We start from the raw sequence: 72,089 nt of genomic DNA, 5'->3' as shown, positions 1-72,089 counted from the left end.
TTTGATATTGTTTTACCCTCTTTGTGCCCCCTGTTTCACCACTTTCCTATCACCCCTTTTTCTTTTCTTTTAAATAAATTAATGCTGGGGTAAGCAGGAGCAAGCATTTGTAAGTGGGACTACGCCTGTTTGCGTAGTGCTAAACAATGCCTACACAGATTAAACACTTTTAAGGCTGTCTGTCAGCATACTTAACTGGAAGTCAGCACTGCTTACCGCTATGCAAACCAACGCAAACCCACTTACAACTGTCTAAAATGCCTTAATCACTCTGCATCCAGCAGCCCTTGTTCTGCCCAGCAACAAAATAATCAGCCCTGGCAAGTCTTGAACCCAGGACCCTACACACACCATAGCAACATCAAGTTACCACAAAGCCATAGATGTATCTGATGTTTATTCAAACATATCATGCAGCACAGTCATTCGACAGTAGAGAAAATGTGTGTGTGCGTATATATATATATATATATATATATATATATATATATATATATATATATATATATCCATCCCTATCAGATGATAGAAACTTCATATTACTGAAACTCATTTGACTGAGACCATAAGACTGAAATTTCAAAATACTGTAAAATCACTTGACTGAAACCCATAATACTGAAATCTTACAATGCTAAATTTCAGCATACTGAATTGTAAAGTGGACGATATAAAGCCAGAATAGCTCCTAACTATATATACTACCTCCAGGATCACACTACAGTGGGGAAAAGGGCATATACATTTTTCCCACTGTATTGGTTCATAGGTAGGTACTAGGCTATCAGCCCTAGGGCCCATACAAGCCTAGCCAAAAAATGTACCCTGGCTTTCGCCACCCAAGAAAATTATTTTCCTGTGCCCCTGTCGAGCAGAGCCACAGAAGTGATCCCCGGGGTGAATTTCCCATTTCCCATCCAATCATCAAGATTTTTCTTGAAGAGTGCTAATGAGGAGCTCTGTTTGACATAGATAGGTAGTCTGTTCCAGAGTATGGGAAGTCTCTGGGACAGGAATCTATCCCTCCAGCATGTTCTGTTTATTGTGGTGACAAGGTTAAGGTCCCTAGAGCATGTAGCTCGGAGGGATTGGGATTTCTTTAAGTGGAGCATGTCCAACAGCTCTGGGTTTGACATAGCTTTGTATGTTAGGCAGAGATTGTCCCTGAGTAGGCTATATGCGATGGAGTAAAGCTGTAGTTTTTTGAGATGGTCTGCATAGGGCATATGTTTGAGGCCAGTAATCCTCTTTGTGAGGTATTTCTGTGGTCTTTCTAGTTGTTGTAGATGTCTTGTGAGGTACATATAATGGGTCTAATGAGTGATGAGTAGAGGGAAACAATGACCTCTTTTTTTCTGGATGAGAATCCTTTTATGATGAGATGAGCCACATAGAAGGATTTCCTGATCACTGTGGCGATGTGATTATCAAAGGAGAGACTACTGTCCACCTGTTTCCCAAGGTCTCTTATAACATTTTTGGCATTAAGTAGACTACCAGCTATGTGGTAGTTCATGGGTACAGAGTTTTTACCAAAGGGGATGACAATACACGTTTTGGCATTGAGCTTCAGGCCATGGCTTTGACAACAGGTATCTGTCTCATTGAGGCCCTTTTGTAGTTTGTCCACATCGTTAGGAGTTTCGATTATGGCTCCTAGTTTGCTGTCATCTGCAGACTTTGTTAGCCAAAGACCTTCTGTGTTGGCCTGCACTTCAGAGAAGTAGATACTAAACAGGAGAGGACCCAGGACTGAACCCTGTGGTACTCCACTTGTCACTGGTCTGATGTCGGATTTGGAATCCGCTATTTTCACAGTGTGGGTTCTGTCCATGAGCCAGTTGGCAACCAATCTTGTGACATAGGGATTTATACTTAGTTTAGTGAGCTTATCTATAATTCCAGAGTGGGGGATGGTGTTGAAAGCCTTGGCGAGATCTAGATAAGCTGTGTGAACCATTTTACCGTGATCTATGGCTTTGTTGACTGCTTCAAAGAAGTCAATCAGGTTTAGGAGACATGATCTGCCTTTTACAAATCCGAACTGTGTAGGGTCCAGAGTTTTGAGATTACCAATGTCTTTGTTTATGAGTTCCATGATGATACGTTCCATGGCCTTGCAGACCAGGCTCGTCAGGCTAATGGGGTGGTAGTTCCCGGGGTCTGTCATGGCTCCCCCTTTGTGGAGTGGGATAACTGTCATGGTGCGCCATTCAGTGGGTACAAAGCCTGAGGTGAGGCTATGATTGAACATGGTACTTAGGTAGGGTGCCAGTTCATTCTGTAGTTTGTGTAGAACGCAGCCTGGGATATTGTCAGGTCCCATGGATGCTGTGTTCTTGGCTTTGGAGAGTGTGTTTTTTACCTGTGCAGCCATGATTATAGGAACTTTGCATTCTTCAGGTATAGAGATGGACCCTCTAGGGGGTGAGAGGGGGGTAAAGTTAGCACTGAACCTATCTGCTAGGATGTTGGCAATATCAGTTGGTTCTGTATATTTAGTGCCATTATGCTGTAACTCAGAGCAGATCTGAGTGTTCCCATTTAGATTCTTGACATAGCTGTAGAATGCTTTCTGGTTGTCTTTAGAGTCAGTGGCAATTTTGTTTTCGTAACTAGCTTTGGAGGATTTTATGAGGGATCTCAGCTTCTTACTGAGGTTGACCAGGGAGTTCCTCCAGTCATGGGATTTTACTCTTTTTTGCAACAGTTTCTTTCTTCTGTTGTAGAGTTTGTTTATGGCAGAGGTCCACCAGATTGGCTAACTTTTTATAGAGGATAACATCTTGGTTCTATTAGGGATAGCATGATCCATACACTTGTGTAAGTGCTTATAAAGTGCATTTGTGTAGGATTCGTCAGTCATACCTCTATTGTCCGTCTGCATGGGTGTCATGAAGTTTGCCACTTCTGTCTTAAGAAGTGTGAAGTTGTCTTTTGAGAAGTTTTTTACGATGGTTTCCCTAATTGGGGCTGGGGGTGGGATGTGGATGTCTAGGCTGATTAGCTTCTGGTCGGATCTGACCAACGAGGAATTGACCTCTAGTGTGGAACACCGGTTTCCCATGTTGGTAATGACCATGTCTAGGATATTGCTGCCCCTGGTGGGGGTGTGAATAAGTTGATCCAAGGCGTTGGAATTTATGAATTCTAGAAAACATTGAGCAAATCCTGGAGTTAGTATATATAGTTGGGCGGTGTGGTGGGCTATTCTGGTTTTATATCGTCCACTTTACAATTCAGTATGTTGAAATTAAGTATTGTAAAATTTCAGTATTATGGGTTTCAGTAAAGTGATTTTTAAGTATTTTAAAATTTCAATCTTATTGTCTCAGTCAAATGGGATTCAGTCCAATGAAGTTTCTATCATCTGATAGGGATGCATACATATATATCGATATATATGCATATATATATATATATATATATATATATATATATATATATATATATATATATATATATATATATATATATATATATCTATATATATATATATATATATATATATATGTATATATAAAACTATAATTAACCGCACTCAAAAAAAAAAAATTGAATGAAGAGAAGAAATTTTAACTAAGGAATGAACTTCGTGACAATAACAGCATTCAAAAAATAATAAATCACACCAACAACTCTTGTAGAACTTTAGTGCTTTTGTCTTATTTATTATCAAGACTTCTTCAGAAAGCTTCTGTCTTCAGTTGGCTACTAGAGCCAGAGTTGGGTGCTATGTTTCCTGCCATACTGTCACACGGAGTAGAAGACTTACAACTAAAATTAACCGCACTCAAAAAAAAAAAAAATTGAACGAAGAGAAGAAATTTTAATTAAGAAATGAACTTCGTGACAATAACAGCATTCAAAAAATAGTAAATCACACCAACAACTCTTAATTCTACAAGAGTTGTTGGTGTGATTATATTTTGAATATTGTCACAAAGTTCAATTCTTTCTTCTCTTTCTTCGCCAATTTTTTTTTTGAGTGCAGTTAATTTCAGTTGTAAGTCTTCTACTCTGCTTGACAGTATGGCAGGAAACATAGCACCCAACTCAGGCTCTAGTAGCCAACTGAAGACAGAAGCTTTCTGAAGAAGTCTTGATAATAAATAAGACGAAAGCGCTAAAGTTCTACAAGAGTTGGTGTGATTTACTATTTTTTGAACGCTGTTATTGTCATGAAGTTCATTTCTTAGTTAATATATATATATATATATATATATATATAGATAGATATATATATATATGTGTATATATATATCTATATCTATATCTATATATATATATATATATATATATATATATATATATATATATATATATAGGTTCATAGGTTGGTACTAGGCTATTGGCCCTAGGGCCTATACAAGCCTAGCCACAACAATTCCCTGGATATTTCATCCCACAATATTTACTTCCCTGGACCCCTATCTAGCAGGGCGACTGACGTGATCCCCGGGGTGAATTTCCTATCTCCCATCCAATCAGATCCATACTCTGAACCTCGTACTGCAACAAATCTGACCAAAGGCTGTCTAAATGGGGTGAAGGGGCCCAAACTATGAATGTCTTTCAATTATTGCCCTTATCCCTTCCTCCCCAGCAAAACTGTTCTGCCTTACAGCAAAATAATAATGCCTGCCAAGACTTGAACCCAGGACACTGTAAACTATGATCAAAGCAATGCATCATTACACCATCTGAGCTCTACAAAACAGTGATGACATTCCAAACATATCAGTTAGTACAGTCATTTAACAGTAAGGAAAGGAGTTTGTAGAATCAGTCAGCTGCTCTATATATAGATGTATATATGTATGGAGATGCATATATGTGAATGGAGATGCATATATGTGATATATATATATATATATATATATATATATATATATATATAGAGAGAGAGAGAGAGAGAGTTACATCCAAATTTATATCCACATATATGCATACATATATATATATATATATATATATATATATATATATATATATATATATATAAAGGTGAATAAATACATACATATATACATAAGTATATGTATATGTATACAGAAATATACAGAAATATATGACAGCTATAAACACATGCAATCAGAGGGTCATGCTGCTGCAGAAGAGAAGTGTAAATTGGAAAATGCATTCACTGGAATTATCCCTTAAATGGGGAACAATGACATTTGTGCTGTAACAGAGACCTGATTAAAGTCAGCAGGAAGCACCCCTGCACTACCACCCTATAACTCATTCCAAAACGTTTGGCTGCAGAACCTGTACGAAGCTCCAAATACAGTGGTATTTTCATATTCATCAAGTATACACATGCCTCCAGAGTGGTAGACCAACATTATGCATTACAGATCCTGCAGGCATAGCTAATATTGGGTAAGACAGTGGTTCAGGTTGTAGCCTGCTATAAGTCCAAAAACATGTCCCAAAACTCACACTATATGTCCTTAAACACCCTGGAGAATATTAGTGTCCAACCTAACACTCTCATACTGGTTGACTTCAACTACCCCAGCATTAACTGGGAAAGCTAATCATGTACCAATGCACATGCCCATCACACCGACCTGGTTCTTCCTAACATGGGCGACTGTTACTCTATAGCAATAGTCAACTCCTCCCTTGTTATATCTGGACACCAGTTAATCACCTTTGGAAATCCACAGCCCCCTTCCCACACAGGTAACCACCATGAAAAGCTTTTCCGAAGCTAACTATGACCTCATAAAAACAGAGGTGGTTAACCACACTGCAGCCATGCAAATGGAGACTAGTTGCATGACAGCTGAATCAAAAACAATGCACTATGACTATGCACACAAATGCATAGATACCAGCATACCCAATACAACCAGTACCCTCACTGCCAACAAAAGGAAGCTGATCTGGTGGTCCCCCGCCATAAAGAAACTGTACAATAGAAGGAGGGAACTGATATGGAAGAAGATGAAGTCCCAAGACTGGAAATAAACCCTTATCAGCCTCAATTAAAAGTTGAGATCCCTCATCAACTACTACAAAGTTAGCTGTGAAAACAGAATTGGAACACATAGTAAAGACAACCACGAGGCTCATACAGTTATGTAAAGAATCTCCATCGCAATACCAAGATTTGTTCTGAGCTACTAGGCAATGGTACCTCCCAGACTGAGCCAACAAATAATGCCAATATACTGGCTGACATATTGAGTGCAAACTTTAACCCCCCCCCCCCAAAGGACCAATCACAATACCAGTACATTGCCAGGCACCCAGTATTACTGCAGCACAGGTTAAAACACCACTGTCCAAGCCCAAAAATACAGCTTCTATGTGACCTGTCAATATCCCTGGCTGTGTTCTACATGAACTACAGAGTGACCTGGCACCTCACCTGTGTGCCCCCTTCAAGCACAGCCTCACCACAGGCTTTGTCCCTACTGAATTGTACAATGCTACAGTCACCCCTCTCCACAAACAAGGTGTCACTACAGACCCTGGGAAATACTGCTCCAACTGCCTGACAAGTCTGTTATGTGAAGCTATGGAATGCATCATCATGCACCTAATAAACAGGGCTAAGGGAATCTGCAGACTCAGGATCCCACACAGTTTACTTTTGTGAAGGGTAGGTCATAACTGCTCAATCAACCCTGACAGCTACTTGGCGTCAGTCACCTGAGCTGTGGATGAAGGCAAGGTGGCACATACAACCTACCTTGATCTGGCCAAAGCCTTTGATAACATTCCCCATGCAGGAATCATGCAAAAACTCACTAAGCTAGGAATCAACCCCTATATCACTAGGTGGAAACAGAGGCACACACACAGGGGTAGATTGGACATACTGCTGTCATACATTGAGACAGTTGCAGATGTCACTGGGTTTATTGTAACATCTTTTATGAGGAATATGACGTTGGTAATATCAATAGATGTGAGCATTTACTGACTGCATTCCCCAGAGTTCATGACTGATTTACCAAGGACACCAACTTTCTGGGTAACAGACAACACATAACAGGCAGACATGTTGCCAGTCTGTGGACAGCGTGCCAGTGGAGAGGTATATCAGAGATATATCACTGTGAGTCGTGACATCACACACTATATGCATGTCCACACAAACCCTGTCAATCTATCAATCCACAATGTGTATAACTGCACTGATGACATAGAATCTGTTCAGAAATTTGGGGATATGTCCCCCATGTTGGTTGGCTGTCTCCACATGTCCTGTCCTGTGATGTATTGCCACCTAGTAAATGTGAATCTGTAGGCCACCACCACTGTAATGTCCCTCATGCAGACAAGGAAAAGGGGAAGGCCCACATTAAGGAATGTCCCCTATGTCGGAACTAGCAGTAGTGTCCAGGCCCACAGCACAATACAATGTGGGCACCTACATAATGGTATGACCATAGCAAAAACTGACATCTGCACATCTGTACAGAGGACAGACAGAAAGTCAATAGCCAACAGGTTATGTATTAGGATGAACGATTTGAAAGACAGACGTCTGAAACTGCAAGGTATGCAATTACTACATGACAACAGTCCTCAATGACATGTCCGAAACACATAGTAGTCTACAGTTAATATCAACATAACAGATCAATATCCAACAGGCGATACATATAAACATACAGCTCAAACACCAAGAACAAGATAGTCAGTACTCAGAGTCCAGCTTTGTATGCAGGGGTGTATGGCTCCAGTACTACAATCTACTCTTACTTGGAAAAGCACTGTTAAAAGTACTAATGTAATGATACAGTATGTGTTAAACTATTTTTGTCAACCAGTGCACTGTAGCTGGTGTAACATGCATGTGTGACTGCATATAACCTGGGATACTACCCATGTATGAGACAAATACAAAGAGAAAAGATTGTGGTACTACCCATGTATAATCAGGTGTCCTATACAGTATACTCACACCCCTTGCTAATGTAATGACAGCACATAGAAGCATGTTATGTACAGTTGTTAGAAAAATATGTATTAATGTGCATATGCTTAATATCAATTAATAATCAAGTATTTTAATATGCTTTTCATTCTATTTTTCATGCACTGTATTTTATACAAATTGAGTTTCATACGAGACTGAAAAAGATGCTTTTTGAAAACTGTAGTATGCCTTCTGAAACTTGCAAGCTGCCCTCTGACCTAGTAACTGCTAGCACAGCAATACTCTTGTTTATGCCTTGTGGAAATGTACTTGAGAAGCAGGTGTTTATCTGCTATGTCAGAAGCGAATGAATGAACAATGCTTTATGTTATAAACGTGATGATTTCAAACAAACAGCTCTGTCCAGAGGAGCGGAACTTCTGCAGCTGTAGTAACTTAGAGATAAAGTAGACAAAGGATTATTAGATAAATGAACTGCTAGCATTGTGCTTGATTTAGCCATAGTATCTTGAATGTAATATAACATGTATCTAACTGAGAGTAACCAAGGCCATGTTGTTTTCCTCAAGAAGTTTCACATAAAAATTGATAAATCAGCAGAAATTCATGGGAAAGATGGTCAGCAGATGATGATGAAAAGGTGGTAATCTGTTACGTCAGCATGGTAGGATGCAATTAGTCTAGGAATGTATAAAAATGAAAGTATTTCCTGTTTCTGGTTAGACAAACTCTGTATTAGCACGTTTTTGTCTCCTTGCTGCAAGATTAAAGTGCCTTAACCTGAACCTACCGTGTTCTGATAATTTTTAAAGTATATTTTTCTCCTGACAGTTTGGTCCTTCGGACCGGAAAGTACCTCTCGCTCTACGCCTAGGTCAGAATTGGGCCCGGTGGCATGTATCCACGTGGAGAAGAGGCCAAATCGGCACTTCTGCTTTGAAAGACCTCCGACTGAATTGTCGTTCGAAAGAGGCCAGCCACTGTTTCTGATCTGGGATTGGAGGACGAGTCAGCGATCCAGTGGATCAACTCACGGAGGGTCAGGTAAGGAGGAATTACCTTATTTCTGTTTCAAGATCAGGGACTAATTACAAAACTGTTTTTTGTTAAGTAGATTTGCATGTGCAGATCAGGGACAGAAAATAGGGTTACTGTTTTTTGTCATAGATCAGGGAAACAGAATAGGTAGGGAGTTATTCTAGATAAACTGTGAAAGGGCATAAGGTTTGTGGTACCACGTGATAAAAAGGGTTACGTAACAATTTACAGCTTAGCTAAGACAGCAATGGGAAATCAGTGCACAAAAAGTTCCCAAGACCCGCCCCTAACTGAAGACGCGAAGTATATGCAATTACAGCATACCGATAATGTTAAGTACTGCACCAAATGGGTTGATAGGTATAAATTCGAGGGTAATTTAGATAAACTCACACTTATGAAACTTGTTAAACAGTTAAAAATAGACACAAAAGGTCAACTAAAAAGCAAAGACAATTAGGAGTTCTTCAGGCACATAGGTGGCTTGAGAAAGCAAATCGCAGGGAGCAGAGAATTAAAAAATTCAAAGACAATGTTCTTAGACAAAGAAGATAATAATTTAGTAATAGCAACGGCCCCTCCACCACCCCCTCTGCTTCCATTACCAGAATACGAAGCAAGCAGACAAGCTGATCCACCTCCGCTATACCCAGTTGTTCCTGCAAAATCACAACCATTTGTCAGGGATCCCATCGAGACCAGGTCTCGAACACGCGACTTGAGGAGGGAGATTGAGTTAAATGAATTAAATAGAAAATCACAGGCTATGAGTGAAGAAGAGATATGTCCGCTCATAGAAGTACCAAATCCTCAAGCAGGACAGGCAGGACAGGATTCGACTCTTTTAGTTTATAGACCGTGGACACCGGAAGATATCCGGAAAGCCACGGAGGGGATTCCCCACCCAAAAGTGAATTTTAGAAAATTTCTAGAAGACTTACAGGGTATGAGATTAAGTTACCATTTGAATGGAGAAAAAGTAGAAAAAGTAGTTAGACAAATTGTGGGTCCAGATTGGCACATGATCAGTGGCGACTGGAATCCTCGTGACGCACAACTTAGACCACTTCAGCATACTGATGCAGAACTGGATGGCAGAGTTAAAGGTCTGACAGACCGAGTCTCTGAAAAGTGGAAGCCTAGGGCTGATTGGACTTGCATTAATCAGTGCATTCAACAGGAAGGTGAAACAGTTGATAGATATTATGCTAGACTGTTAGAGTGTTTTAATAATCACTGCGGAATGCAGATACCAGAAAACCAGACACAAGATTCCTCATATGAACAGCAGTTAAAGAATGCATTCTTGAAGGGTAGTATAACTCCCATTAGCAGCTTTATTACAAAGCATATGGTAGATCATCGAACAAGTAGACTACAGCCATTACTTGAATATGCTAGACATGCAGAAAGACAATTTAATAGTAAAAAGAAAAAGAAAACTCAAGTATTTTCAGCAGAAGATGGGTCAGAAGTATTTGTAGTACAAACTGGGAAAAAGGGTAGGAAAAATACCCAGGGGAATAAACAATCTGACAAGCGATCAGAAGATTTCGAAGAAAGAAAGAAAAAAGGTGAATGTTTTAAGTGAGGGAAAAAAGGACATTTAGCAAGGGATTGCAGGCTGAATAAGAAGGTGACTACAGAAAATAAGGAGGATGAGGAATGACTATATGATAGTCAGGAATCATTAGATGAAAATAGACAGGAAAAGACAAGTACAAACGTGATAGCAAGGGTAGAGGATGTGACACAAGGGGTAGAGGATGAACATGAATTTACAGACATTGAAGAAAATGAAATTTTGGACTTAGCCTTATTAAGCCTAGAGCTTTACTTAGTGGATACAAAACCGGAAGTGGCGCTTCTGGTAGAGGGGAGGGAGGTAACATTTTTGTGTGACTCAGGGGCTTTACGGACCTTGATACACCCTTCCAAATTACCAGAAAATTCAGAGTCACCAGACTATATACTAGTAAAAGCAACTAATGGACAGCTGTATTGGGAGCCACTCTCCCATGACATAGTAATAACAGACCCTGTTTCAGGAATGACCCAGAAAAGTAAAATTGTAGTTTCTGCAAAATGCCCAGTAAATCTTTTGGGTAGAGACTTGATGCAGATGTTTGGCATAGCCGTAGTTCCAACCATGCAGGGTATGGAGGCACAGCGACAAATGGATACTTTTGTAGTGCGACCGGCGGGTGAGACATATTATTGGTACAGCCAGGACTTGGTTACGACTGGTCCAGGGGCAGTAACCGGAGAACTGATGAACGTAGCCATCAGTAAGTCCCCCTCCCTCAACATTGACAAACAGCATTTGTTGCATTGTACTTTATATTACTGTAATAGACCAGGACCTGATAAAGACTATGAGCAGGAATTATTTCAGAACCATGCAAACAGACTAGTGCTGCGAAATTTGTACTGGGATACAGAAGGAAACAGTGTAGTAAGCTGTTCATTGCCCCAGGAATTTTTAGCACTTTACAAATCTAATCAATTGCCACATGTTAGCTTAACTAAGAATAGAAAATTGAAATGGGCAGACTTAGGTGAAAAAGTCACGAGATGGGAAAAGCAGACAGAATTAGAGCTCTCCGAACAAGGAGTACAGAAACAGAAACTGAATTGGATTACACAGACACACCCGGCTGTACACTCACAGGCTAGTGAGAATAGCTGAGTATTCCTCTTATTAGAAGAAGAGGAAAAAGCCTTGCGAGGCATACCAGACATTCTCTGGTCAACAGGGAAATCAGATGTAGGACTTATACGAACAGCAGGACCAGTTACTATTACGCCAAAGTCAGCATTTAGACCCCAGAAAAGACAGTATCCCTTGAGAAAGGATGCAGAGATAGGAATCAAGCCTATAATAGCAGCCTTACTTAAGGAAGGAGTCTTAATAGAATCCCCTGATTCACCGTGTAATACACCCTTATTTCCTGTCAGGAAAGCAAATGGGGAATGGCGTATGGTCCAAGATTTACAAGCTGTAAATGACGCAGTTATACCCAGGGCACCAATGGTGCCAGATCCACATACCTTACTGAATGATTTGAAGCAAGAGCAGAAATATTTTTCTGTGGTAGACATTAGCAATGCATTTTTCTCAATACCGATACACCCTGAGAGCCAATATTGGTTTGCATTTACATTTCAGGGGAAGCGGTACACATATACAAGATTACCACAGGGATATTGTGAAAGTCCAACAATATTTGCACAGGAAATGGCAAGCAACCTGGCGGGATTTATCCCACCGAAGGGTAGTCAGATTTTACTTTATGTAGACGACATTCTGCTGGCAGCCCCCACCCAGCAAGAATGCAAAGAGGACACGATAGCTTTATTACAATTTTTAGCTACTCAAGGTCACAAAGTAAACAAAGACAAGCTACAGCTTTAGAGAAAACAAGTTAAGTACTTGGGATATGCAATATCCAAGGAAGGTAGAGTATTAGATGAAGATAGAAAAAATGCAATTTTACAAGCACCGAGACCAACTACCAAGAAGGAAATTATGTCCTTCCTGGGAACTACTAGTTTTTGTCGGAGTTGGATACCAAACTATGCTTTGGAATCTGCTCCACTGGCCGATTTAATATTTAAGTAGCTGATGGCAGCACAGGATTTATTACAAAGGACACCTGAAGCAGAAACAGCTTTCTGTAAGCTGAAACAACTGATAGCATCATCCTTAGTTTTAGGATTACCAAACTATCACAAGCAGTTTATTCAGATTGTAGACTGTAAGCAAGGTTATATGACATCAGTATTGACACAGCAACATGGGGACAAACAGCGCCCCATAGCTTACTACTCATCTCAGTTAGACCCAGTGGCGCGATCCCTGCCCCACTGTGTACAAGCAGTAGTTGCAGCTGCAATGGCAGTGCAGGCTTTGGCCTCAGTAGTACTATTCCACCCTCTCACATTGAGAGTGCCTCATGCAGTCGCAATTATTTTACTGCAAGAAAAAGTAGCATATCTTTCTCCAGCTAGGCATCTCTCCTGTATGACCATACTGTTGAGCCAACCTCATATGACAATTGAACGATGCACAACTTTGAATCCGTCAACTTTGCTTCCAACCCCTGCAGATGGCAAACCACATTGCTGCCTGCAGGAGAGTGAGCAGAAGACATTACCCATACAAGACCTTACGGATGTTCCCTTGGATGATGCCGAGGTGACATACTATGTGGACGGCTCGTGCAGGAGGGGTCCTGCAGGACAGAACCTAGTGGGGTATGCAGTCGTTTCTGATACTGAAACTTTAGAAGCAAAATCTTTACCACATAACTTATCTGCACAAGTGGCAGAGTTGATTGCCTTAACAAGGGCATGCACCTTAGCAGAAGGTAAGAATGTGAATGTTTATACTGACAGTCAGTATGCTTTTTGCACTGTACATGTTTTTGCGCAGCAGTAGAAAAATAGAGGAATGATAACATCTACGGGTAAACCGATTAATCATGCGCAATTTATTTTAGATTTGTTAGATTCAATTCAGTTACCTAAAAAAGTAGCTATATGCAAATGCGTAGCTCATACGAAACAACAGGACAGGATTTCAAAAGGTAATGCAAGGGCTGATACAGCTGCGAAGCAGGCAGCTACAGCCACAGAAATGTTTCACTTGAGTGAGGAATTACAACCCTCTGAAATTTTAGATTTTGAAATGTTAAAAACAATGCAGACACTTACTACGAATATAGAAAAACAGAGGTGGATAAAACGAGGAGCAATCCTTGAAAAGGGACTGTACATCTCCAAGGAGAAAAAAACAATTTTGCCATCTAATTTGTTTAAATATGCAGAGTTGTTGAGTCATGGGCAGAGCCATGTCTCAACAGGGGGGATGGTACAGTTAGTGAATCGAGTATTTACGACTTACGGATTTACCAATTATACAAAAAATTTTTGTGCAGCATGCCATGTTTGTAACAAGCATCATGCACAAGGGGCGTTGAAGCCTAAGCAAGGGAATTTTCCTACACCACCATATCCATTCCATACTATTTGTATGGATTTCATAGAATTGAATAAATGTGAAAATAAGAAATATTGCCTTATCATTATAGACATGTTTTCCAAATGGGTAGAAGCGTTTCCAACTAAAAATCCAGATGCAGCTACAGTTGCAAAGGTCCTTGTTAAAGAAATTATACCCAGGTTTGGTATACCGGAAAAGATTTATAGTGATAATGGGACACATTTCGTGAACCAAACAATTCAGCAACTTAGTCGCTATTTTGGGATATCGTTAAAGAACCACTGTGCTTACCACCCCCAATCTGCAGGGCTAGTAGAGAGGCATAATGTGGTATTGAAGAATAAACTTAGGAAGTTGATAGAAGAAACACAGAAGAACTGGGTGCACTGTTTGCCTTTAGCACTGTTGAGTATGAGAACCATTCCAAATGCAAAGGGATTAACCCCTTTTGAAATTTTGTTTGGGAGGGCATATTATACACCTCAGTGGAAACCTCTCATGTCCACAGAGCAGGAGGCTGACAGTTCACTTGCAGGGTATATGAGACAATTTTTGAATAACAAACTTTTGCAGTTAAATTCTGGTTCAGATAAAGAGCAACCGAAATCGGAAGCACCAGTAGCCCCAGGCACCTGGGTCTGGGTGAAGATTGTGAAGAGAAAGAACTGGAGTTCTCCGAAGTGGGAAGGTCTGTACCAGGTACTACTGTCGACACCCACTGCAGTCAAGATCGCAGAGCGAGCTTCTTGGATTAATTTGACGCACTGTAAACTGGTTAAAAACTTTGAACTGGACAAAAACTTTGCTACTGTTGTACAACAAGAACAAAATGACCAGGTACAGAGTGAATAGAGACATTGAGCAACCTCAGAAAACTTGTATGATCGTTTTTATTGCAATACTAATCACACTGTTCTTTTTGTTGTGGCCATTCCTTTTTCCTGCCACAAAGGTTGAACTAATTAGATGTAATGAACCAAACATAGACTGGCATCCAAACTTTAACACTTATCAGGCAATTACACGTGTGTACGCTGAGACTTTTAATGTTTAAAACTGCTAGGTCTGTACGGCCATACTAACAGCATACGGGGGTTTATTAATGACTTCTATCCCCCTAGGGGTCAATGAGACCTGGGAAAATCTGGTTTTTGACACAGTTGCTATTAAAGCACATGATAAAGTAGCACTGTATTTGCCTGTGACACAAAATGGAATTGTATGTTTTTACAAAAATGATACCATCCAAGTGGGATGGAGCAAGTGTAACGTTACAGTACAGTATAAATGTTATAGAAAACCAAATGATTTGAGTGGATCTTGTAGTACAGATTATGACTCATTTTTGAAATCTATGCATAAGACTCTTGATCAGGTACAACGCAATCCTGTACTTTTTAAACAGTTATCTGTAATAGATAGGAAAATGTTTCATGCAGGGCAGTCATTTCGTAACAAAGTAATAACCAAGGTAGAAGACTGTTATTTTGTGTGTGGTAAAAAAGCATATAAATGGTTACCTGAGAATTGGTCTGGCAGTTGCTTTTTGGGGTACCTGGTCCCGGCCATCCGACACACTGCAGTTTTACCTCAGGGAAGTATTTGGAATACCAGAGATGTAACCAAAAAGACTGTTAAGAAACCTGAGAATCCAGTGGGATGAATCGAAGCGGGCTGGAAAGACCATCATGATGTGGGAACCAAACTAAAGCACATGGACTTGAGTGATGCTGTCATATCCTGGGCAGGTATATTACCTGCATACGGTGCAGTTAAATCGATATGGGAGCTGCGAAAACTGTCAAAACTTCTCAAAGTAATGAGTAATACGACTTTTTCTGCTCTTGAACTGATAACTGATGAACTGAATGATATGAGAACTGTAGTACTCCAAAACCGAATGGCTCTTGACTTCACCCTAGTGGTGAGGGGTGGGACGTGTGCTTTAATCAAAGAAGAATGCTGTGCGTTTATTCCTGATCACCAGCATGAAATTAATGACCATCTTGAGGTGATTCAGCAAGTGTTGGCCATGACCAAACCAGGCCCAAACCCTCTGACAGATTTTTTCCAGAATGCCTTTGGGGGGTGGGGCTCCATTTTTATGAACATATTGATTGCTATTGGGGTAGGATTACTCCTAATAGGGGTGTGTATTTGTTGCGGAATCCCCTGCATGAAGAGATTAGTTAAATAAATCATAGATATATCTGTATCTGAGACTATGTATCAAAGTACTGAATTTGAAGAGCTGCTAGAATGCGAAACACTTTCATAAAAGTTTAAACTGAATGACTTTCTTAACTGCAAATCCTGAATGGAAGAGGTTAGGAAAAGAAGCAAGCTGTTTATTCTTTTTTGAAAATAGAATAAAAAGTATTAACAGGAGGGAAATGTTAGAAAAATATGTATTAATGTGTGTATGCTTAATACCAATTAATAATCAAGTATTTTTATATGCTTTTCATTCTATTTTTCATGCACTGTATTTTATACAAATTGAGTTTCATACGAGACTGAAAAAGATGCTTTTTGAAAACTGTAGTATGCCTTCTGAAACTTGCAAGCTGCCCTCTGACCTAGTAACTGCTAGCACAGCAATATTCTTGTTTATGCCTTGTGTAAATGTACTTGAGAAGCAGGTGTTTATCTGCTAGGTCAGAAGTAAATGAATGAACAATGCTTTATGTTATAAACGTGATGATTTCAGACAAACAGCTCTGTCCAGAGGAGCGGAACTTCTGCAGCTGTAGTAACTTAGAGATAAAGTAGACAAAGGATTATTAGAGAAATGAACTGCTAGCATTGTGCTTGATTTAGCCATAGTATCTTGAATGTAATATAATATGTATCTAACTGAGAGTAACCAAGACCATGTTGTTTTCCTCAGGAAGTTTCACATAAAAATTGATAAATCAGCAGAAATTCATGGGAAAGATGGTCAGCAGATGATGATGAAAAGGTGGTAATCTGTTACGTCAGCATGGTAGGATGCAATTTGTCTAGGAATGTATAAAAATGAAAGTATTTCCTGTTTCTGGTTAGACAAACTCTGTATTAGCACGTTTTTGTCTCCCTGCTGCAAGATTAAAGTGCATTAACCTGAACCTACCGTGTTTTGATCATTTTTAAAGTATATTTTTCTCCTGACAACAGTGAAATAAATACACTTATTAAAGATGCCATTACCCTGCTATTTTATCAGACTGGAATGTGATCACTGGTTACCAGGGCTGAGCTATGCTTAGCAGGTGTAAGCATTGCTTAAATGTAAATGCTAAGCAGATTTGCACACTGGTAACCAAAGCCTACACTGTGTAAGCACCTATTCATTTAATTGTATGTTAGCACTACTTACTGTCATGCAAACCCATGCAAACACACTTAAATCTGCTCAAAACTGCCTTAATCACTCTGTATCCAAAAGTTCTTGTTCTGCCGAGCAAAAAAATAAACAGCCCTTGCCGCTCTTGAACCCAGGACACTGCACACTATAGCCAATGCAGTTTACCAGTACACCACCTCTGATGTATGGTTTTATGAAGTTTTCTCAAACATACCCTTCTTTACAGCCAGTTTACAATAGGGAAGAGACACTGTGCAATTAGGAAGGATTGGTATATATATATATATATATATATATATATATATATATATATATATATATATATATATATATATATATATAAAACTAGAGAGAGAGAGAGAGAGAGATAGAGATATGTAGGGAGATCCATATATGTGTACAATAATATATAGATATATTACCAATAAATAAATCTCTCTCTCTCTCTCTCTCTATATATATATATATATATATATATATAGAGATATATATATATATACACATACAAACATATGTATGTACATATATATATATATATATATATATATATATATATATATATATATACATATTATGTATTCATACATGTCACAAAATGCCCATACAAACATAATGCTGCTGATAGACCACCCACAACTGAGGCAGCGTGCACAGTTGGAAAAAAAGCAGCCATGACACTCACATCTGCCCCTTCCCCCACTGTCCAGATAAATAAATGAACAGTATACTGCTACAAAATCTTGATATGCCATACAAAATAGCCAGACATGCAACAACCTCTTAGCAAAACAAATAAAATATCTGAACATAGCAAAAAAAAATACAACCAGCCAATAATTCACACATGTTTATTATGCTCTGATGTCTTGGCCAAAGCCTTCAAGGAGTAAAACATTACCAGAAATACATGCCTTAATCACAAGAAGCAATTAACACCTAATTACATAATTGAATACACTGCCTGCAATTACACTGCTCATTTAACCCCTAAGGGATAAAGTATCATAGTTAATAATAATACATTGGGAGTCTGACATAACAATTGTCCTTTTATGAATGTTTCATCAAACTGAGGAACAAACATTTTCAGAAACAGTACATTGGGACCCACTACTGTCCCTGTGGTGAGATTGATTCAACTGTACAGCTGTAGAACTGTTATATTTTTTTATCTGGAATATTTCTCACATATTTTTAACAGCCTAGTTTTAAAACATGTGTTACTGTCTCCCACATAAAATATGTTACAAGGGCATCTAAGAGCATTCTTTATACACAACCCTCTTGAATGTACACCAGCCTTTCCCCTCAGCAGGAATGACAGCACTAAATAATGATAGACCAGTATACCTATCAACCTCCTACTGTATGATATTTGGGCAAAGCCTGACATAATTGGTGGACAGAGGCCCAAATACATGGCTATACTTGAAATGTTGCTATTTTGCACTGCGAATGTTGCTGGTGTTACATGGTTTGTTGTAACATATCTTTTCTGAGGGATATAAAGTCAGAAATACAAATGGATGTTACCATCTACATAATGCAATCACCAGAGTATGCTACTGATTTGCCAAGGACAACACCTGTCTGGGGAACAGCCCATACATAACAGGTTAACCTGTGGCCATTATGTGGATGGCCCTATAGTGCAGAGCTATGCAGAGACAGAACTTTGTCAGACTGAAACCCATGCAGAAATGGAATGTGCAGACAAACCCTGTTAAACTAGCAGTATTCCAAACATATAACAGCAATACTCACATTCTGCCCCTAAGTCTTGAACTGTCTTCACCATTTATCTCCACAAGTCTTGTTTTAAGAGGTAGTATCCAACACAATCCAGGATGTCTTCCTCACAAGTAAGGGAAAGGGCCAGTGCCCACCTAGAGTACTCATTTATAGGAGTGTGTTGCCATGACACTAGCTATTGGAAGAACTACACAGCTGCTCTGCATGCAATTAGCAAGTGGGGAACCCCAATAGGTGCACAGGCCATCATCTAGTCATGAGCATCACCTACAAAAGCCATGCTGCCACCTATTCAAACCAGCTCTATCCCTATAGTGGAGAGAGAGAGAGAGATAACAAATGAAACATGAAGTGGAAAAGAGAAGATAGAAAAAAGGTGAGTGGAACATGTAAGCAAGTAAGTGAATGTAGTACCTGATCTGTAATAATGGGAAATATGATTTGGAGGAATTTATGTCCCACCAAGACTTGCTGTGCTAATGTCCTGATAAACAGCTGCTATGGCCATAGCAACTGACCCTCTCTGCAGTGGGAGATATCACAGACATACCTCTCAACTGTACAGATCTTCACAGAATGTTCACAGTTTACCATCATATATTTTGTCTTTTCCTCATGAAATCTGTACTTTTCTGGCAAATAGCTGAGGATTGAAGTCACCAAGTAATGACAAACACTTGAATTTAAGACTCCACATCCTTAAGAATATTCACCTTAATGTAAAAAGGTATCATTTTATGAACGTCCTATGCTTGTAACAGAAATATTTAAAGTCTGTCCCTATTTATCCCCCATCATTTTAGGCTTTGTCCAGATGTGATGCTTTGTGAGGTTTCAAGGTAGGATCACAACTCAGGAGCCTGACTCACACTGGGAAAAGACAGCTCATATATGACAACCACAGGGGTGTCTGCCAAACAGTTGTGACTGTGCCACTGTTAGGCCAGTTAATGGGATGTTTTCCATATCCATGTTACCTGTGATTATGAGTATGACACGTTTGACTTGTAAAGCTGAGAGACCTATAGAGGGGATGTGCATAGTAAAGTACATGTGTGTTGAACTGCATTTGATATATTGAATTAATGACATTCAACTGTATAGTGTTCTGCTGGACAAAAAGCACATTTGTGACTGATATCTTTAGTCACATACACATATACCTGTGTGATGTCAGCCAAACCATTGGCAGGTCTGTGAGCAATGACATTGTAACTTAATTGCCTACTTATGACTGTTTTACATCTTCCAGGTTATCACAGTGAACTGACCTCAAAGCAGTGACAAGTGGAGTACCACATGGTTCTGTTCTGGGACCTCTCCTGTTTGGTATCTACTTTTCTGAAGTACAGGCTAACAGAGAAGGCCTCTGGCTAATGAGGTTCGCAGATGACTGCAAACTAGGAGCCATAGTCAAGTCCCCAAATGATGTGGACATCCAACAGAAGGGCCTCGCTGAGACAGATGCCTGGTGTCAGAGCCATGGCCTCAAGCTCAATGCCAAAAAGAGCAGTGCCATCCCCTTTGGTAAAAACTCTGAACCCATGAGCTACCACATAGGCAGCAATCTACTTAACACTGAATGTGTGACAAGAGACTTTGGGACCCAGGTGGACAGTAGTCTCTCCTTTGATAGTTACATTGACATAGTAGTCAGGAAGTCCTTCTACGTGGCACACCTCATCATAAAAGGGTTCTCATCCAGGAAAAAAGAGGTTATTGTTCCTCTCCACTCAACACTCATTAGACCCATTATATAGTACAACACCCCTTTTGGAATGTACCTCACAATACATCTGCAGCAGCTGGAAAGGCCACAGAAGTACCTCACAAAGAGGATTACTGGCCTCAAACAAATGTCCTACACTGACCATCTCAAAAAACTCCAGCTTTACTCCGTAGCATATTGCCTACTCCAAGGTGATCTCTGCCTAACATATAAAGCTATGTCAAACCCAGAGCTGTTGGACATGCTACACCTAAATAAATCCCAATCCCTCCAAGCTAGATGCTCTAGGGACCTAAACCTTCGCACCACAATAAACAGGACATGCTGGAGGGATAGATTCCTGTCCCAGAGACTTCCCATACTCTGGAACAGGCTACCCATCTATGTCAAGCAAAGTTCTTCATTAGCACTCTTCAAGAAAAATCTTGATGAGTGAATGGGAAATAGGAAATACACCCCAAGGATCACTTCTGTGTCTCTGCTCAACAGTGGCACAGGAAAATAACTTTCTTGGGTGGCATAAGCCAGGGAACCTTGTTGGCTAGGCTTATGTAGGCCCTTGGGCCGATAGCCTAGTATCTTCCTATGAACCTATGAACCTATGTCAAATCCTACTGTGCAAGCAATGTATGAATGTATGGTGCAGCTATATTAATACAGTATCAATATTGATGTCCCTTTTGACAGCCATTTATGTATATCATTGTCCAGACGTACTGCTGTAACAGGTTGAGAAGTATGATTGAGCAGCAAGACTGTAAATACAGTGTGTCATACTAACATGCAACAGAAATGTATACCAGGTATCCTCTGAGCACATGTAGGTATGTGTATGCTCAGCTAGAAGGTAAAAAAACTAATCACATGTGTTTCAAGCAGTCAGGTAAATAGGTTGTGCATGTTGCACATGTGTGTAATATCAGTGTCAGTGCATATAACTGACATATATGTGTATAGCTACCGGTGGTTGCATTGCCCTGACACTGATATGGGTACTAGAGTAGGCATGATTATCAGCTATTAATAAAGAAGTGTCCACCTGTGTTATGACCCTCTGTCCATGAATACCACTACCAGCTATATCAACACCTATATACAGTGGATATTACAAGTGTACACAAATGCCAGGTTTGCATGCTGTATGACAATCAGACCACAGAAGATCATTTCATAATGTTTCTCATCTTGAATGTGACGCCTAACCTGTACAATTCCATTGAAATACACTCAAAGGTGTTTCTAGGAAGGTGAACAACTATTGCCAAGTGAAGATGTGTCATAATGTTAGAGTCCAAACCAAGACGGATGAATGCTGTAACTATCTCAAGAGGTGCATACACAGGTTTAAGGGTGTGCAAACTCATTCAGCTGGCTTATTGTACTGAGTATTATTTCCATATGTTTTCACAGACCAGATTGCTATGTTTTTAGTTGAATTGTACAGGCTATAGGTCACACTACAGGTGGGAATTGTTATGAAATGAGTTACTGTGGTGTCATGTTCCAATTGCACAAATACCAGGCAGTGTATCAGGGGTGTGTATCCTTTATATCCATTCTAGCTATATGGACACAGCAGTACCTGACCTGTATATCCAGCCTCCACCAAGGTAGAGTAATCCCCTTTGGTGGACATCAGCAATACACAAACCACATAATAGGTTGCTACATTGGCTATACAGGAACACATAGGTGGAGGCAACAACTTGGAGGCAAGTCCACTTATATCTGAGCAAGCACATGTGACTTCCTGTAAGGCTGACTATGACTATAAATCAGACATATCCACACTACCAAGGACAATTGCAACTGTGTCTCTACATATGTTGTAAGTCTCAGAGGAAACAACACAATTCACCCTGTACTGGGGGTAAAGAACACCTCTTGTACACACACACACACACACACACACACACACACACACACATGCCATGGATATAGGCAACCTGCATCACACAGGTTAGGTGGGAACATCACCACCCTGTCTACCCCAGTTGTACAGGGGGATATGCATATCAACCACACTTCTCCCCTCAGCAATGGTGAGCATGTACATATTGCCTACTGATGGCAACAACAGCATATCGCCATGGGGCATAATAACATCACAGTCTGCCTCCTACATGAACTTAGGCATGAGCTCACAGCTCCATTACACACCACAGTAAAAAACAGAGCTGCCAACATCCACACAGCATCCACATGGAAGATGCCCACTGTCAACCCTCTACACAGAAGTGAATGGAGAATAGAGGATTATGCAATCAAGTGTCCAATATTGGGGGAATACAATAGCTCAGGGACAGGAGTGTAATACAAGCTGCTATAGATATGATAGATCGGAGGGTTTTGGTGTAGTGTGGATTATTTGCAGGTAATAACCACTGTTGATGTGCATTTTGACAACTGTATGAAGTCCTGTGACCTTTTTCCTGTTTATGTCTTCCAGGTAACATGCAGAGTGCTCGCCTACCAGCATTCTCTGTTGGGGAAACTGACATCATCACCCAATATGTGATTGGACATTATGCCCTGTTATTTGGACAGAGAGCAGAAGATGTGTGGGAGAGGACTGCCCTGTGGAACAGTGTGGTCCACAGGGTAAATTATGCCGGCCAGCACAGCAGAACTTATGAGCATGTACAGCATCAGGCCACCGACCTCATCCACCATGCCCTTCAATGGGCTGCTGCTCTAGCAAGGGACCAGCTAGCCACAGGTGGAGGCCCAGCCATCCAGCGCCCACTGACAACCACTGAGGAGCTTCTCACCAAACATGAGGCACACACCCAATGCACAAGCCATGAAACTGAGGGAAGCATTGTGGAGGTGGGTTGCGCGCACACACACACACACACACACACACACACACACACACACACACACACACACACACACACACACACTGGACGTGAAGCGTGCACGTTAGAGCCTAGTGTGGATTAGTTCACTAATGTATCAGACATACATGAATCTGCATTGTATCTACATGCATGTGTCATGTCTGATTGCAGTTGTGAATGGGGTTTTCTAATGCACAGAGGTGCACATCTATGGTGAGGACAAGACATTGTGTATTATTGTGGTTAGTACTGTAGATGTGCAGACATGCTGCATCCATCCTGTACCAAGGCCACATGTGAGTCTGCTGACAATAACTCCCTCTCACAACTACCTAGGACCCTCTGGTCTGCATATGGGACATCAGCCTAAAGCTGTTGAGTATGATATTGTTCTGTTGTTGCCTGGCAGTACCCCAGGCATGTGAAGCGCATGCAATTTTCCATGCACACAACCATCAGTAATAGCTATATTGCTTTATGTAATAGTTATAGTGCTTGTTGTTCACTTGTGCTGGGGTTGACTGTATTGCATCACAGTGGTCACCAATGGGGCCTATCTGACGTGAATTCAGCATTCCTGTAGCATATCTCATAACTTATCACTGCCAAGACATCTGGACAGAGGCCAGCAAAATGGCAGGACAAACGGCCTAAAGTAGGATCATGTGTGGCAAATTAGTGGTATACGGTGAATATAAATTGTGTACACACCCATCTTAAGATGCAAGGTGTTCCTGTTACATACTAATTAGGACCACAATATGACAGTCCACACCTCTTACAGCCTCTAATGTGACCTATAACAGGAACAGTTCACTTGTAAAACCAAGCTTCTGGACTCATGTATTGCACCTACAAGGCTGGCCACCTGTGAGGGCAGCAGATATCATATCAGCATGATGTTTCAGTCAGGTATGATACCTCATGCTGCCATATGTGTCAGTAAACCCACTGTGGCCTATTTGGCTATAGTATCACATACATGGACATTGCTAAGGCACACAGACCACTTCCGACCATGTATAGGTTGCAAACATATGGATATTCCAGACACATCTTTATAGAGGACTGTACAATGATTTAACCTGCTGCATGTGATGCAAATGCTGTTATCACACTATATAAAGTAATGGCAGAGGGAGGTGGTCACCAGCCATGTATGGTATACACATCAAAATGTTATAAGTCACACAAGATATAATCCTCACACACACAAACAGTTCCCACCATTAGGATTAATACTCCTGCCTATCTAGGTATTCCTACTATAGTGCTATGCAGTTATCAGACACACCACAGAACTTATACATGTCCACCTCTTCCAAAGGTACTTCTATGGTGGATGGCATCAACAGGACTACTAAATTGGGGTGAAGGGAAGTGTAAAGGGTAGTACACAGGTCAAAAATGGCATAAGCCAGACAGTACAAGATTCACATACACATACATAAACACACACTTGCTAGTATTGGGATTAGAACTCCTGCCTATTTGGGTATACCTGATATAGTGCTACGCAGTTATCAGACGTGCCACAGAGCTTATACATTTCCATCTATTCCAAAGGTACTAAACTGGAGTGAAGGGAAGTGTAAAGGGTAGTACACAGGTCAAAAATGGTATAAGCCAGACAGTACATAATTCACACACATGTACATACACTCACACTTGCCAGTATTGGGATTAGAACTCCTGTCTATCTAGGTGTGTCTACTATATTGTTACCCAGTTACCGCATGGGCTAAAGAGCTTACTGAACTTTCATATGACCAAAGCTGCTGATAACTGCACAGCTGTAGTAAAGTATTACAGGTGGGAGACAGCCTGCCTTCTGTTCCACCCATACATCACACTAGTTCTTCATGTCTTGCACTTCAACTAGTTTTATGGCTTAGCACTTCACCAGGTTATTGTATCAAGAAATGTGGCACACCTGGGGGCCGTCAGCAGTACTCGTTAATCACAGATGTAGCCCCAGTACTTACTAGTTATGTCCACCCCTCCTGGCATGTTTGAAGGGCGGTTATCTGTGCTTTCACCCATTAACCTGGAGCACTTGTCCATTCTGAGGCACTGTTGCAACTGTCTCATGTACACAGACAACCCTCACCTCTAAACTCCAAACATTCAGACCTGTGAGAGTTACCCATATATCACCCAATGTGGAGACATGCACTCTCCAGCAAAGACTGGACTAGCAGGTCAAAATGATAAGATCAACACCTGCCCCACACCATGTGGAATGCATAGCTCACCATGACACCCACTTTGATAGCCATGACATACAGTGAAAAGCCACGCACCCACCTTCCCAGAGGCACTCAATGGACATTTACCCAAACAGCACAGACCAGCAAGACAGACACCCACTCAGAGACCATGACATGGCACATGCCAAGAGACACATATTTAACCTACACAGTGTGCCCCTCAACCTAAGCTCCTAAGGCTAACCACCTTGCACAATACAGTGATCATGGGTAACTCAATACTGAGGCACACACATATCCCACTCACTAAGTTGAATATGGATCAGGTGGCAGCCAAATATCTATCACATGTCAGCATCCAATACATGACACAGCCAGTCATGGCACTCCACAACAACTACAAGTATCACTCTGTATACATGCAGGTGTGAATGATTTGGGACGCACCTCCCTGGACTACATGACAAAAGACATGTTTGAACTCTGTGATTATGTGGTCCAGGCAGGTGTGACAATAGCCCTGGGTACTGTCACCTAGAATGATGCTGCAGTACTTTCAACAGATGATTGACTGCAACATTGGCGTACGTGTTATGTATCATTCTCAGGGGATCCAGTACCTCTCTGCTTGGGATGACATGATTGACAGAACCCAATGACTTGCCACAGATGTCCTACATCTCTCACCGCTGGGTTTCCAGGTACTTGATAAGTGTCTTGCCACCCCTATGATGCCTTATTAGGCAGTGTTCCTAATGTTATTACCACCATAACAGCTACACATGTATGCAATCTGAGGGTCATGCGGCTCAACAGTAGACATCTGTCAGGATGCAGTCACTCATAGCAGTCAGTGGAGTGGAGGACACATGTATGCTGTAATGGAGAGGTGGTTCACAGACAGCAGACCTCCAGTATCAGGCTATGATGCATTCCACAGCTGTCAGCCCCCAAACATGGACCATACCACACATCCATAGGTGGTGTTGTCTCCATATTCATTATGGCTAGGAACACCTCCAGACTAGTATCCCATCATAATGCATTAGATATACTTCCGGTGCAACTGCCTTAGGGTAATAGTGCAATCCAGACGATAGTCTACTATGGGTCCACATCTATGTCCCTAGACTGTCAATGCACATTCCTCAACACCTTGCCATCTATGATTGTCCAACACAATACTGACATAGTATGAGTCTTCAACTACCCCTCCATCACCTGAGGAAAGTAGCCAAGCGCCAGTACAGTGGTTCAAAACTTCTGGGATTCATCATTTCCATTGTCCTGGACCAGCTCATACTGACCCCTGGTAGAGGATGCAACAACCTTGACCTGTGTTGTATACTTAAATATAGGACTGTTGCTCATCCACAGATGTTAATCCCTGCATGGCGAGATCCACACAGGCTGTAATCAACATGGAACTCCACATGTCAGCCACACCCCTACAAAGATAACCACTTTGCAAAACCTCTCCAAAGCTGACTTTCCAGCCATGAAAACAGGGGTGGATGTTTTCACTGCACCCATGGCAATGGGAAATAGCTGCATGACTGTGGAATCATACACATATGCACCGTACAAACAGGTACATGAATGCATGGTACTAGCCAGAGCCAACAGAACCCAGACACTGTCCTCCAAACACTGGGAGACAGTGTGATGGTCCCCTGCCATTACTAAAGTGTACATCAGAAGGTGGACGCTGTTGCAGAGAAATGTGGTGTTCCATGACTGTTGAACTCCCTTATTAGCCCCAAACACAACTTTGGATCCCTCATGGAATTCCCTACAGGCATCTGTGATGGCAGACATGCAGCAGACACTGATGACAGTCACAACAGCCTTTGATATTTACATCAACAAACTCCACAGCATTAAACACAAGTGCTGTGAGTTACTGCACAATGCTAAAACCTATCCTGAGACAACCGATATTGGCCACAGTCTTGCCAGCACATTCAGTGCCAGCTTTACCTCTCCACACAAGTTAAGTGCTGACTGAATGTGTTCTTACATGCTGTATCCCATTTACATTCTAGGCATCTGTGTGTCACCAGGATGTGGATCTGCAGCAGGACCACAGAGAATAGCAGTGTGGTAACACATCCACCATGTCATAGACAGGGTACAGTATGTGTACGTAAATCTCCAGTCTGTAACACAGTGATTGCATATGCCTCACAGATTGTAGGGCTGAGGGTTGTACATAGGTATATGTTGATTTACAACATCTGTTGTAGAATGGAGAATGGTATGTGTTGTGGTTTAGACACACCTCTGATTGCTAATACTCACAGCCACAGGGGATATTCATCAACCAAACACACTGAGATTACTATTCTCACACACACACACACACACACACACACACACACACACACACACACACACACACACACACACACACAAACACACACACACACACTTGCCAGTACTGAGATCCATAGGTTCATTGCTTGATAGGTGTTTAGTAGGTGAATGGGCCTGAAGGCTCTACAAGTCTAGCCCAAGGGAATACTCTGGCATCGGGCCACATGAAAATAGTTCCCAGTGTGGCTCAGGAGTATTGTCACTGGAGTGGTCCCCAGGGGTGGGTATTGTATTCCCCATCCTCTCATCCAGATTTCTGTTGTGGGTAGCCAGTGATGTGCACTGCTTCACATGTATTTGATTTATATTCCATAACACGGATAGTGTCTGGGTTGTGTACATGTCCCACATGCATGTTCTTTGAAGTGTGGAAGTGTACTTGAGGTCTCTGGGGCATGTTGTGTGGACAGATTGGTATCTTTAGAAGTAGCATTCCTGACCTTGTTTGGTGAAACCTGGCTATGTAACTGAGGTAGTGATTGCATCTACATAGACAGTATTATACAGGGATTCATTGGAGTTATTGGCATTTGTCCATACAGGGCATGTGTATAAGGCATAGTTTTCCCTTTATGGGATACATTTGCAGACTCTACAGTTGTTGCAGGCGTCCACTGAGGAACATGGCAAAAGGGCCACTGTACACATTGGGCTACTGAGGGGATGGAACAGGGAGCCATGTCCTTTTACTTGCTGGATAACACAGAGTCAGGAGATGTAACACATCAAACTACTTTCTGATGTCAGTGGGATTGTTGTGGTCAACAGGCATGTAGTCCACTGCAATCACACCATGGGTACTATCTGTGAGGCAATTTGCAGGACAACTAGCGATATAGTAGTTGCTGTCTAGCTAAGTGTGTTTGTGTATGATTCATTGGTGGAGACTGGTCTCTGAGTATTAGAAGGGTTGCCTATATTGTTCACTAATCCATACTGTCACATAGTCATTAAACATGGCACTAGACATCTATGGTATTTGACAACTGTTGGTCTTGTAATGTGGATATTGGGACATATAATAGGTCCTCAATATAATAATTTAGCAAAACCCACCCCCTAAAGGATCCTGTTATTACACAATCACACCATCACCCACACAAGATACTGATGATGGACACACACACACACACACACACACACACACACACACACACACACACACACTTGCCAGTACTGAGTTTTGAACCCCTACCTAGCTATGTATTATTATTAGAGTGTTATGCAATTATCGCACATACCACAGAGCTTATAGGATGGATGTTGTCCCAAGGTACTTCTAAGGTGAGGAACATCACCAGCCCTTGTAAATACTGGTATTGGGTGATGTAGTGGGTGAGAGATTTCGCAAAATAGTTTACCCTACACACACACATTTACATTTGCCAGGAGTGAGGTTCAAACCTCTATGTTTGTAGACAATTATGGTTATACATTTACTACATGACCCACTGACATTACAGGGTTTAGGGATGCCAACAGATACTTCTAAGGTGAATGATATCTGCAGGACTGCTAAAGTCAGGCACTAAGAAGTATACTGGGTGTAAATGAGGCCAAAATGTTTAAGGTACAGACATATAAATGTACACACACAAACACTTGCCAGGAATAAGATTCAAACCCCTACCTATGTAGTTATTATTACTACATTGTTCCACATTTATCACATGCACCACAGAGCTTATATTTTGAAGAGGTGTCCAAAGGTATCTTTGAAGGTGTGTGACATCAGCAGCAGTGCTAAAGGAGGGCTAAGGGAAGAGTAGTAAGTGTGAATGACCACAAAATCAGGACTCTACAAAGATGCAAACACTCTCTCACACAAACACACACATTTTCACAGTTGCCAGGATTAGGGTTAGAATGCCTACTTAACTAGTTTGCTACACTATAGTATTACGCAGTTATCACAAGCACCATGGGACTTATATGCTGAAGAGCTGCCCAAAGGTATCTTTGAAGGTGCTGGAATATTTTTCCTTTTATTTACTGATAGACTTGAAGTGCGTTCAGTATCATGCACTTTTCAGCAAGTGAATACTCAACTTCTTCAGAATGCAAAACAGTGGAGCCTTCCAAAAGGCTGCCTTTAATACATCAACCAATTAACACTAATTAGAACATTTAAAAGGTCTGTTTCACTAATTAAAACAAGCATAGTAAACTGCAACCTATAAAAACAGTATGTAAAGACTAAAACAACCACCAGGGCTAGTCAATACAAAACATGCTTGATTCTATATAATAACAATAAAATATTTAGAAATTAGAATCCATCACAGTATAAGTAACAACACTGATGTGAAGGTGTAAACTGTGTTTGTTACTTTTTCAATATTAATGTGCAAAATTAATACAAGTCATCCCTATGTACAAAACCATCCCCTTTTCAACAAATCTCTACTGTTTGGAGGTTAAGCAACTTTAGAAAGTTCTAAAATTGCAGGGTTTTTTGAAACAACTTTAAGAAGTTAAAACACACAATAATAATAATAGGAAGTACCATGCAACTAAAAATGAAAATAAAAATGAACTTAAAAAGAAGAATTAATGTGTCTTGCTGCAAATAGGTCTACTTCCTACTTAGTTTGCACGTAATTATGCATCCAATACAAAATGTACAAGTTGTAATGTGTGCTGATATTTAGTCTTGTAAGTGCCTAAATGTATATAAAGCATCCACCTATTAATAGGCTTGACAAGGGGTGGGGGGTGAGTTTACTACCTCTCTAAGTTCTTTAACCTCAGTATACACTGAATTGAGCACATTTCATTTATGCCAGGTCTCTGGTTAGAATTAACCCTCAATTGCCAAAGGAACTCTTTCCTTTCGAGTTTAAGTGAGTCATGACCACCCCTTCCATCACTGAGGAAGTAGACCTATTTGCAGCAAGACACATTAATTCTTCTTTTTAAGTTTATTTTTATTTTCATTTTTAGTTGCATGGTACTTCCTATTATTATTATTGTGTGTTTTAACTTCTTAAAGTTGTTTCAAAAAAAACCCTGCAATTTTTAGAACTTTCTAAAGTTGCTTAACCTCCAAACAGTAGAGATTTGTTGAAAAGGGGGATGGTTTTGTACATAGGGGATGACTTGTATTAATTTTGCACATTAATATTGAAAAAGTAACAAACACAGTTTACACCTTCACATCAGTGTTGTTACTTATACTGTGATGGATTCTAACTTCTAAATATTTTATTGTTATTATATAGAATCAAGCATGTTTTGTATTGACTAGCCCTGGTGGTTGTTTTAGTCTTTACATACTGTTTTTATAGGTTGCAGTTTACTATGCTTGTTTTAACTAGTGAAACAGACCTTTTAAATGTTCTAATTAGTGTTAATTGATTGATGTATTAAAGGCAGCCTTTTGGAAGGCTCCACTGTTTTGCATTCTGAAGAAGTTGAGTATTCACTTGCTGAAAAGTGCATGATACTGAACGCACTTCAAGTCTATCAGTAAATAAAAGGAAAAATATTCCAGCATCTTAAGGAGAGCGTCTTGAATCCAACCAGTGAGTTTTTGGTTTCTTTTTCGTTCATCGGAGGTTTATCTTTGAAGGTGATTGACATCAGTAGCAGTGCTAAAGAAGGGGTAAGGGAAGTGTAGTAAGTGTGAATTACCAAAAAATCAGGTCTCTACAAAGACACGAACACACACGTTTTCACAATTGCTAGGACCAGGGTTAGGATGCCTACTTAACTAGTTTGCTACACTATAGTATTATGCAGTTATCATAAGCACCACAGGACTTGTATACTGAAGAGCTGTCCAAAGGTATCTTTGAAGATGAGTGACATCAGTAACAGTGCTAAAGGAGGGGTAAGTTAAGTGTAGTAAGTGTGACTGACCACAAAATCAGGTTTCTACAAAGACACAAACACACATACATTTTCACAGTTGCCATGACTAGCATTATAACTCCTATCTAACTAGCTTGTTACACTATGGCATTACACAGTTATTGCAAGTGCCACAGAGTTTATATGCTAGAGAGTTGTCCAAAGGTATCTTTGAAGGTGAGTGACATCAACAGCAGTGCTAAAGGAGGGGTAAGGGAAATTTAGTGAGTGTGAGTGGCCTCAACCACATTCATCTAGAAACACACACATACACACACACACACACACACACACACACAGCTTTACATTTGACAGGACTGAGATTACAACTGCTACATGGATACTTATTTGTACTATAGTGTTACACAGTTATCACAAGCACCACTGAGACTACAGGGCTGAAGGCTAACCAAAGGTATTTCTACAGTGAATGACATCAGCACATTATGTGATATAGGCCAATGGGATGTGTACTGGGTGGGAAAGGCCTCATAATGGGATTCTCTCTGTTGCTGTCTGTCTTTCTCTTCCCCACATCTCTGTGTGTGCATGTTTGACATATTATATTATGTTGGCCTTAGATATGTGTGAGTATTCCTATACAATGTGTGTGTGTAAAGTTTCAATGGTGTACAATTTGGTGTGTGTGTGCACAGACAGCTGTGAATAACCGATATCTGTAGTCCACTGTGTCGTGAGACATAGGCTTCATTTCTCTAAGTGTAGGAGCATGCCCAGTGTGACTTTCTATATTGAGTGTGTGCATCCATTCCAGGGAAGGTTGGACTCCAGTTCAGGGTTTTGTGTGCTACAGCTACAACTAGCAAACCGTTTCTGCAGGATATCTGTAGCTAGGTTGCCAATATGGAGACACAATGGGCATAACATATGGGGATACTGTAACTATTGCTGTCCGTGCTGCTTGTGTGACATGTTTGATTGTAGCATAGATTTTCTGACATATGTACTGTTTTACACTGTGATGTGTCATATCATCAACTACTGAGAGTTATCATTCTTTGCTCACCGTTATTTACCATGGAAATGCAAGATGAATGAAGCCGAGACCAATATTCTGAGGCATATAGAGTACACATTCTGGCACACACCTGCCATTGTGAAGGGGTAGCTACAGACAATAGACTGCTGGTTCTGTGTAAATGGTCCAGCATCTTGTTAGTATGCTGGATGGGGATCCCTCCATGTGCTTTTCTCAACTGCAGGGAATGGCCATATCCTGCTGGGGTCATACCTCTCAGCTGTACAGATACACCCAGGTTATCCAGAGGCAGGACTCATATATCTGGTCAGTTTACCTTCACATTGTGGTTTACAAGCAGTTTTGTGGATATTCATTCATGGGTTTGCAGTTAAGGAGTAGTATGGGTGGACATTAGAGTTTCAGACTTCACCATGACATCCATGCTTTTTCACTCCCCTTGTTATTCTCTCATCTTCCTAACATTATGTAAGCAATATCTCAGCGGTATCCCTATAATTGGGCCTTTATCCCAGTAGTATTTATGGCCTGGTCCACAGTCCTTATAGTAGGACATGTGGAGGTATGCTCTTGGCATTTGTCAACATGGCCTTGCATTTATTTTCTGTTTATTGTGTTAAATTGTTGTTGGGACCTCCTGACATTCTGTACATTGGCACTATGGATGAGGCATGGGCCTTTGCCAGAGGACTGTAGACCATTTGAGAGTGCTGCAGGCATCTGTTACTGCATTTTTACTTGGGATTGTGTGTGGGGGATGCACACCTGCAGACTTTAAACATTTGTAATGACTGTACTGGTATTTCAGTTACTCTGCTGGCTTCCATTTCATATTGTATTGTGATCTATCATGCAGAAAGGAGGCATATCAGTAGAGTATGCATGTTAGCTCTTAATGGCATAAATCTCAGTTTCAGACTTCTTACCCTTCAGAACTAGAATGCAACTGCCAGATCTGTTGTAGTATGTCTGTGTAGGTCTGGTGGGGGGGCTGTTCACCATTGCCATCATTTGGGGGCCTTAGCCCAGCCTTTCTTTATGGTCCTCTACACCTGCCCTGCTGAGTGAGGCTGGTGGTGGGTATGTGACCTTCATTGACATCCATGTGTGTGACCTATTGACATCCACAGTTATTTGGGCCATGACATGTACTGCAGTGGGGGTTGTCACCTTCTGTAGTGCTGCCTAGTATGTTGACACCAGTATTTGATGTGAATTTCCTGCTGTCCCATATAGCTGTCTGCTGCTGTTCTATTCAGCCACCCAATTCCCTTGCATGCTTGCATCCATATCATACATACAAGTATGAGAACATACTACTCCATTCAGTAATTGATAGGAAGGGTGACTTACTTTGTTGCTGGGCTAGTATTGAGGATGGTGATGGAGGGCTGACTATGTCAGATGCACGTAGTACACTCCCTATACATGGTAAAGCGCAGGTAGTGTCATGTTTGGCATCCCTTTTACTGTATGCGCAAGTCAGACAGAGGTATCAGTCCCTGGGTCCCTACCATGTCAGTGTATGTGCTATGCGTTGCCTCTTTGCCAAGGCCTGGGCATACTGGGCACACCTCCTTCTTCCTACAGGGGCAGTCTTAGGATGTTCCTCCTCTGAGTCCCTTTGTGCCTGTGCTGGCCTTGGCAATGGTGGGGGGCTGTGTCGCCCTTCCCCATGCTGTTCATGCTGCAGCTATTTCCACAAGAACATATTGTGTAGCATGGCACATACTATGAACATTTGTGTACATGTAGCTGGAGAGTACTGCAAGGGTCCACGAGATGTCAAGGTAGAGGAACCGTGACTTGAATAGCCCACACAATTGCTCTACAATGATCCTGGTTTGTGTGTGTGCCTCATTATGGTGTTCTTGTTCGGGTGTGTGTGCATTTCTGATGGGTGTCATCAGCCACAACTCCAGTGCATAACCAGCATCCCCCACTAGATGAGCATATGGGATGTCCCCACTGGGAAATGCCTGAAACAGCTGTGGGCAATGCCAGATGTGGGAGTCGTGATAGCTTCCAGGACTGCCAGCACACACATTCATGATAATGCCCTGAGCATTGTACATGATCTGGCAGTTGATGGAGGGGAAGCCCTTGCAGTTTATGTAGACCCTACCCTGCTCACCAGGTGGTGCTTTTATGTGGATGTGCATGCAGTCTATAGCACCAACTACCTCAGGGTATTCTGCTATATGGTGGAAGAGACGCATATTTCTGGTCAACGCCTCACAGGTGGTGGGGAACTAAATGTTCTCACTGGCATGTGGTGTCATGGCATCCAGGAACTGGTGGAGTACCCTGGATGCTGATGCCTGTGAGACCCCATGATATCCCCAGTTGGTTTTGGAAGGTACCTGTGGTTAGTATTCTTAAGCCTAGACATACCTTGGTATCCACTGGGATGAGTTCCTCTCTATTAGTTCTGTGTGTGAGGCATGGCCGACACAGCTTAATGATTTGCTGTAGAATGTTCCTGCTTCCCCTACATCCAGTCTGAAAGGTGTTTGCATAGTTTATAGCAGTGTGCTGGGCTGCTGCATGTGTTTTTGGCTGATTCTGATACATTTCACATGCTAGCTATGTTAGTTCTACTTGATTGCATTCCTACTGCTGTTTCCCCTTCCCATTTCCCTCTGTATTTAAGCCCCGAGGTGTGCCACACATACCCAGTGCAAGTGTTGCCATTTCCTCTTTTTTTGTTGTTTATGTTTAAAACCAAGTACATGTTCACACCCATTTAAGCTATGTACACAGTGCTCAGGCATATCTGACACACCCCCTTCCTTAGCTGTGCTTAGCTAAGGGCAAACACAGGCCACAGAGCTCCAATGAGCTTACAGCAAGCATGACACATCCCCTTATGAAGTCATTCAGCTCTTACACTTGCTCTCTTGTGTTGCTGTACCTCAATTTGTCATTCAGTACGACTCCCCTCATTTGCATACCCCAATGTGTAGCTTGTTAGTTACTGCACTTAGATGGACCCTTTCCCCTTGACAACCAGTGCTCCCTGGTATTGTTTACATTCTGCATGCCATTGACTATAATGACAAAATGCAGAATTAACTTAAAATTGACTTTTCTCATTTTTTTTTTTTATTTTCGGCACGATCCCCGTTTGCGTGCCTCTGCTTTAAGCTTAAACAGCTGAGATCAGCCAAAAAAAAAGTTTAATTTAAAAAAAAAAAAAACATTGTTTTTAATGCCAATGGCCTTATATTTGGCCATTGACATGTCTATTAAACATAATACATGCTTTTACATGAGTTGTCATGTCCCTGTTTTGTCAGATGCAGAAATGTATTCGGTTACTAGCCGAATACATTTCTGCACTGACAATGTTCTAGCACGGAGACCTGGAAGTTTGGTGGATCACAAAATTACCTCATTTGCATGTCTTTCACCAGCAAATGAGGTGATTTGCATATTTGCTGGTTTCCGTGCTAGAACAGTGTAGGGCCACTCGTGCACTTGAAAATCTCACTTTCCTGGATCGCTCGGCAGCCATTTTCTGTGCAGGAGCTGCTACACTGTTCTTGCATGGAAAATCGGCCTTCATGAATCCCAGGGGCAGTGTTAAAGATAGCACTGCATTTTATTTTTGTTTATTTATTTGTTTCATTGAATATTGTGGTTTCTGTCTCTCTGCAGTTAGTGCAGGTTACTGCTGTTTTCACTTCTTTAATATTTGGTGTTAAACTCTTAGCCTAGAGGTTTTCTCTGTGCTTATAAGTGTTAGTCACATATCTGTGAATTTATTTCTGCTCAATATCTGAGCTGTTTAGGTTGTGCTATTATTCTTGGTGGCTTATGTGGCTTAGTGGAATTACCTGCCCCTCCTTTAAATTTGTGTTAGAACACTCCTTGTGGGTCCATCTCATTTGCTCACTCAACAGAGTACAGTGAGATCATATTTTAATTTCAGCCACTCCTACCATTCCCATCTGTTCAGCTCTATCCCAGCTCTAACCCAGTCTAGTGTCATTAGCTCATTCTACCTAATACAGAGAGAATATTTGAGAAGGCCAACCCACTTAGGTCATTAACCTTGAATTATCTTCTGTTTCTCTTTTCTCCCTTTCCACTTTACTAAATAATAAAAAAAAAACATTGCTAGAATCTCCTTGTTTTCTGATTGAGTGTGCTTCTCAGCTGGCAAGTATATTTTTGGCACTTTTTAACTGTTCAGAGTTGAATAAAACAATAATTGAATTCAGTTCAGAATACAGTTTGAATAAATTGCATTTATTTAAACTGTATTTGCTTTAATATTGCTACACACTCAAGTGTGCTAGCTTGCACTGCACTTGAATTGTTTTTAGTGCTGTTTCAGCTGCTTTTCTGTAAAAAAAAATTCTAAGCTTGTTTTCTGCCTTTCCTGTAACTAGTCAAGTCTGGATACAGATTTGCTGTATCCAGGACTGTTTGCAAGCTTCTGAGCTCCCCCAAGCCATTCTGTGTTGGAAGAAAGCCTTCTAGCTTATCAGTGGAAGTGGTAAGCACTAAGTAGCCTATCTACCACAAGAGGAGTGGTTTCTGGCCCAGAAAATTGTAGTTTACTGGCTGTTTGGGCATTTTTTTCCATCTCTTACAACTTTCTGGTTTAAAATCCCACATTTGCGCTTGTTTCCTACCTTTCCTGTAACTAGTCTAGTCCAGATACAGGTTTGCTGTATCCAGAACTGTTTGTAAGCTTCTGAGCCCCCCAAGCCTTTCTTTGTCAGAGGGAAGCCTTCTAGCCTGTCAGTGGGAGTGGTAAGCACTAGGTAGCCTATCTATCACAAGAGGAGTGGTTCCTGGCCCAGAAAGTGTAGATTATTGGCCGTTTGGGCAGTTTTTCATCTCTTTCAACTTTCTGGTCTAAAAGCCCACATTTGTGCTTGTTTCCTGCCTTTCCTGTAACTAGTCTAGTCCAAATACAGATGTGCTGTATCCAGGACTGTTTCTAAGCTTCTGAGCAGTGCCAAAGTCTGCTCTTCAATTTTTCTCTTAGATCTACTAGTTCTCTTCTCTCCTGCACTTTTACTAGCTTATTAGTCTAGCACTTTACCAGACTTCTTGTAGCAATTATTGTAACACACAAAAGTGCTACCAGCACTAAACGTTCTACAAGGAAACAGCTCTAGTACTTATTATTAATGCCCATCCCACCAGGCATGTCTAAAGGGCAATTCCCTGTACATTCTCCTATTAACCTGGTGAACTTGGGCATCCTGAGGCAATGTAGCAACTGCCTCATGTACACCGACAGCCCTCTCCTCTTACCTCCCAACACTCAGACTTGTGAAAGATGTAATTATATATCCAAATTGGAAGCCACGCACTCTCTAGCCAAGACCGGAATAGTGGGTCAAGAGGAGAAGGTCAACACTTGCACCACACTACATGGGACACATAGCCCTCCAGAACACACACCAGCACTGCCTTCACACAAAAACACAAACCACACACCCACTTTCACACTGGCTCTCAATAAAATCTACCCAAACAGCAGAGACCTCCAAGGCAGAAATGCACTTCACTACCACAACACAACACTAATCACGAGACACATAAATCTCCTAAGCAGTGTACCACTCAACCAAAGTCCCTAAGGCAAAACAGCATGTCCAACACACTAGTCATAGATGACTCGATAGTGAGGAACACTGATGTCCCTCTCACTAGGTTGAATAAGGAGAAAGTAACAGTCAGCTGCCTGTCAGATGCCAGGATCTGCCACATAATGCATGCACTCAGGTCCCTCAACAACAGGTACAAACATGACTCTGTCATTGTACATGCGGGTGTGAATGACCTGAGATGTACCTCCCTGGACTACATGAAAAGGGAAATGAAGGAGCTCTCAGATTATGCAGCCCAGGCAGGTATGATTCTAGCCCGGAGCAGCAGCCTACCATCACCCAGAATGATACCACAGTACATGCAGAAAATGATTGATTTCAACAAATGGCTAAGTTTCTGGTGTCATTCTAAGGGGATCCAGTATCTGTCTGCCTGGGATGATATGATTGACAGACCTCGATGCTTTGCCAGAGATGGCCTGCATCTGTCACCCCTGGGCTTCCGGATACTGACCAAAACTCTTGACAACCCTATAGTGCCTTTTTTAGGTGGTATTCCAAAGACCAAATTACCACTGTAACAGCTACAAACAAATACAATCTGAGGGGCATGCCGCTCAATGCTGGAAGTCTAAATCTCAAAATGCACTTGCTCTAAGCACTCCTTAATATGAAGAACATCAACATTTTTTCTGTAACAGAGACCTGGTTCAAGGCAGCAGAAAGCACCCCTGCACTACCAGGCTATAACTCATTCCACACCTTTCGAGCCCATAACTTGGACCAAAACTCCAAAGGCAATGGCGTTTCCATATTCATAAAGGATGTGCACACCTCCAAACTGGTAGCCCAACATAACGCATCAGAAATACTTCAGGTGCAGCTAAAATTCGGTAAGACAGCGATTCAAGTCGCAACCTGCTATAGGTCCCCAACCATGTCCAAAGGCTCACAATCCACATTCCTAAGCACCCTGGAGAATATTAGGGTCCAACCTAACACACTCATACTGGGCGACTTCAACTACCCCTCCATTAACTGGAAAAACTACTCATGTATGAATACACTTGCCCAACATTTCCTGGAATTCATTAATTCCAATGCCCTGGAACAGCTTGTTCTTACTCCCACTAGAGGTAGCAACATCCTTGACCTGGTCATTACTAACAAGGGTGACTGTTGCTCTACATCAATAGTCAACTCCTCCCTGCTTAGATCTGACCACAAACTTATCACCTTGGAAATCCACATCCCTTCCACCCCCTCCCTCGCAAAGGTAACCACCATGAAAAAATTCTCCAAAGCTAACTTTGAGCTCCTAAAAACAGAGGTGGCTAACTTCACTGCACCCCTGCAAATGGAGAATAGTTGTATGATCACTGAATCATATACCAATGCATTGTATGAACACATACACAAATGCATGGATCTTGTCATACCCAATAGAATCAAGATGCTTTCCTCTAAAAAAGGAAGCCAATTTGGTGGTCCCTTGCCATAAACAAACTCTACAACAGAAGAAGGAAACTGATGTGGAATAAGGTGAAGTCCCAACACTGGAAAAACTCCCTTATCAGCCTCACAAAAAGGTTGAGATCCCTCATCAAATCCTCTAAAGCTAGCTATGAAAACAGAATTGCAGCAGATAGTAAAGACACCCACAAGGCCTTCTATAGTTATGTAAAGAATCTCCATGGCAATACCCAGATTTGTTCTGAGTCACTGCACAATGGTACCTCCTATACTGAGCCAACAGATATTGCCAATATACTGCCGACAGATTCAGTGCCAACTTTACCCCTCTCCCCATCCCCCAAAGGACCAATAACAATCCCAGTAGATTGCCAGGCACCGAGTATTACTGCTGCACAGGTTAAAACAGCACTATTCAAGGCCAATAATACAGCTTCTATGGGACCTGACAATATCCCTGGCTGTATTCTACATTAACTACAGAGTGAACTGGCATCTCACCTGTGTTCCCTGTTCAATCACAGCCTCACCTCAGGCTTTATCTCTACCAAATGGTGCACTGCTATAGTCATCCATCTCCACAAAGGAGGAGTGACTATAGACCCTGGGAACTATCGACCCATAGCCTGATGAGACTGATATGCAAAGCTATGGAATGCATCATCATGGACCTCATAAACTAGGATATAGGGAATCTCCAAACTCTGGATCCCACACTTTGTTTTTTATGAAGGGTAGATCATGCCTGCTCAACTTGGTCGACTTCTTTGAGTCAGTCTCCAGAACTGTGGATGAAGGCAAGGTGGTTCATACAGCCTACCTTGATCTGGCCAAGACCTTTGATACCATTCCCCACTCTGGAATCATAGAAAAGCTCACTAAGCTAGGCATTATCCCCTATATCACTAGGTGGGTTGCAAACTGGCTCACAGATAGAACCCACAGTGTGAAAGTAGCTGACTCCAAGTCAGACTGCTGACCAGTCATAAGTGGAGTCCCACAGGATTTGGTCCTGGGTTCTCTCCTGTTTGGTATCTACTTCTCTGAAGTCCAGGCCAACACAAAGGGACTCTGGCTGACAAAGTTTACAGACGATTGCAAGTTGGGAGCTATTATTAACTCCCCAAGTGATGTTGATATCTTACAGAAAGGCCTCATTGAGACCAACGACTGGTGTCAGAACAATGGCCTTAGGCTCAATGCCAAAAAATGTGTCGTCATCCCCTTTGGGAAAAACTTTGTTCCCATGCATTACTACATCAATGGTAGTCCACTGAACACAGAAGGCGTTATAAGAGATCTGTGAACACAGGTTGACAGCAACCTCTCTTTTGACCACCACATTGCCACTGTGGTTAGAAACTCCTTTTATGTGGCACATCTCATTGCTAAGGATTTTGCATCCAGGAAGAAAGAAGGTCATTGTCTCCCTTTACTCTTCCTTCATTAGGCCAGTCATCAAGTACAATGCCCCATTTGGCATGTACCTCACTAGACACCTGCAATAACTGGAGAGGCTACAAAAGTACCCCACAAAGAGGATCCTAGGCCTTAAACACTTGTCTTATATGTTCAGACTCAAAAAAACTCCAACTATTCTCTGTCTCATATCACCTACTTAGAGGCAATCTCTGCTTTACTTACAAAGCCATGTCTGTCCCAGCTCTGTTAGCAATGCTGCACCTAAAGAAATCCCAATCCCTCCACATCATACACACCAGAGACCTCAACCTCATTTCCACAATCAACAGAATGTGCTGGAGAGCCAGGGTCATAACCCAGAGACTGCCCATGCAATGGAATAGACTTTCCATGCATGTCAAACAGAGCACCTCACTGGCCCTCTTCAAGAGAAATCTTGATGAGTGGATGGGAAATAGAAAATTCACCCCGAGGATCACTCTAGTGGCTCTACTCAACAGAGGCACTGGGAACTAAGGTCGGGTGGCATGATGCCAGGGTAATCCTATGGGCTATGCTTGTAAAGGCTCCAGGGCCATTAGCCTAGTACACACCTATGAACCTATGAACTGCATACATATTTGCTGACCTTACTGGATCCAAAACATAGTGAAAGTATTAAAACATGAGGAGAACATCTGTAACACAGACATACAGTCAGGCACTGCCTCTGAAAGTCAAGTCTATCACAAATTATGCTGACTTTCACACAAGCACGCATATACTGACACAGCCCCTGATATGTCAGAGTTGTTGCAAGATATACACACACACACACACACACACACACACACACACACACACACACACACACACACTCACCACACATATATACACACATAAACACACTATAGACTTACTCATAGAAAATTAGAGCAATGACAATTCACCTACATCTCATCTTTGAGGTACTGGAGGAAACCTGAGCACATGCATAAACCCACATGTTACAGGGCGGGCATGCAGGCACCACACAGAAGAAGCCATAACTAAGAGCTCAACCAAAACTATGCGCTGTGAGATGACAGTGTACTCACAGTGCCACTGAATTAATTAAAAGTTATTTTCAAATACATCCTTCTCCTGCCAGACCTCCAAACATAACCAATTATTGTGTGCAGTATTAATGCTTGTAATGGAAAGTGAAAGAAATGGCCAACTTGCTGCTCTTAAATACAATGTGCCCCCTCATACACACATAAGCATAAGCTATAGCAATTAGCAAATATGTTGTTTGACATTACTCTTGTCAGAGCACATCACTAACTACTGTTTAGCAGTGATCAAACAGCAGCATAAATAAGTCACTTGCATCCATACCTGTCCTTTCTACCAATTAGTTTGCATTCACTTTACAGTGAATGTCTGGGACTTCACATTGTGTTAAAAATAAATACACATAAACCCACAATAACAAAGAAATTTAATTTTACTTTGCTGAGATTCATACTATTCATCTAAAATGAAATCAGTGGCTGTTTAAACTGAGCAAACAACATGAGGGTCAGTTAGTTCTATACAGACATCTCTCATCCCCACTTATAGGTTCATAGGTTCATAGGTAGGTACTAGGCTATTGGCCCTAGGGCCTATACAAGCCTAGCCAAAAAGGTACCCTGGCTTTCCCACCCAAGAAAATTACAGTTATAACAACTTCTGTGTGATCTTTGCATCTCTTATTGTGATAAACAAAAACCTGCATGCAATGATTTCAACAGTTTTCCATGCATTAAAGTATTCCAAGATGCTTGACACAAATCACACTAATTCTATAAAGTCAGAATAATAAGCAAACAGCAGTTAGTTATTTTGCTTCACAGGCAGCCCTAGCAAGTATAGCTAATTTGTCTGTGTATATCTCAAATGCCTGTCTCTTATTTAAAAATGCTCTTTCAGTTTCATTGTGAAAGAATCTGGGACAAATTCAAAAATGTTGTGGAAATGAAGCTACAAAATCAGAGACATATTTGAAATAATGCTTTTACATACTTTAGAGTTGACAGAATAAATCAGTTTGCATAGCACTATTAGAAACACAGATCTCTGTCAATATTTAATGAATGAAACCATCTTTGATTGACCAGAAAAATCACAATTGTATGATGAATAAACCAAACATATGACACAGACTCATAGAATGTCATAATTCTCAACTAATTTACTTAAGAATCAGAGACAAAATCAATAAAGGGGAGGCCAAAAATCAGAGATGATTTTAAATTTAACTCTTATTTACTTAAAACAGTAATAGAATGACAGACTTTGCATCAAAGTACATTTTCTTAGCAATAAGTAGTCTAAAACTCTACTCTGTAGCATTATTGACTGATTGTAATCTTAAGCGATGTACCAGAAAGGGCAAATCAAAAATGTGAAGCAATAGCAGTGATGTTCTTTAAAATCAGAGACAATTTATAGGAGGAAATTAGGGACTGCTGAGAGGTACTCCATCTGTCTTGTAGATTAATTTACCATTCCATGTATCTGGTTGCATGCCAGGATAAAAAAGAAAAAAAAAAACTAATTCACATTCTCACAATCTCCTGCTGCTGTTACCCTTTACAGCGCCTACTGCTCTGTACTGTTTCAATATCCACAGACTTTCTATTCCTACTTCATCTAGGGGTAGTTTCTGACCTTTAGTTATTTATTTATTTGTTTATCCTAAGTTAAAAATAGTTGCAAGTCTTTACTTAGACAAATAAATATATAAAGGCAGAAAAGTGCCCCCGGTTAAATAGAATCTTAAATGGCCACCTAGTTTGACTATGTGTGTGGCCAACCATACCTCAACCACCACAGTAACAAATTGGATGAGGTAACATAGATTCATTTATTCAGTCATTCTTTTCTCTAAAATACATCCCACATCAGTATTGTTTTCAGTCAATAAAGCATGACTTGGATGTCTAGTGACTCATTTCACAGTATACATCATCTCTTTCTCTATCCATATCTACACTTAATGTGCTCATCAGGAAAAAGCACTTTCAGTAACATAAACTTTAATAATACTAAATAAAAATAAACTAAGCGACAGGCTCTTTCTATGTTCTGGACATCACTCGTCCTTTACTCATGCCTTTGTGTTTGCAGATAGCTTCTGCTCTGCACATTTTGTTGCTATGGAAACAATTTACTGTGAAATTCTTATACTTGAACTGGAATGTTAATAACATTTAAATCAATTCTCTCCACAGAGCTACATAAAAAATAATATTTGTAATGCTTAATCAGCTATGTACAGTTTTATTTAGCTTTCTCTTAAACATAACAAACACCAAAGGAAGACAGGAAAACCCCCTGGGTCTATAGTACCCTTCCAGTTATTCTTCACGTGCAAGATTAATACTTAAAATATTCTAGTTAAAGCTCAAATGTATACATTTTTACTTTTGTACCATATTTTCATGAGCTGTTATTTGTATTACTCTTTTATGTTATTGTTCACAGGGGTGGTTAAAATGTCACCATGTTCTCGTTATAATACAAATGTATTTTTTTCATAAGCGCATCCTCCAGTCAATCGCATAACTTATATGTGCCATATTCCCCTAGTCTAATATTTCCCTATCTTTTAAACTCCACCATGTATTATAATAGATATACTAGTCAGTAAATGAACTATTTTTTAAATGCAGACATTAGATGAATGTACAATGGCATAGTTATGGATGATCACTGTACTGGTAGTTGAGTGACTTAGTGGAAGGATTTAATGTTTTGGAGAGTTTCACTGCTTTGTATTGTATTGCGTGAGCTGGTGGCATACTTTTTGAGTTTTTCCCACTTTTTTCTACCATGGCATAACTTTGAAGATGGTGTAGCGTATATAACTGCAGGAAGTATTGGGGGCTTGCCTCTGCCCAACATCAGGGGTTCAGAGGAGCAAAAAAAGATTTTAGTTTAACAGCTCACCATTTTTGACATTTCATTTTTGGTAAACGGTGAGCTGAAAAACAAATTGTCACTGGCTGAAAGGTAATCCATGTACAATCCAGTCTCTGTCCATGATTTTTCTATTATTCGTTATTTATTTATTTGTAGTTGTTTACCAGACAAAAAAAAAAACATTCTGAGGAAAACTCCTCAAAAACACAAAACAGTAACACTTGCAATGAAATGCAGAAATATAAGATAACATAAAAAAGAAAATAGAGAATTACAGAAAATGCAAAATACATAGTTTAAGAAAAGTAAAATCAACACAACTAGATCTATAATATGTATATAGTGAAGTAAGTGCAGCAAAGTTTACACATATAAATAAAATTTGTAAAATATGCACTAAGAGTTGTACTGAGACATATGAGACAAGCTTTTAAAAGGCAAAATATGGGCATGATACAGTCTATGTTCATATTTTTGATAAAGAAGGCTATGTCTTTTCTATGTCAGCTAACAGCAGAGAGGAGGTTCTTATATAATTGCTGGTAATAATGAATAGTTTGTGGCATCATGTAGCTAACACATTTCAGAAGAGGCAGTGAAGTACAGGGTAAAAGAAGAATGAATGGGAATGGTGCCCTTTATTAGGAGAAGAGGAGAAGAAAGTGCATGAGGTCAGGAAGTGGGGGTGAAGTTGGTGCATAAGAAAGATACAGAGAGATGGAAAGAAAAATTAGACGTGGGTAGGAGAGTATTAATAGAAGCAAGCCAAAAAATTAGCAATGACAGAAATTGAGGAGCTAAACTTAGTATTCACAAACATAGCTTTCTACATCATCTAAACTGTAATAAACATAGCATTCTAGATAATTTATTGCTATAATCATAGGATCATGGAAAGTTAATAGACTATTGGCCCCGAGGCCCTTATAAGCCTAGCCAAGAGTTTAGCCATTGTTTAGACAAGTCAGCACCTAAAGCTCCTGTCCAGTAGGGACACAGGTGGAATCCCAGGGGTGTATTTTCTGTTTCCCATCCAGCTATCCAGGTTGCACTTAAAAAGGGATAATGAGGTACTCTGCTTGACGTGGAGAAGGAGTCTATTCCACAGATGGGAGAGTCTCTGAGACATAAATCTGCCCTGCCAACAAGTCCTATTGATGCCACAGACCAGGTTGAGGTTGCACGTATGGGTTACTTGTATGGAGCTTGACTTGTGGATATGCAGCAATCCCATCAAAGTGGGGTCTGAGATTGCTTTGTATGCCAGACAGAGGTCACTTCTGAGGAGTCTGTATGAAAGTGAGTAGAGGGACAAGGCTTTTATTTATTTATTTATTTACATTTGTTTACTGGGAAATTCCAACTGGACGCAGGTCCTTTTTCAGTGGATGCCCAGGGATAAAAGCTCCACATCATGTACATGATAGAGATACAACGTCTTTTAGCCTATCTGTGTAGGGTAGATGTTTGAGGTCCTGGATTCTCCTGGTGAAGAACCTTTGTGGTCTCTCCAGCTGCTGCATGTGCTTTGTGAGGTACATGCCAAAGATGGCATTGTACTCAATAACTGGCCTTATAAAGGAAGAATACAGAGATGTTATGGCCTCCTTGTTCCTGGATGAGATTATGAGGCAGGCCATGTAGAAAGCTTTCTGTACAATGGAAGAAACATGGTGGTCAAAAGTCGGGTTGCTATCAACCTGGGTGCCCAAATCCCTCATGACTGATTATGTGCTTAGGACATTGTTATTAATGTGATAATATATAATGACATCACTCTCCCTGAAGGGGATGATGATGCATTTTTTGGCATTCAGACTGAGGCCATGTTTCTGGCACCAGTCATTTGTTTGAGTGAGACCCTCTTGGAGGACATCCACATCACTTGGGAAATTGATGACTGCACCCAGCTTGCAGTCATCTGCAAACTTGGTCAGCCATAGTCCAGTGGCTTTGGCTTGCACCTCAGAGAAGTATATCCCGAATAACAGAGGCCCAAAGACCGATCCCTGGGGTACGCTTCTCATTACGGGTCTACTGCTTGAGGTGGCTTCCCCTATTTTGACTAGGTGGGTTCTATCAGTGAGCCAGTTTGCTATCCATCTGGCAACATATGGATTGATGCCTAGTTGAGTTTATCTATTATGCCCAAGTGGGAAATAGTGACAAAAGGCTTTGGCCCGGTCAGGATAGGTAGTGTACACCGTCATCCCCTTGTTCATGGCTTTGGTGACTTTCTCAAAGAAGTCAACCAGATTTAACAGACATGACCTCCTCTTGACAAAGCCAAACTGCATGGAGTCAAGTGTTTGTAGGTTGCCAATGTCCCTGTTAATGAGGTCCATGATAATTCATTCCATGGTCTTGCAGATCAGGCTAGTTAGGCTGATGGGCCTATAATTTCCCAGATTGGTGGACGCTCCACCTTTGTGTAAAGGGATGACAATGGCTGTTATCCACTCAGCTGAGACAAAGCCGGTACTCAGGCTCTGGTTGTATAGAGTGCCTAATGGTACTGCAAGTTCATGCCTGAGTTCATTAGGATGCAGCCTGGGATGTTATCGGGTCTCATGGAGGCTGTATTTTTTGCCTTTGAGAGGGCAGTGATGACCTGTTCCCTAAAGATAAGGGTAGGGGGGCTGGTACTGGGAATGTCCTGATTTACTGATGGGGGGATAGAGGGGTGAAGTTTTCACTGAATCATCAGCCAGTAGGTTGGCTATATCTATAGTATCTGTGTATGTGGTGTCCTTGACCACCAGTTCTGAACAGATCTGGGTGCTTCCTTTGAGATTGTGGACATATGTGAAAAAGCCCTTATGATTGCCTCTAGTAGATGTGGCCAGTTTGGACTCAAAGTTGGCTTTAGAAGATTTCACTAGTGCTCTTATTTGCTTGCTCAGGGTAACGAGAGATTGCTTCCAATTGAGGACCTTCTTGGTCTTGGACAGCATTTTTTCCCTTTTGTTATATAGTTTATTTATCACAGATGTCCACCAGACAAGTTTACTCTTCCTTGTGGAGGATGATTTTGTCCTGTCAGGTATTCCTGGTATTCCTGATTCCATGCATCTTTATAAATGCCCGTATAGTACTTTGGTATAGATTTGGACATTGGTGCTAGTTCCTGCAGAGGGGGATGGGCCTGTGAAGCTGTTTATACCATCCCTCGGGAGGTTGTAATCAGCTTTGGAGAAGTTTTTTGTTTGACCCTAGCTAGAGGGAGGTCAGGGGAAATGGTGACTTCAAAAGTGACCTCTTTATGGTCCGATCTTACCAGGGAGGATGATACTATAGGGATGCTGCAGTGGTTACTCATGTTGTTCAATACCAAGTCCAAGATATTATCACCTCTTGTGGGGGTATTGACTAGCTGTTCCAAGGCATTCGCATTTATAAAATTGAGGAATCTCTGGGCATTTGTGTTCTGGCATGAGTAGTTTTTCCAGTCTATGGTTGGGTAGTTAAAGTCGCCCAGGATCAGGGTAAAGGGTTGAATCTTGATAGATTCAAAGAGGTCCAGATAAATGGAGTGGGCATCTTGAGTCAAATTTGGGGTTCTGTAGCTAGCTATGATTTGAATAGGCATCTTGTCAATGGTTAAATGCACCTGGAGTGTCTCCTGTGCATCATAATGTTTGACCAGCCTGGAGGTGCATGTGTGTTTAATATATATTGAAACTCTACCTCCTTTGGCTTTGCTGCCCACAGTTTGGGATCTGAATGTGTGTTAGGATGAGTAACCAGGTAAGGATGGGCTGCTCTCCACAGCTTTGAACCAGGACTCTGTGACTGCACAAATGCACTGCACAAATCTTCCACATTTAAGAATGCTTGGAATGAGTGCAGTGTCATGTTTAGACTCCTAACCATAGGTCTCAACCTCTTAAGAGGCCAATGTGGATCACAGACCCTGGCAATGTGTGACAAGCAGTCAAAATGTGGAACATCCTATTTTTGCACTGCACAAAAACCCACCAGTTCCATTGGACCCCGTTGAAGTGGGCTTTCTGCAAGAAGTGTTAAGCTAGTGAATGTATTCATTTGAGTATATTGAGTATGCCTATCTACACCATTGAATATCAGGCACTGGATAAAACAGCAGCAATGCATCTACTGCAACCAATGAACTTACTATGTGCTGTCCCCTATATTCATTAAACTGGAGCCAACTTACCTAGACCATTTTAAAACCATCCTTTACACTCATATCCCTTATAGGAACCAGGCTGATCAGGAAACAAAGGAAGTCTTAAACAACAAAATTGGGGACAAAGGTTCCAAATTAGGGACATATTTTAAATATTGCTCTTAAAAACTTAAGAAAGTTGCTAGAGTAACAGGGCTTGTTTTAAGTTATTGCATCCAAGTGATACCTCCAGGTGCATATGCAGTTAACTCCTACTGACACCTCTAGGTGTCAAATATTGCTTGTTCATATTTGCATCAATAATTACAAAACCATGTTATGTACAAGTTTTTAAAAGATTTCATCTTAAAGTTTACACAATGGCAAACTCAACTGCATTATTATTTGACCTCTGTCTAGTGCAGGTAAAGGTATATTAACTGTTGTTTTTATGATTAATTTATATAAATATAATGTTCACATTTTTCTAAATATCTCAACAACCAAGTAACACAGATAGAACTCCTTAGCTTCTTATGAAAGCTCTCAGTGAAATGAATAAAATGCTGCTGACAGTATGTGTGTAACTTGAGTGGTTGCGATATTGTAAGTTGTTTACAAAATATTACAAATATAATAGTTACTGTGTTTACTGTGACTTAAAAATCCAGTTAAAGATCTGGAACCTAAAAAATATTACTACTATAAAAATAATTTGTGCTGAAAGGTTTGCCATTTATACTTCTTTCATAACCCCTATGGTTCCAGAGATATGAACATTTGTTTGAAATGCGAGGACATAATTTGATTCTGTCAAAAGGCTTAGGTCCACTGGAGGTTAAAGTGCAAACTTCAAGAGCTCTACTGGAGTGAATGAGTTAGCATACATTTTCTGAAGGATTTGAAGTCTGAAACTCAAATGTATGTCATTATTTAGTGACTTCAATCCTCAGATCATCCCATAGCTCTCAACCTCCTAGCATGTAAAATCTGGACAAAGCCAAACATAATGGTAATACAAGGCTCAAAAAATATGGACAATTTTTAAATACTTCTCTTATAAAAATATCCAGAGAATTACAAATTTTATGAGTAATAGACCAAAAATATGACACAGAAATCTGGACATTCTGCAAAAGTCTGGACACTTGAGAGGTTTGTCATCCCAGTGATTTACCAGAACCACAAATTTTATGAGGAACAGACTAAAAATATAAGCCAAAAATCTGGACATTCTGCAAAAATCTGGGCAGTTGCGAGGTATGCCTTCTAGCACCAGGAGAACACACTATTGCTAATAGATCTGGGTGGAACAAACCCTTGAAATGATAAGAGTGAGCTATGCCAAAAAGTCAGACACTTAGTAATGCATACAAAACAAAATAAGTCTAGACTGTGCAATATTCAGAGAAAACAATTAGTCTGTGGTACAGACACTATGTTGGTTTAGAAAAGCACAAAGCTGCATGATGTCCAAAAGCCTTATTACTAGGGCTGGAAATACAGAATGTTAGCCTTTTGCCAGAAGAGGGAATTAAATCCATTACCATAAGTAGCTAAGAGAACTTCCAAAGTTCTCTTAATGTAATGGATGATAATCCACTCCGCTAAGTCTTGAGAACACTTCTCTTTGATGGTGACATTTAGAGTGAGGTTTCTTTTTGTTCTTAAACTTCCAGCAATGTGAGTGTGCCAGTGCAGTCAGCATTGCCATACTGTATTCTTGAAGAAGTAACTTACTTGACTAAATAATATACTGTGATACCAATTGGCTATAACTGCAATATACAAGCCAGTCAAAATTCACAAAGCAGAGCCACAGCTGTTCAATGTGGAACAGCGGAACAGTGACCTAAACCAACCCCAAATGCTAAGTGTTCCACATAATCCAGAGCACATGGCTGCTCAGCTCCTAACATTCAGCAGCATGACCTTAATTTGCATTTTGTTGAAATTTTTATGTTGGTAGTATCAACCTCATGACTTTTCTTAAAAAAGGCACTATGAGGAAGGCAAAAGCCTTTGCCAGAAGCCTGAAGCCCAAATGAGACAGATTTAGGCCACCTCTAGCAAAGCATCATGGTCTGTCGATCATATCTTCCCAGGCTGTCAGATACTGGATCCCCTTGGAATGACACCAGAAACTAAGCCAATTGTTAAAGTAATAAGCATCTGTTTTTGTTGTCTCTAATAAAAAACACTAAATGAGTGTACATACACCAGTGGGGGGTATTTTTTTCTTTCCAACAATAGAGGTACTATTTTCAAATTGGTTGCCTTCCATAGATAGTCTATGATCATCTTATCAGCTGTGTGCTCCTCAAAGTGAGTCTATGTGTGTGAAAATAGGTAATGTAACTAAACCTATTCATTAGCAAAGTGTATAAGAGCTATGACATTCATTAGCAAAGTTTACAAGAGCAAAGGAAACTGTAGCAACTCATTTTTGAGGCAATATATTGTGGAAAAGAGAAAGTGTGGCTGACTAGCAGAATTGCAGTGCATGTAGCTGTGGCTGAAATGCAGAATAATTTTGTAGGATTGTAGAGATGTGATGGTAAAATGCCAGAACTTACTAGATTTATAATAACGTGTTCTAATTGCAGAGTTGTATTACAGGTGTTGGACACTTTTATTGAGCTAATTAGATATTAAGATGTCATTATTTGTTAAGTGAGTGCATAGAGTACTCTGTCAGAGATTTTAAATATTTATTCTGTGTTATGGATGTGTAAATATATTTGTAGGTAAAATACACTCATAGAAAGTACTCTGTCAGAGATTTTAAATATTTATTCAGTGCAATGGATGTATAGATATATTTGTAGGTAACATACACTCATAGAAAGCTAATCTGGCAACTCTACAAGCAGCACTGGTAAAGGTAGTAGATAAATATAGCACTTTTTCCCCAAATTAATGTTTCTGGCAATTGTCAGTAAACACCGAAGGCAGTTTAGTAGGTGTGGTGGGCTATGCAGATAGCCATTATTCTCCATGTGATTTTTAACAATATCCTTCACTTGCAACAGTCTGTATTAAACATAGCAATTACAATATTTCTTCTGTATATTATTTGTTTGTTTATCATTTTGTAGACTCTCTCTCAAAAAAGCATTCTACTTATCATTATTCACACTACAATCTGAAAATCATATACAAAACTACTGTGAGAGCACAGAATTATATCAGCCATTCTATTAACAGCTTTTTTGCAAACACAAACTGCCAATGTATGTAAAACAGCAGTACAGTTTTAATTATTACATGTGTAATCCAGGAGCTGAAATAACTGATCAGGTGTCACATAAAGTCCTCCAAAGCCAATTATATTCAGGCTTATTAATGAACTTGGTGTATAAAATAGTTTGCTTGAAAATAGTGCAATAATGCCTAGAAATGTTTAAAATGAAATGCCAAAATTAATAAATTAAAAACAAAAAGATATACAACTATGTGGTAACCAAAATAGTGCCTGACACAAAAGAACAGACAGTAGCCACAATCTGCATAAACAATGTGGCTTTAGACATGGGAGCACCGTAATGCTAAAAACCAAATCAGTAAATCCTGTGGAGGCAAAGATCATTTCACTGCAGTGAGTCTAAAATGAAAAAGAGTACCACAGTGATAAGTTAGTCTTGTTGAAACTAAAGAACAGTAAAAAAACTTTAAATGTTTATAAACACAATTGCACATTTAATGTGGAGATAATATGTTCAGTAATTTTCAGAGTGACTATTTGCAAATTATTTAAGTCTATGTGAAAAGGTGAACTTTAAGACTGAAAAGCTATGGATCAGGGGAAAATAGATACATTTAAACATGACACTAACATAAACTTTAATATTACAGCTAAATCTACTTATAAAATACTCTATACCATATGCTCTCTACCCTATACTCTAAGGCTAACTTCCTACTATTAAGTGATAACCTGGGAAAATTTCAATCCCCCATAAACCCTGAGAACACTGCTGCCTGTGCAGAACTGTTCACAGAAACCCTATACAAGCATGCTAATAGCTGCATAGAGACAGCTGTACAAACCAGGAAGAAATACAGAATTAACTCAAAATACAAACCACCCTTGTGGAATCACAAAATCAATAGGCTGTATAACAGAAGGAAGAAAATAATGGCAAACATTAGGGGGTGTAGCATCCAAAAGGATAAAAGCACTCTCATCAAACCAAATAACTCAGAGAACAAAAAAACTCTACCAAAACCAAATTTGGGTGTTTGTGCCAAGGATGACCACAAACCATTCTTTAGCTATGTCTGCAATCTCAAATGCAACAAAGAATCATGTGCAGAGCTCATTGTTAATGGAGTGAATTATACTAAGCCAGAAGAAATAGCAAACCTACTGACCAACAAATTCAGTTTCAACTTTACCCCTCTCTCCCCTTAACCTTCCCTCAGGAAATACAATCAAAATCCTCCTGATATCACTAGAGAACAAATCCATAATGCTATCTCTAAGGCCAGAAACACTACATCAATGGCCCCAGATAATATCCTAGGATGCCTTCTAAATAACATGAAACATGACCTATCAGGCCCTCTATCATTGCTGTTTAACTGTAGTCGCAAAACAGGTATGTGCTTCATGAGTGGAGAACAGCAACAGTCATCTCTCTGAATAAAGGTGGCCATCTGCTGACCTTGGAAACTACAAACCCATAAGTCTCACTAGTCTCATATGCAAAAACCATGTAAAGAATTATCATGGAAATTATCAATAATGATATAGGAAACCTCCAGACACTAGAACCAACCCAATTTGGTTTTATCAAGGGCAGGTCATGCCTACTCAACCAGGTGGACTTCTTTGAGAAAGTTAGCAAAGCAATGCATGAGGACAAAATGGTTCACACTGTCTACCTTGACCTGGCCAAGGCATTTGATACAGTACCCTACTTGGCTATTGTTGACAAACTCAGGAGATTAGATACAAACCCTTATGTTACCCAGTAGATAGCCAGCTGGCTCACAGACAGGACGCAGGAAGTTAGAACTGTGGAGTCCACCTCTACAAAGAAGCCAGTCACAAGCAGTCCCTCAGGGATCAGTCCTGGAACTGCTCCCTTTTGGTATTTACTTCTTTGAAGTTAAGGTCAATGTCAATGGCCTCTGGCTGACTAAATTTGCAAGATGAGTGCAAATTAAGAGGTGTCATTGAATACCCCTGGCACAAATGTCCTCCAGGAAGGGCTGACACAGACAAATAACTGCTGACAGAACCATGAACTAAAACGAAATGCCAAGAAATGCATAATAGTATCTTTCATGAAGTCATCCACTCCTGGTCACTATCATATTAACAACACATCCCTAATTGTTTACCCAGTAGTCAGGGACTTGGGGACACACATAGACAATCATCTAGTCTTTGACCATCATGTGTCTACAATAGTGAGAAAAGCATTCTGCGTTGTGCAACTTATAAACAAATGTATGCCATAATCCAAGTCCAAGGAAGTCATTGTTATACTGTAGTCAGCATTCATCATACCCATCATTTAGTACAATGCCCCCCTTTGGTTCATACGCTCATATGTTCATAGGTTGGCACTACGCTATCAGCCCTAGGGCCTATACTAGCCCAGCCATAACAATTCCCTGGATATTTCTTCCCACAATATTTACTTCCCTGGACCCCTGTCTAGCAGGGTGACTGATGTGATTCCCCGGGGTGAATTTCCTATCTCCCATCCAATCGTCAAGGTTTCTTTTGAAGAGGGCCAAGGAAGTGCTCTGCTTAACATGTATGGGCAGTCTATTCCAGAGTATGGGGAGTCTCTGGGTCAGGAACCTATCCCTCCAGCATGTTTTGTTCATTGTGATGACAAGGTTTAGATCTCTGGAGAATGTGGCTCTGAGGGATTTGGATTTCTTTAAGTGGAGCACGTCCAACAGCTCAGGGTTTGACACGGCCTTGTATGTTAAGCAGAGATTGCTACTGAGTAGACGATATGCCACAGAGTACAGCTGGAGTTTTTTTAGATGGTCAGCATAGTTCTGTCAGCAAGTCTGGGTTCTGTTAGTAAGCCAGCTGGCAACCCATCGAGTGATGTAGGGATTTATGCCCAGCTTAGTACATTTATCTATAGGCCTGTAATTCTTTTAGTGAGGTATTTCTGTGGCCTTTCCAGCTGTTGCAGATGTCTTGTGAGGTACATACCAAACGGGCATTGTACTCTATAATGGGTCAGTACAGTGGGACAATGACCTCCTTTTTTCTGGATGAAAAGCCTTAGTGATGAGGTGTGAAACATAGAAGGATTTTCTGACTGTTGTGGTGATGTGGTTATTGAAGTTGAGACCACTGTCCACCTGTGTCCCTAAGTCTTTCATGGCACTTTTGGTGTTTTGTGTACTGCCACCTATGTGGTAATTCATGGGTACATGTTTTTTCCCAAAGGGGATAACTATACATTTCTTGGCATTAAGCTTGAGCCCATGGCTCTGGCACCAAGCATCTGTTTTTGTAAGGCTTTTTTGTAAAATATCCACATAATTTGGGGATTCAATAATGGCTCCCAGTTTTCAGTCATCTGTGAACTTTGTTAGCCAGAGTCCCTTAGTGTTGGCCTGTACTTCAGAGAAGTAGATGCCAAACAAGAGCGGTCCTAGGACTGAACCCTGAGGTACTCCAGTTGTCACTTGTCTGGAGCTGGATTTGGAGTCTGCTACTTTTACAGTCTGGGTTCTGTCAGTAAGCCAGTTGGCAACCCATTGAGTGATGTAGGGATTTATGCCCAGCTTAGTAAGTTTATCTATGATTCCAGAGTAGGGGATGGTGTCAAAGGCCTTGGCAAGGTCCAGATAGGCTGTTTGGACCACCTTACCCTCATTCACAGCTCTGGAGACTGATTCGAAGAAGTCAATGAGGTTCAGAAGACAAGATCAGCCCTTCACAAACTAAAATTGGGTAGGGTCCAGCGTTTGAAGGTTGTCAATGTCTTTGTTTATAAGTTCCATGCCCTTGCAGATCAGGCACAACTCATACCATACATTTCGGCCACAAAACCTGGACCGAAATACAAAAGGCGGGGGAGTATGCATATTCATCAAGGATACCCACACCTCCAGGTTAGTGGCACAGCATGATGCTTCAGAGATCATCCACGTGCAACTAACAATGGGCAAAACTGCTATTCAAATTATAGCTTGCTACAGATCACCCACCATGTCCCAGGACCCTCACTCCGCATTCCTGGAAACACTGGGAAACATAAAGGTCCTACCAAACACCCTGATATTGGGTGATTTCGATTACCCAAACATTAACTGGGAGAACTACTCAAGTACAAACTCCCTTGCCCAACATTTCCTAGAATCTGTAAACTCAAACACCCTGGATCAACTAGGCATCACCTCCACCAGAGGTGACAACATATTGGACCTGGTCATCACTAACATGGGCGACCTGTGTTCCACACCAGAGGTCACCCACTCGCCAGTTAGGTCTGACCATAAATTAATCGCTCTGGATATCCACATTCCTTCACCACCCCCAGCCAAAGAAACCACCATGAAAAACTTTTCAAAAGCAAACTTCACGTTACTTAAGACCGAGGTGGGAAGTTTCAAAGCCTCCATGCTAAAGGATAACACTGTCCAAACTGCAAAATCCTTTACTAATGCACTCTACAGGCACCTACAAGAATGTATGAAGCATGCTATCCCAAACAAAACCAAGACTCACTCCTCAAAGAAAAGGAAACCAGTCTAGTGGACCCCTGCCATAAACAAGCTATAAAATAGAAGGAGAAAACTAGTACAGAAAAGCGTAAAATCCCAAGAAGAGAAGACATCCCTGATCAGTATCAGCAAGAAACTACATTCCCTCATAAAATCATCCAAGGCTAGCTTTGAAAGAAAAATTGCCATGGACTCCAAAGATAACCACAAGGCATTCTTTAGCTATGTCAAGAATCTAAGTGGCAATTCTCAGATCTGCTCAGAGTTAGTGCAGAATGGCACAAAATACACTGAACCGACTGATATAGCCAACATCCTGGCAGACAGGTTCAGTGCAAACTTCACCCCCTCTCACCTCCAAAAGGGCCCATAACTATACCAGAAGAATGTAGTGCCCCTGAAATCACAGACACTCAGGTTAAAACAGCCCTCTCCATAGCCAAAAACACAGCATCAATGGGACCAGACTGTGTCCCAGGCTACGTTCTACATGAGCTCATAGATGAACTAACCCCTCACCTAAACACACTGTTTAAACTCAGCCTCTCCACAGTCTACATGCCCACAGAGTGGTGCACAGCAATGGTTATTCTGCTCCACAAAGGTGGAGCCACAACAGACCCTGGGAATGATCGCCCTATAAGCCTGACTAGCTTGGTCTGCAAAGCTATGGAGTGCATTATCATGGATCTCATTAACAGAGACATTGGGAACCTCCAAACACTGGACCCTACCCAGTTTGGCTTTGTCAAGGGCAGATCATGCCTCCTAAACCTGGTGGACTTCTTTGAGACAGTTACCAAGGCTAGATGAGGGAAAATGGTCCACACAGCCTACCTAGACCTCGCAAAGGCCTTTGACACCATTCCCCACTGAGGTATTATAGACATGCTCACCAGCCTGAACATAAACCCCTACATCATGAGATGGGCTGTCAAATGGTTCACAGACAGAACCCACATGGTAAGAGTTGTGGGAGCTAGGTCTCACTCTAAAGTGGTTACAAGTGGCATTCCCCAGGGCTCAGTCCTAGGACCCCCTCCTGTTCGGAATATTCTTCTCAGAGGTACAGGCAAGCAGAGGAGGACTATGGCTGACCAGGTTCGCAGATGACTGCAAACTAGGGGCTATAATTGACTCTCCGGCTGACACAGACATCCTCCAAAAGGGTTTCACTGAGACAGATACCTGGTGTCAAAACCATGGCCTCAAGCTAAATGCCAAAAAGTGCATAGTCATCCTCTTTCGAAAAAACAAAGTACCCACAAACTACCACATAAGTGGTAGCCCCCTAAATACGGAAGACATAATAAGGGATCTGGGGACCCAAGTAGATAGAAACCTCTCCTTTGATAATCACATCACCAAAGTGGTTAGAAAATCCTTCTATGTGGCCCACCTAATCACAAAAGGGTTTGCATCCAGATCAAAAGAGGTCATTGGGCCCCTCTATGCATCACTCATCAGACCCATCATAGAGTACAATGCCCCGTTTGGGATGTACCTTACAAAACACCTGCAACAACTGGAAAGACCACAGAAGTACCTCACCAAGAGGATCACTGGCCTCAAGCAGATGCCCTATGCAGCTCGACTGAAGAAACTCCAGCTGTACTTGGTTGCATACCACCTGCTCAGAGGTGATCTCTGCCTGACATGCAAGGCCATGTCTGACCCAGAATTGATGGACATGCTCCACCTAAAGAAAACCATATCACCTCGAGCCACATGCTCCAGGGATCTAAACCTCACCACAACAATAAATAGGACATGCTGGAGGGATAGATTCCTGTCCCAGAGACTTCTCATGCTCTGGAACAAGATTCCAATCTACATTAGGCAGAGCTCCTCGCTAACCCTCTTCAAGAGAAACCTTGACGAGTGGATGGGAAACAGAAAGTTTACCCCAGGGATTACTTCAATGGATCTGCTGGACAGAGGCACAGGGAGCTAGTCTAAGGGGGTGGCGAAAGCCAACACATTCCAGCTAGGCTTATAAATGCCTTTGGACAGATAGACTAGTACCTACCTATGAACCTATGAACCTATGAACCTAAGGTTCGTCAGACTGATGGGACGGTAGTTCCCGGGATCCAAGGTGGATCCCCCTTGTGGAGTGGGATAACTGTAGCTGTGTGCCACTCAGTGGGCACAAAGCCTGAGGTGAGGCTATGATTAAACATAACATATAGGTGAGGTGCCAGTTCATTTTGTAGTTCATGTAGTACATAGCCCAGGATGTCATCTGGTCCCATGGATGATGTATTCTTAGCTTTGGAGAGTGCAGTTTCTACCTGTGTGGCTGTGATTATCGGAATTTGGCAATCTTTTGGTATTGAGATGGGCCATTTAGGGGATGAGAGGAGGGGGTGAAGTTGACACTGAATCGATCTGCCAGGATATTGGCATTATCCTTGGGATCAGTATATTTAATGCCATTCTGTTGTAGCTCAGAGTATATCTGAGCATTGCCATTTAGATTCTTGACATAACCATAGAATGCCTTGTGTTGTCTTTGGAATCTTTGGCAATTTTATTTTCGTAACTAGCTTTGAAGGATTTTATGAGGGATCTCAGCTTCTTACTGAGGCTGGTAAAGGAATTTTTTGCATCCTGGGATTTTCCTCTTTTCTGCAACTGTTTCTTTCTTCTGTTGGATAGTTTGTTTATGGCAGGGGAACACCAGATTGACTTTCTTTTTTTGGAGAAGAGCATCTTGGTTCTATTTAGGATGGCATGATTCAGGCATGAGTGGATGTGCTCATACAGTGCCTTAGTTTAGGATTCAGCAGTTGAACTTTCAGCTCCCATCTGCATGGTTGTCATGAGGTTTGTCACTTCAGACTTAAGTAGCATTAAGTTGGCTTTAGAGAGGTTTTTTATGGAGGATTCCTTACTGGGGGGTGGGGGTGTGATGTGGATGTCAAGGGTGATTTGCTTATGGTCAGACCTGACCAATGAGGGGGTGACCACTGGTGTGGAGCATCTATCTCCCATGTTGGTAATTACCAGGTCTAGGATATTGGAGCCCCTGGTGGGACAATGGATTAGTTGATCCAGGGCATTGGAATTTATGAATTCCAAGAACCGTTGGGAAAAGGTGTTGGTACCAAAGTAGTTTTCCCAGTTAATGACAGGGTAGTTGAAATCACCTAGTATTAGGGTGCTTGGTTGTATCTTAATATTTTCCAGTATGTTTAGAAAGGTGTAGTGAGAATCTTGGGGCATGGTGGGGGATCTGTAGCAAGCTAAAATTTGGATTGCAGTCTTACCTAGTGTTAGTTGCACCTGAAAAACATCAGATGCATTATGTTGGGCAACTAGCCTGGAGGTGTGAATATCAGTGGTGAATAAGGACACTCCTCCACCTTTAGTGTTTCGGTCTTGGTTTAGAGGCCAAAAAGTGTGGTAAGAGTTGTAGCCTGGTATTGCAGGGGTGCTCTCTGGATCCTCGTACCAGGTCTCAGTTGCTGCACAGTTATCGATGATCTCCATTTTTAGGAGAGTCTCGAGAGAGTGTGTTTTGAGGTTCAGACTTCTAGCATTGAGTAGCATTACCTTCAGATTTTGCATGCTTGTATCTGTTACAGTGGTGGTTTTGTCCTTTCAACCTTGCCTAAAAAAGGCACTATAGGGGTGGCAAGAGCTTTAGCCAGTAACCTGAATCCCAGGGGTGACAGGTGCAGACCATCTCTGGCAAAGCATTGTGGTTTATTGATCATGTCATCCCAGTCAGACAGATACTGGATCCCCTTTGAATGACCCCAGAAGCTTAGCCAATTGTTGAAGTCAATCATTTTGTCCTTATACTGTGATATAGTATGTACCTAACCAGGCATATCCAACAACTGGAATATCCATAGAGGTTCCTCACTAAAAGAATACAAGGCATAAGTAGCATGTCTTATGCAGACCACCTCAAAGCCCTATTCCTATATTCTGTCTCCTATTGGCTGTGGAGGAGAGTTCTATGCCTGGCATATAAGCATTGTCAGACCCCACCCTGATAGACCTCCTGCATATCCACAAAAGATACAGCACCAGAATTATCCAGTCTAAAAACTTAAACCATGCAAAGGTTTCTATCTGTTCACTGGTGGAGGGCTGTATATTTCATTTGAAACCAATAAGGGTTCATATTACTTTCCTCTGAACTGACCACTAGAATGGAAACACTCACTGTGAAAGGATTATTTATGTCATAAAGTCCATCCAATAATGATTTGCTCATGGATAATTGGCCTTACAAGTAAGGTTAACTTATTTTGAAAAACCTAACTTACTATAGGATCATAGCAGATTACTAAGTTATCGACCTATAGATCATTTTAAGCCTAGATCTTTCATGCCAATGTAATGCCATAAAAATGCTTATCAATATTCAAGATTACATTTAGTGATAACTGTCCATGTCCAAGATGGTTCTGGGCTCTATACCTGGTAAGAATTTATGGTGCCCTATCCACCCATTCAGGTTCCTCTTGGACAGTGTCATAGAGGTGCTCTGTTTCACATGAATTGGCAACCTGTTCCAAAGATGCAACAGTCACTGGGAGATAAATCTGTCCTTCCAGCATGTCCTATTTAAGTCACAGGCTATATTTAGGTCCCTGGAATTAGTAGCCTTAGTCCCATTTGATTTATAGATGTGCAGCAAGTTCATTAGGTTTGGATCTTGGATTGCTGTGTATAGTGACAGGGACTTTAGTTGTTCTGTGTAAGGCAAATGCTGGAGCCCCTTGATCTTCTTTGTTGGAAACCTCTGAAGTTTCTCTAATTGCTGCAGGTACTTAATATGGTATATGCCAGACTGAGCATTATACTCAATTATGTGCAGGATAAGTGCCGAGTATGGGGGGGTAGAAAGCATTCCTTACTACATTAGATACAAGGTGGTCAAAGGTATGGTTGTAGTCAACTTATGATCCCAGGTCCCTTACCACTTCATAGGTACTTAGAGTATTGTTGTTGGTTTGATAGTGCGAGGTGACATTGTTTGTGCTGAAGAGAATGATGATGTATTTCTTTTCATTCAGTTTGAGACTGTAACTAATACACCTACACGAGACCCTCCTGCAGTATACTGACATCATTTGGGGAGTCAATGATTGCACCTAGTTTGCAGTTGTCTGCAAACTTAGTCAGCCATAACCCATTAGTTTTGACTTGAACTACTGAGAATTATATATCAAATAGAAGGGGGCCCTGCCATGACTCCTGTGGCACCCCACTGGTAGCAGGTCTGCTGGTTGATGTGGGGTCACCCACTTTGATAGCGTGTGTTTGGTTTGTAAGCCAGTTGGCAACCCATTTTACAATGAAAGGGTTTACACACTGTAAAAGTTGCAGACTCCAAATCTGACCTCAAAGCAGTGACAAGCGGAGTGCCACAGGGTTCTGTCCTGGGACCTCTCCTGTTTGGTATCTACTTTTCTGAAGTACAGACTAACACAGAAGGCCTCTGGCTAACGAAGTTTGCAGATGACTGCAAACTAGGAGCCATAGTCAAGTCCCCAAATGATGTGGGCATCCTACAGAAGGGCCTTGCTGAGACAGATGCCTGGTGTCAGAGCCATGGCCTCAAGCTCAATGCCAAAAAGTGCAGTGTCATCTCCTTTGGTAAAAACTCTGTACCCATGAACTACCACATAGGCAGCAATCTACTTAACACTGAATGCGTGATAAGAGACATTGGGACCCTGGTGGACAGTAGTCTCTCCTTTGATAGTCACATCGCCACAGTAGTCAGGAAGTCCTTCTATGTGGCACACCTCATCATAAAAGGGTTCTCATCCAGGAAAAAAGAGGTCATTGTTCCCCTCTACTCGACACTCATTAGACTCATTATAGAGTACAACGCCCTTTGGGAATGTACCTCACAAGGCATCTGCAGCAGCTGTAAAGGCCACAGAAGTACCTCACAAAGAGGATTACTGGCCTCAAATGCCCTACACTGACTGCCTCAAAAAGCTCCAGCTTTACTCCGTAGAATATCGCCTACTCTGAGGTGATCTCTGCCTAACATATAAAGCTATGTCAAACCCAGAGCTGTTAGACATGCTACACCTAAAGAAATCCCAATTCCTCCGAGCTACACGCTCTAGGGACCTAAACCTTGTCACCACAATAAACAGGACATGCTGGAGGGATAGATTCCTTTCACAGAGACTTCCCATACTCTGGAACAGACTACCCATCTATGTCACGCAAAGTTCTTCATTAGCACTCTTCAAGAAAAATATTGATGAGTGGATGGGAAATAGGAAATACATCCCGGGGATCACTTCTGTGTCACTGCTCGACAGTGGCACAGGAAAATAACTTTCTTGGGTGGCGTAAGCCAGGGAACCTTGTTGGCTAGGCTTATATAGGCCCTTGGGCCGATAGCCTAGTACCTACCTATGAACCTATGAACATTCAGTACGTTTATTGGTAATGCCTGAATGTAGGATTGTGTAGAAAGCCTTTGCCAGGTTAAGGTTTGCTGTTAGCACAGATTTGCCCTTGTCAATGGCCTTGGACACATTTTCAAAGAAATCCCCCAGATTTAGCATGCAGCATCTGCCCTTCATGAAGCCGAATTGGGTAGGATCCAGGATTTGGAGGTCACCTATGTCTATATTTATGAGGTCCATAATGATATGTTCCATGGTATTACAGATGAGGCTGGTCATACTTATGGGTCTGTAATTCCCGGGGTCTGTTGCTAGACCACCTTTGTGGAGGAGAATAACTGTAGCTGTTCTCCAGTCCGCAGGAACAAAGCCTGTGGTTAGGCTATGATTGAAGAGAGTACTTAGTGATGATGCTAGTTGACATTTTAGCCTGTTTGGAAGACAGCATAGGATGTCGTCTGGTCGCACAGAGGCTGTGTTTTTTGCCTTGGACAAGGTTTTGAGGACCTGCTCTTCAGATATGTAGGGTTGTGGGGGGGGGTTTGGGGAAGGTTTCTTGTAAGTTAGGAGGTGATAAGTGAGTGAAATGTTCACCAAAGCTATCTTCTAACAGGTTCGCTATCTCTGTGGGGTCAGTGTGCATGACACTGTTGGCCATCAGTTCTGCACATGCTTGGGTCCTACTCTTTAGGTTATGTATATAGCTGTAAAAGGCCTTATGGTTATCCTTGGCTGTACTTGCTAAGTTTCTCTCAAAGGAGCCCTTGGAGAATTTGACAATTTATCTTATTTGCCTGTTGAGGCTAAGGAAGGAGTTTTTCCCTTGTTGGGCCCTTGCCTTTGTTTTCTTGGACAGCAACTTTTTGCATTTATTGTAAAGTTTGTTGATGTTGGATGTCCACCATGGCAGTTTGTTTTCACTTGGGGCTCTGGCTTTGATTTCTTCTGGTATAACTGAGTTTGTACACTTATGCCAGTGATTGTACAGGGCTTTACATCCGAAGTATAAAAATAAAATTAATGTTTAACTCAAAAAGTAAAGAAGAGAATGTGTAGAAACAACATTTTAAAAATCTGTAACTAAGTGTGCATTTTACTGGTATCAGTCAAGGGGTGTGGAACGTTAAGGCAAAATTATAGCAATACCAGGAGTTCATGGAATAAATAAAAAAATAGCTTCCTCAGGCTTTAGTTTCTGATGCAGAAGGTTGCCATTCAAAATACTGAGTCATCACCAAGTGTGAGCCTTTAAGCTCAGATAACTGGACATCAATGACTTAGTGTAAAGTTTAATTAGGACTTAGAAATTCAGGAAATTATACATTTGCATTACAAAGTATTTAATTAGGATTTAGCGTATTAGAATAATATGAATTTCCATTATGGTGTATTTAAGCAAGAATTAGAATCTTACAGATTTTTTGTTTTAGATATCAGTGCATCTGTGCATTCTCCATCAGTCCAGCAGCTTTCCCATAGGAAAGAAAGAAGTGCAGAGACATTTTAAAAGAGAACAATTATGGCAATTGGAGAGAACTAAGCAGTGTGGGTCATCTTCGACTTGTCAGCCCAAACTGAAAAGGATGAGTAGAACAGCAATGCCTTAATATTTTTAGACGCAGTGGGGTATATTTGCATCATTAACCAAAAAGCACTTTGAGGAGCATTGTATTCTGCTGATCTGCATTCTCCCTAAAGCCAGTGAGCAATGGAGGTAGATAAGCTTTCCTCCATGTGTATGATGTATTGCGCTGTAATGTGATCACCTGCAAACAGCAGGGACAAATCTGTGCCTGCAGAAATCTGGCTGGAGAACAAAGCCATACAGGAAATGTAGCAATTACACTCTCATTCCTTCTTCATGTGTAATATCAGTCTGCGTACGCCTGCAGACACACACACACACACACACACACACACACACACACACACACACACACACACACACACACACACACACACACACACATACAGTTCATGTCACTAACTTTCTCTGAGACATCTATATATATACATTTATGTATATATGTGTGTGAGTATGTGTAGCATCTACAAGACAGGTAGAATATGACACTGTCTGTGACAACAGTCATTGCTAAAAGAAACAGAAATTAAAAACGGAGCCTAATGATAAAGCAGCATAGCTCCCTTTTCTCTGTATTTATTTAGAATATGTTCCTTCATTCCTTTTTGTGTCTTTGCTTTGTGTGTGTGTGTATGTGAGAGCACTCAGATTGCATTTCTGCTTATATCAGGTGGTATGTTATAGCTATTATTTTATCATCATGTTGTCAGAGTTCAGGTGACATATGATTGCCAGGTGCTGATTTTCAGTGCAAAACAAAAGGAAAAAAATCCTTGCATTGCTTTGACAGTGTAATATCATGTGACCACACACTGAAAAGTAACACCAGCGCAGTCAGGTACCACACATTACTGAAGAAAAAAACATTGTCAATAAAAATTAGAAGCTATTTCAGGCATATTATTTTGTCATTTTGAAAGCATTTGAACATGAGACTTTATGAGGAAAAATCTAATTAGAACAGTTTCATGGCACTTGTAACACACAGGAGCAATGCGCTCTTTTATGAACGACAGTAGGCTCCTACTGGGTTTGCCTTAATGATTTGAATGCAATCACGCCTCATTGCCCTCAGGGTGTGCATTAACATTCTTCAGCATGCAACCTGGCAGGAACTGTTACTGTTTGCGGTTTCCTCTTCTCTACATTAGTCTTGTGTTCTGGTGGAATATTCAAGTTTATAACTGCTGTGCATTTGCAGCAGGAGTCATGTAATCACCTGCTCTAACTACTTTTAAATACATAAGCCACAGAGAATCTGATGGTGCTTTGTCGACAGCAGCCCATTTAATACAGAATTTGTGAATCTGTTGCACCTTAGTTTGAGAAGTCCAGCTAAACAGAGAATCGGCTAATCTGATGTCAAGTAGGAACTGTTTTGATACTGTGTTAGCAAGGGATACATTTTATATTGAGAATATCATGAGGATGTAAATATACTAGCCTACAAAAATTAAGGACAGCTTGGACAGAAAAGAAGGAGAACTGGCTAAAAGCACTAGCACAAAGAAGTGAAAAAGGAGTCCTGTCATTATAGACCAGAATGGAAACTGATCTTATGAATATATGAAAAATGAAGCCACAAATGTTTTCAAGTGAGCAGCATTTGACTGGTAGTATGGTTAGACTACAAAGATATCATGCAATCCTTCTAGAACTCCTCCTGTTTTACTTCATTTGGAATGTGTCATTTAATTTGTGCTTTACTACTGCTTTATTGCTTCAGAATGACAAACATACCATACAGGTCTACACTCAACATTTAATCCAATATGTTCAGAATTGCAATACATAAACATGGATCGGTGTCCTTAATGTTGGTTTACAAAAGACCTTTATTCTTTACGAATTGTGCACAAGAATGCATTAATATAGCAATATATATATATATATATATATATATATATATATATATATATATATATATATATATATATATATATATATATATACACAAGTAATGCTCCAGTACCTCACCCATCCCGACTCCCATCTGCAACCCACCACCTACTGCAATATAGTGTGATACATGGCACCACCTAATCCAGCATACTGTAATACATGACACCATCTAATGCATTGTACTACGATACATGACACCACCAAATGCAGTGTACTGCAATACATGACACCATCTAATATAGAGTATTTGCGATACATGACACCATCTAATGCAGTATACTGTGATACACGACACTACCTAATGCAGTGTACTGTGATACATGACACCACCTAATGCAATGTACTATGATACATGACACGACCTAATGCAGTGTACAGTGACACATGACACCACCTAATGCAGTGTACTGTGACGCATGATACCACCTAATGCAGTGTACTATGATACATGACACCACCTAATGCAGTGTACTGCGATACATGACACTATCTAATATAGAGTATTTGCGATACATGACACCATCTAATGCAATGTACTGTGATACGCACCACCTAATGCAGTGTACTGTGATACATGACACCACCTAATGCAGTGTACTGTGATACATGGCACCACCTAATGCAATGTACTGTGATACATGACACCACCTAATCCAGCATACTGTAATACATGACACCACCTAATGCTGTGCACTGTGATATATGACACCACCTAATACAGTGTACTGCAATACATGACACTACCTAATGCAGTGTACTGTGATACATGACATCACCTAATGCAGTGTACTGTGGTACATGACATCACCTAATGCAGTGTACTGTGGTACATGACTGCACAACACAGCACAGAGAACAGTTGTGCTCTAAGGTATGCCTATGTGGTAGAGTGCATACTTGTTCCCTGATCTGTAGTGCTCTGTGAATATCCCTGACCATAATTCATAAAGATTTCACTGTCATTAAGCATAATGATGGAACTAGGGTCATTACCAACTTTATGGTAATGAGTAGACTTTTTAGTATGTGAGCTCCCATTAGCAGGAACTCAACAGCAGCATGTGTTGGGCTGGGACAAATCTGGCTGTTGTAGCAGGTTTGCCTACACCATTGGAATTCCACTGCTTTTATTGATTTTCCTACCCTGCAAAGGAGGTTTTTGTTTTGATATCATATATTTCTCAGCTCTGTATGCTGAACAGCATATTAGTAGAGGAGAGCAATTACTGTGCAGACAACTACAACATTGTCAGGTTATAGATAACTGTAATCCTGAAGGTTACCTACTGGGGCCAGTTGTTAAACCAAATGTATCAGGACTGTTAATTGGATACATCAGAGATTGTGATTATCTGCATTTATACTTTGTGTCTAGAATACTATGCATACAAAACTGGTTAGGACTGTATACACTGCCTCACCCCATTACCATTTTTTTTAATTGCACTGGGACTTAGTATGTTGTATGGTATATGAGATCTGCTCAATGGCATACAAATTTTATTAATAGTGCCATAGTGCATTCCATGATGTCAGCACTCTTTTTGAGAAGAAATACAGCCTTACATCTGATTTAAAATTCTGCCCTTTGATTTGCAAGCTGTGCTTCATCTTAGCCCTTCTGTCCATCCTCTTCAGCATTCTCCATCCCATTTTTCTGTAGAGACTTTATGGGCCTAGATCACAGAGTCCTTGTAACATCTTTTCATTAATTTGCACATGTTGAATTCTTATAATATTTGTTTGCACTTCTTGCTCCTCCTTGTCCATAGGGATACAGATTTTCATAGAATTTGGACAGTAATAGAAATATGCAACATTTTAGAACACACCATTCATTCACCATAGCACATATTTCTTCTTTATGTTTACTTCTTGTAATAGTGTTCTTTTGCTTTACAAAGAGTGCAGTACTGAAACGCTGTTTTAATTTTGTACTGAACTAAACTGCGGTGGTGGTGCTGCGGTAGCATTGTCGCCTCACAGAAAGACGTTGTCCTGTTCGATTCTCAGCTAAAGCGTCTTCTGTGTGGAGACATGCATGAATGGGCGTACCTTCGTTGAAGGTTGTGCATCAGAGCTGGCAACTTGGCGTGTAAAAATCTATTGCCAATCATTAGCGGACCGGAGTTCCGCTGTGGCGACCCCTAACCGGGAAAAGCCGAAAGACACAACAACTAAACAATTGAATTAGAATCATTGTCATCATCATCATCATCAGTCACTATCAATCCCCTTTTCCCCATTTATGTTTTCTTGACATGGGGTTGGGGTGTCATGTCAGCTGTTGCCATGTCTCTCTCAGTTCAGTGCCACTCTCCTACCTTCTTCAACAGGCATGACTAACTGTTGTAGATTTTCTATCACACAATCCATCCATTTTCTTTGTGCTGAACACCCTTGTGTAGATTAGTGTGTGTGATGTACCTTTAAGAAGCATTTCACTCAATGGGCATGTGCATATAAGTACTGAGCACATGCAAACAAGAGTGCCATTCTGAATGAACAGCCAGAGTGGGAACATGCATGTATGTAGTCCGTCAGTTAGTTAGATAGTCCATTTAAGTTTAATGTATATCCCATCCATCCTGATGTGTTTGTATACAATAAACTATTTAACAACACCCAAGGCTCAACAAATTCTTAATACACATAAGAAGAGCAACATGGTTGATAAAAGACAGGCTTCTGTGTGATATTAATAATGAGACAGTGAGAAAGATTTTGCTTCGAGACAGTGACTTAACTTTGAGATTTGTCAGATATACAGACTTACAGAAAAGTACAAAAGTATGTTTACAAATGAGAATAGGTGTAGAAGGCACAATGACAAAGCTAATGTTGATAGTATGCAGCACATGGTTAAAAGAAACAGGCCCAAGTACATGACAGCTACTGCAGATCCAGTTACAATCCCTGGGAAACAATTTTTCCAGCAAATTCCAGGGCATGCTCAGTGAAGCATAAGGTATACTCAGCAAAACCCATAGCAAACCTCATAGTCCACTGTTGCTACTGTGGTGGTAATCATGAACCCAAAAGAGAAAAGTGCTTAGCTTTTGGTCAGCAGTGTCATTTTTGCAATAAGTTGAATCTTTCAAAACGTTTTGTAAATTAAATAAAGCATATTCTTTTATTAAACGAGAGCATTCCAAGAAGAAGGTTGACCAATTAAAAAGCTGCAACCTGACTTTTTATGTTAATGGTGTGTGTTCTTGGTGAAATAGTCAATGCAGTAGATTTGTAGGCAAAGAATGAAATCTTTTGTATTGTTTGGATTATTGGGAGTCATGCAGAGCCAGGGTTGCCAGACGTCCCTATTTGACTGGGACTGTCCTGGGATCAGCAGCCCAGTCCCGAGTCCTGCACTGCTGGTTAAAATCCTGGTGAAACAACCTCCATTTTTTTTTTTTTTATTGGCCCGTATACTGGCATATGGGCCAATCAAAAATCGTTAGACACGGAGTTACTTGTGTTTAATGCGGAACATCGGGCAGTTCCACATTAAACAGAAGCAGCTCTGTTTTGCGATTTTTTTTGATTGGCTCGTATACCAGCATACGGGCCAATCAAAAATCTTTAAATACAGAGCTACTTGTGTTTAATACAGAACTGCGATGTTCCGCATTAAAGACCTTTTGGTCTTCACTTAGTGTGGAAGACCTTATTTTTTTTTTTGTCCCTACCTGGCCTGTTGGAAATCTGGCAACTCTGTGCAGAGCTCAGAGTAGATACTGGTTCAAAGTGCAGTGTTATGTCAGCAGAAATGGTTGCTAGAGTAAAAGCTACAGAACATTTTGATCTGACAAAGTGTGCAAAGCTTGTTGCTTATGGTGGTGAAGAGATGCCAACCAAAGACTCAGTAGTGCTTTCATGTTATCCTGCTGGGAACAGCTATGACTTGCAATTTTTCATAGTCAAAATGCATGTGCAGTCATTATAAGGCCTCAGAGACAGTTTTAAAATGTGACTGCTTTCACTTACTAAAGAAATTCACCATGTAAGCCTGAATGACAACAGCTCAAATTTGGCTCAAACTATTTTTCCTGAGTATGCTGATATTTTTGCAGACAAACTAGGCAAACTACCTGTTGTGTACTCTATGAAGTTAGACCCAAAGGTCATGCAAGTTATCAGACCAGCACAGAAAGTTCCAGTAGCTATGTGGAGCAGAGTTAAAGCTGAGCTAGACAAAATGGTGTAGCTAGGAGTAATTTGTCCAGTACAAGAACCTACTGAATGGGTATTCTCCATGGTGGTAGCTCATAAGAAAAGCGCAGATTATATCAGTATATGTATTGATCCAAGAGATCTGAACAATGCACTAAAAAGCCCATGTCATCCAATGTGCACAATCAAAGAGTTTGCTGCCCTCATGCCAAACTCCACTGTTTTTTTCTGTCTTAGATGCAAAGAGTAAATTTTGGCAAATGCCATTCCGGAGATACAGATTTCTGAGAATGCCATTTGGGATAAATTCTGCAGGTGAAGTCTTTCAGTGTGCAATGGAGCAATTTTTTTCAGGCTATCCATGTGCTATTATAGTAGATGATTTTCTAGTAGGAGGCAATGGTGAAGTCAAAGATGACAGAAACCTCAGGAAAGTTCTGGAAAGAGTACATGAAGTGAATTTTAAGCTCAATCCTCAGAAGTGAAATTTTAGGCTATGAGAATTTACTTATGTTGGTCACTTGTTTACCATTTCCAGCTTATGGTCAGATCCTTCCAAGCAAACAGCAATTCTCAAGATGTCAGCTCCAGAAAATTTTCAAGCCCTACAACATTTTCTTGGCATGGTCAACTACTTAGGCAAGTTCATTCCAGATTTAGGCCAGGTCAGGTTAGGTAGTGTGATCCATTTTTCCCTCATCCATTGATTTGGTTACCTTCTCAAAGAAGTCCACCAGGTTGAGTAG

Source organism: Protopterus annectens, chromosome 13.part0 (genome assembly GCF_019279795.1).
Source record: "Protopterus annectens isolate FY-2018-M chromosome 13.part0, PAN1.0, whole genome shotgun sequence".
Lineage (NCBI taxonomy): Eukaryota > Metazoa > Chordata > Ceratodontiformes > Protopteridae > Protopterus > Protopterus annectens.
Note: the sequence above shows the minus strand (reverse complement) of the source record.